Source organism: Pteropus medius, unplaced genomic scaffold (genome assembly GCF_902729225.1).
Source record: "Pteropus medius unplaced genomic scaffold, Ma_sr-lr_union100, whole genome shotgun sequence".
NCBI lineage: Eukaryota > Metazoa > Chordata > Mammalia > Chiroptera > Pteropodidae > Pteropus > Pteropus medius.
Window position 1 is genome coordinate 17,820,884 of NW_024354500.1, and position 72,089 is coordinate 17,892,972.

Below are 72,089 nucleotides of genomic sequence, written 5' to 3' on the forward strand. Positions count from 1 at the left end.
GGTTTTCCATGCTAGAGTTCTCAAATAGTGCTCCACAGAACTCTGGATCAGATTATATATATCATTTTTTTTTTTAATGAGATGAGTTTAGTAATAAATTGGGTCTGAGAAATATTAGGTTAAACAAGTTAAGCATGTTTCTCTGTTGTAGACCACCACAGAACCTCTAATATCTGAATTATGCTATGAGAACCACTAAGAAAGGGTTAGAATGCAGTATTTCTCAAACATAGGACACTGGAATTCCTGTTTGAAAAACAAAACCAAAAATCTGGAAAATGGTGTTCTTTGAGAACTTATTCACACATTAATATACTTTATATAAAATAAAACTAAAGCCAATCTTTATCCTGTTTTTAGGTAAACTCAGCAATGTGTAATGAACATGAGCCCATATTCATGAATAGAAATCTATATCATAATTTCTAATGGCTGTATAATATTCCTCTTTACACATGTATTATCTTCTACTTAACCAAACTTTCTATTAGTAACCACTGGGGCACAAAGCTAAAATAAAGATATATACACCAGTTTTACAAACATATTTGCAAAAGCTATAATGAAATCAGTAAACAAAAAGGTAAATATACCATTAAGAACATTTACAAGAACACAGACAATTCACAAAAAAAAAACCCAGTAGACTAATATAGGCATGAAATTACTTTCATGCCTTATGTTTATGCCATGTAATTAAAGACGTTGAATTATAATGCTTTATTAATTAGACTGGTAAAAAATAGAAAGACTAACAAACGGCATTGGTGAGAGTTTGAGGAAATGTATGTTTTTTCTCCTTTCTTTGTGAAAAATGTAAATTGGTGCCAGCTGTCTTGGGGAAAGTCTATCTATATTTATTAAAAATTTTTAATGAGCCTATCCTTGAAGCCAGCGGGTCCACTGTAGATTACTTTTTGGCTGAAAAAGCACTGTTACTTTTTATAAACTATCCCTTATAGAAATCTTGTGCTGTGGGCTGCACACCATGGTAGGTTTGTAGGCAAGACAACTCTGTGTTCCTCACCTTTCCTCTAGTAGCTTATGATATATACACTCTTTTGAGCAAATCAAGCTCACCAAGAAACCACTAGACTTTTTACCAAAACTTTTGAATACCCAGTAATAATAATGCATTTGACTAGAATCATGATTAGAACACTGAAATTCATCAAGCTCTTTTTAAACAAGAAATTTTTTCCACTTTCAGTAGTGATTAAAAGAAAGTTCGTATTCCCAGAAGTTCCTGGCAGGGCTGGCATTTGTTCTTAGTAATGGACTAGCATTGGTACTATGTGATATCCTCTAGGGAGTGCAGGCTAATGAAAGTCAGGTTTCAAAAAATCGGGGTTTTATTTTCTGAGGCACACTGGCTATCTTTCCATTTTGCACAGTTACACTTCTATTTCCATCATGTTTCCCTACTTTAGTCACTGAACAGTAGCTTTTTCATCAGAAAAAGAAATTCTGGTATAGAGAGAGAAGTCAACTGGATAACTAAGATAAACCCATTTAGTTGGAGGCTCCTTGAGGGAATGGGTTATATTGGACTTACCGCGGTAACCCCAGTACCCAGTCTTATCGCTCAGTCCATTGGGTGGGCTCAGTAAATATTTGTTGACTCTATTTATGGGTGAACCTCATGAAAGGGGATGTTAAAGAACTAAGGTCTTTGAAAGTGAGGTCTAGATGGAAAACCCAGTCATGATATCTACTCCACATCCATACACCCTTCAAATGCAATTTCTTAAATAGAAATATAAAATCACTGGTTAGAGGGAGAAGAAACTTCATGGCCAAATGGAAATTTAGCAAAATGAGAATTATAAAAATCAAGTATTTAGAAATGATCTTGTGTCAAAATCAAACTATATCATTAAGATGGAGTATCAAGAAATAGATGATTCCATAGATATGAAAATAAAATAGAAGGAGGAGGTAAGGGGATGAGAACAAATATGCATTAAACACCTTAAGTACATCTAGTGACTTTATGTATATATTGTACTTAATTCTTTCTACAGTGCTGTAAGATTGCTTTTATTGTGCTTATTTTACAGATGTGGACAGAGTAGGTCTAACAGTTTGAATAATTTGCTAAAGACTGTCCTGCTTGTACATGGAATACATTGGAAATAAAGTTTGCTTTTCTTGTTACAAAGAAAGATATAGTAAGGATAGTAGATTTGTGGAATAGCTTCAGAAAGATCGGTTTGATAAACTAGGACAGCGTTATCAAACTTTAGTTGTATCAGACTCACCTGAGAGCTTGTTAAAACCAGCTTTCTGGGCCCCACCTCCAGAGTTTTTGAGTCAGTAGGTCTGGCATGGAGCCAGATAATCTGCATATCTAACTAGTTCCCAGGTACTGCTGCTGCTGCTGCCAGATCTGGAACCATACTTTGAGAACCACAGGAATTTGATTATTATCATGTGTATTGATTTTACAAAAGCACTTGAAAAATCTTTTTATAATATCCTTTTGGTCAAGATTTTTCAAGGATTAATCCAGACTTAATTTATTCATTTAACAAACGATTCATTCAACAAACTGTTCACTCAACGAATAGAGTAATACTGGAGACAGAACATGGAATTACAGGTTGAAACCTGCTTCCAACCAATAAAATGTGATTTAATAGGAATTAAAGACAAGTTCTGATCATAAAGACAATATATGGTTAACAAGAAGAAAGAGGCTCTAAAAAACCTTAAGGTTACTTCAGGACATATTAATATAGGTCTAATATTACAATTATGAGAAGGAAACTCATTGTATTTTGGATTGCAGCAAATATCTGGATTAAGAAGTTTAATTACGGCTGCCACACTTAAGAGAGTAGAAGAGAGTCCTGGTGTTGAGAGTTTAGCTAAGTTACTCCATGATATTGCTACCTCAGCATCCATTTTGTTTGGCAAAATAGCCTGCAGGGGGCCTAAACTGAACTAGCCATTCTCTCACCCACCATGCAAGTGCATGCCCTAGATGGTCCTCACAAAGTCACAAGTAAATGCAAGTTTTTGATATGACTTCTCCAATGGCCTTGTGATAAACAGTCTCTCTCCCCTCCCCTACTCCAGGGCTTTCTTTCACGTGTCCCTTAGGTATGAGCTCGGAGTCGCTCACCAGAACCTCACTCTTTTTGGTTTGAAATGACCAATCCAGGAGGCCCCAAAGCACTCCACCATGGACCCTAATAAAGGCATGTGCCCAGGTCCTGCCATGCTCTCTGTTTGTTCCTTGCCTCGATCTTGCCTGAGTGGCCCCTTGAGTTGCACCATGTACCTTCTCCAGGACCTGCGAGTAATAAACTTCTTTATTTCAATTTCTTTTGTGGTCTTTTATCGGACTGGGCTCACCATCTGACACCTCAGGGCTCTGCTTAGCAAATATTAATCTAACAGTTACAACATTGGGGTAGTGAAAGGTCTGGAACAGCCACATGAAATGCTAAGACATAGGGGAGATTTGATTACTGAAAATATTGGTGGTTTAGTAGCAGTACTGCAATGGTGAGGGGTTGTACTAAATAAACTCTGCCTGCTTCTGACCGAAGATTCAGTTCAAGTTATAGTGTAAAGACACATAGCCATTATTATGCTATAACACAGGAGGAACCAAGAGCTACAACAGAGTTTATTAAAAACGCATCAGGAGAGAACAGGAAAGAGGTAATATGTAGGACCATCAAGATCTGGTAAGGTCTCACGATGATGTTGCATTGAGGTGGATCATGAAAAATAGCAGAATTTCAAAATATAAAATTTAAATTTGTTCCATTCAACCAACATTTGCAGGGTATTCATTGCATGTGGGGCTGGGCACCTGGGATAAAAAGATAAATAAAACATGATCCTTGCCCTCCAGAGTGCCCAGATGCTGAGAGTAGGGTGGAGAAAAAAAATAGAAGTGGATCCCAGGTCTCATGAGGTTCATAGTACAGTAAAGAGAAATTTGCAATATAGTGAGATAAAAATTTTGAAAGAGGTGGAAAGGAACTGTAGGAAAAGAACATGACCTGAAATGGGTAACAGTCTGCTTTCACTTTAATGTGCAGGAGGCCGTCTCTGTGACAAATAATCTAATAGATGGGATTTATCAGGACTGAATACATGCAGTAGGAGATTGCATGGGAGAGTAATAATGTAAATGAATGAAGAAGTGGACCCACCTAGCGAAGTTTGGGCCTAATCATTTGCTAAACAGGATTTATATAAAAGATGTTAAAAAATGGGGGTGACATGATCCAATTTGTGTTTTGGGAGCATAACTTGTGATTTGGGATAGATCTGAGAAGCAAGAGGTTGGGTGTGAGGAAATTAGGTGAGAGGTCACCACGAGTGATCATGTGAAAGATGAGTGCTTTTTCATCATACTAGGAACTTTGAAGATGAACCTGGGTTAAATAATCTTAAAAGGAAAATATACGCTGTGTATACTTAAAAATATTCAAGATAATCATTTCTTTTATTCCCTTCCTTTCATATATTTATTTGTTTCTACCCTTTCTTTTCCTCCCCTCCCTCCTCTCCTCTCCTTTAATCTCATCTCCTCTCTCTCACTCTCTCTTTCTTAAAAACTGTTTCTAAGTCCAGGAAAAGATTCTTTTGTTAAAATCAGTAGAGGGCTCATGTGTTTGGCTGAGAAATTCCAAAGACTATATTGCTAAATTATGTCTCTTATTTATCAGTTGGGGAGATGCAAATCTACATTTTTATGTCATTCATTTTGATTTGGACCACAGGACATTACACACTTTTGTTACATTTTCCTTTTTGGTTTGCTATGTGTTAAAATTACTTTCTTATTACGCCCCACTTTTAATATAATGTTATTCTAGTTCTCTGCTGAGTATGTGCTACCAAGTCAGTGAGTTTTCTATACTACTTACTAGTCCTGTGCTTATCTTATACCAGTGTCCTTTCTCTGAGTGAGGGAAGACGAGGGGAAACACTTAGATGATAGGCTAAACAGGTTTTAATCCAATAGCACGATATTTCAAATTCAGCAGTAGAGTGCCACTAAGAAATCAGTGTAAAATGCTCCACCTAGTGAGTAGTGAGGCCAAGGAGTTAAACAGCAAAGGCATACAAAGTAAAATAAATAAAATAAAATGGGTAACAGTCTGCTTTCACTTACCTCAGCACTAAACTGCTCTGAAAGTTTTTTTTTTTATTAGCTAATTCTCTTATTTTGACTGTATTGCATCAATTAGAAAAAGAAGAGAAGAAAATCTACCTAACTTCTTGATAATGAACATATGATAGTGATTAAAATCTGTGATACAGTTTGTTTTTGTAGACAGGGTACTCGATGTGGTTTTTGAGTCATTCTTTGAAGGGATTCCATTTATTAAAAAGGCATTTTCAGTGGCCGTGGATCTAACAGCCATTATTTATACATAAGGTTGATCAGATTACTTCTACTAATTTCAAAATGAGCAAATCAAATAATCTTTCTTTCATGTGATAAAGCTAACTCGGTTCTTGGATAAAATAAATAAAGGAGTGAAGTGATATTTCTGTTAGCTGCTAGGACAGGAACATGCAATAATTACTGAGGGGCCACCGATTTGATGTTTAGCAACTGAAAAATAAGAATACATTTCACTGTCGTGTAGCAGGGCTGGCGGTACTCTTGACATTTTCTACAACTCTAGCCTTTAATGCCAGTGCTAGAAGTGCTATTTCTGAGTGAAGAAAGATACAAATGGGTGAATAAGAAATGAGAGTCACTTAAATAATCTCAACTAACACCTGTCTAGGAGTCTCCACTCTGTGAATGTGCAGCATATTAGCTTATTCAATTTTAGTTATTTTTTGAAACTTCTCTCTTTTCCTAGGTCACATAAGAATCTAGAAGGTGTAAAAGGGCTGTCAAAGAACCTCTATTCTCTGTCCTGAGCAGTCGCTGATGTCTCCTTAACAAGGCTGGCCTAGGCTGCTACTCACTGTAGTGCTGCTGCTCAGGCCAGTGTGGATGCCAAGCCCTGGCCTAAGCTGAGAGCTCCAGTATCTGGGGCTCACCTTTTACTGTGTAGTCTTAAACTCAGAAATATTTTTCTGGAGTTCTGGCACTGTATGGAAAATGGCTCCCCAGTCTTCTTGAGATTCCCTTAGACCCTGTCTCCTTCCTAGCTTCTGGGAATCTCTTGTTTCTCTTCTGACTCTCAAAACAATTTCTTTTTCCTCCCACTCTCCTTTTGAGACATTTAGGACAATCTTTAATAGTACAGACTTCTACAAAAGATAAGAAGAACCTTTTGCTCTAAGCCTAAGGAAATACTAAAGGACTTGCTGCTTGGTTGGAATGGGAAAAAATTATACGGTACACAATCATAAAATAGTATGCTGGCACGTTATAAACTATCTTATGTGACTCCTCTACTCTGGTAATGCAATACGAAGCTTGCTGGTCTGGACTGGTTTGTTCTCTTTATGACTGTGCAGGGCCTCTCTGTTATCCACCTCAGGGCACCATTCCCATCACAGTCTGTGTGCATGGCACCCCCTGGAGTTGGGCAGTGAGGAGTCAGCATGACTGTATATAGCCATGTACTTCAGGGCTGGCAAAATGCAGAATATCATGGCAAACATGGTGAATTGCAGAGCTAATCCAGAATTTTGCCAAGTCCATCTAGCATTCCCTCATCCTCCTGCTCCTTCCAACATGTGACTTTTGCTAATCTCCTTATGTTTGCTTTTATGCACTTTTTCTGGTCATTATCTGACTCCATTTTTCTGCTTTTCTGGTCTTGAGTTTCTGTTTGAAGTAACGTTTCAAGATTTTAAAAATATATGCAATGAATTGTATTTTAGACAACAATTTGGCAACATGGAAATGAAACTCATGCCAAAATAGCTTCTTTGATAGATGTTTCTCAAAGTAAGTATGACATTGGTTTCTTTATGGCAGAGGGCTTGCTTCATACATTTATTGAAGTTTCAACATCTAATAGCATTGCTTTTAATTTGAACGGAATGCCAAAGTTGTGTTTCAGGCTAAATCTCAAATGACACAGAAGATATGTGAAATTCCTGAAATGATTTCATATTTTGTTTATTGGTTATATTTTAAGTAAATAAAATGAAATAGTTTCTCAAATTAAAGCATACACATTAAATTCCAAGTAAATAAAATGAAATGGTAAAAATTGAGTCACTGACCGAGAAATATTTATTCGAGGCCTGTGATATACTTAACACTGTTTTAAGCGCCTAGGCATGCTCGAAAGACATGGAAAAATTCTTTCTACTTATGAGCATCTTTAAATCTAGATGGAGAAACTATGCATAGAAGATAATTCAGGAACAATGTAAGAAATAACAAATTCCCTTTGATAGGTAAAAATATTAAATATAATACTAACCAGATTATAGTCTCATTGTAGGTTAAATTTGAAAAGTAGAAGTCCCAGTGGAACCAATCAACAACAACAACAACAAAATAAAAATAATTCTTTACAGATGTATTTGAGGTCTTGCTGGTGGTTTGAAAAAGGTACACACTGGTTCTAAACGGGCTTTGTTAAACTAAAGGCAGCATTGGTCATGCTGGGAGGTAGTGACTCCCAATTCAGGCCACATGAACAGTGGGAAAAATGTTCTGTCCTGGCAGGAAAACAAGAGGAAAAGATGAAACAATAAGGCACTTTCCAGGTTCAACAGAGATCTGCATAAACTGAAGAAGTTATCGAAGAACGAGACAGAATTATGAAAAGATCAAACAGAAAGGATTTGTGAACCAGCTTGTCTCTATGACTCACTTGGGAGCGAAACTGCTATCTCATGAGCCATTTCCTAAGGTCTTTGAACTCTAGTTCATCTATTTCCAAAATTTGTGTTCCTGTATCTTTCATCTCCCCACCTCATCTGGAGGTGTTGTTGGAAGGGTCATTCAACATAATGGATTACTCGAGGCTCTTCAAAGAGGCAGAAGACGTTGGGGAATTCAAGGTAGAACAGGGAGATTCAAACTCCAATAGCTCAAAAACGCTGTGGGTCTAGGAGACGACTGGGGCTGGTGTTGAACAGGGACCGATGGAGAGTACCTGCAGGTCTCAAAGCTCCCTTGCTAGTCAGTTTCCGCCATCTGTTGTTATAAGAAGATGTGGGCAAGCCTGGTCTTCTGGTGTTTTAAGAGGAGCCAGAAATCCAGTTGTTCATGTAAAAAAATATTTCTCACATTTAAAATATCGGTATTTAATTTGCTTTTTTTTTTAAAAAAAATAAAACATTGTGTAGGCCAAATAAAACATATTTTTAGTTAATAACTGGACTGTAGGTCAACAGGTTGCAAACTCTGAGATAGTGTGCCTTGCTGAGCATCCTGTATTACTTGAGGGTTTCTGCCCTTCTTTTTTTTTTTTTTACTAAAGAAAGCCTTTAGGGAGAAGAGAGTTATCTGTCTTTGTGCTTTTCGAGTTCTAGAAGGAGACAGGAATGATTAAGGAGAGAGAGAATGGCAATGGGTTAGAGGCTTAGAAACTGTATGGTTCTCAAACACAGAAGCCCCAAACAGCCACTTGACACTATTGCTAATCCATGCAGTCGATATTCTCCTAGAGTGTCAGCCTTTGTACACCGAAGTGGACTCTATATGTACTTTAGGACATCGTTGTAACTAGTCCAGAACTAGGCAGAAAGTGAGTGCTCAAAGAACACTCAAATGGTGACTAAAACATTTAATGTAGATTGTACTACATGAAATGACAAATATTTAATTATTTTTTACCTAAAAAAAGTCAAATTTATAATTTCGTGACTGGCTCAAAGTCAATCTTCTTTTCCAGATACTTACCCAGATAAACATGCCTGGCTTTGGGCAAATTTTGTAAAATTATCAGAACTTGTTTTGGGGAAATTTAACATGACAAATAATAGTGAGGAGTATGGATCTGGATTTCCTCATTTTGAAAATTGGCTCTGCCATTTTCTAGTTGGTTTGCCTCAGTTTCCTCATATGTACAATGGTTCTAAAAGTACAACCTACCTTCTCTCAACATTGTGAGGGTCAAAGAAGTTATTGCATGTGACACTTATAAGGATTCTGGGCACATAGTAAGCCGTTAGTAAATGAGAGCTATAAATAATTTCTTTTTCTTCACTTCTCTTGATCTGATTGCTAGAAATCCTCTCCTGCTTCACCTTACCCAGTCTAGCTTTCTCCTGACAGCACTTTAAAATAACCCCTATTCATCTCCTTAACCGAATTTCTTTCCTATCAATTCTAATCGTAGTTGTCACAAGAAATGCTGTTAAATAAATTATGACTGACACAGTTTAGTAGGCGACTATTCCCAGTAACCATGTAGATAACCACTATAAACATGAACCCATCAAAAATGCTGAGCAGGCCTTCCACACCTGGCAACTTACCAATAAACCACATTAACATGATCTATTTTGATATATTAATGGTTCCTTTGTGGGCTATGTTCTAGTCACCTCTCTAACTTTTTAATGAAAAGTTATGGAGATAAACAACCTAATTCAGATTAGTGACATGTATTTACTCATTAATATCCATTTTCCCACATTTAGTAGGGAGAGCAGTTTACATTAAAAAAAAATCAAGCTGACTTAGATACATACAATGAAAATTAACATTGTCTTTTTGTCTTCTTAATCTTTATCTCTTATTCCCCCACCTCCAGCCCCCAACTTTCTCATGTGGCACATGTCCCAAATACAGTAGTTGCTTATTTAGTTTTTTATTTAGTATTTAGTTTCAATTTTTTAAATTGAAATAGAATTGAGTTTCATTCATGGACTCTCCCTGTAGGCTCTTGGTCCCACATCAGTCTTTTTAGCAATGCCTAAAGACATATACAATCTTTTTATAATACCTAAATATAATGTAAAGCTTGTGGTTCATACCATCTTTAAATGTGAAAGAGTGATTCAGCTCTCTGTGGACACTCATTAAACACTCACTGAAGATTACATTGTTTTTACAGAGTATGTTTCTTTGAGGAGAAAATGAACGAGGCATTAAGTTTAAATGAATTTTTAGTCTATTTTTAGTCTATTTTGATGTTCATCAACCTCAAAGTGACTCAGATGAAATGTGTTTTCTCACCTAGCAAAAAGAAGCTACTGACTCAGTATCCAGAGCATGTGCTTTTTACTGGAAAGGTAATCTGTCTTTTTTGGAGAGTCATCTGCACTCTCCAATGAAACACGTTGGGAGAGGGGGTGTCTGGTTATGGTTTTACTTGTCAGAAATCTCAGGGTTTAAATAAGGGCAAATACAAATCACTGGTATTGTTGTCTTAATTTCAACAATCATGACCCCTCTTTCTACTCACATTAATAAGTCAGATATATATGGCTTATTTAAAATAAGACTTTAGCTAATATAATCGACAATCTAGAAATAGAATTGTTACTGCTTTTTAAAATTGAAATCAACTTGGTAATACCTTTTTCATCAGAATATTGTTGGTAGGACTCCATTATGAAGTTCAAAATATGTGAGGTATAAAGCAAAGCATGTACCTCATGCTTTGTGCAAGTTGGGATGGTACATAGCATGATAGCAAGTTTAGAAATATATCTATTGTTTTATTTTATGATAACCATAAAAATTTCCATAGGTTTTAATTGCCACATGTGTCTGTCTTTTTTTAAAAAAATATTTTCTCTTTTAAATGCAAAGGATTTGAAATTTTAAACATCTAGGGGAAGAGTTTTCTTGAAAATTTATACTTTCATAGAACTTTATGTATTTCTCAAATATCTTATGTTTAAAAACCAAATTGCCTATATATTCCAACACAAAGAGAGCAGGCTTAAGTTCATTATTCAGGGAAATGCCAAGACTAGCTGTTTTTACCATGATCTTGTACATTTAGTTTCTAAGGGCATAGAAAAGTATTAAGAGAAAAAAACATGTTTAAATTGAAAATTCTGATAAACAAAATTGTTTCCATACTTTTTAATTGGGAAGAAAATGTGATACATAGATTATTATATTATTGTGAATTTTAAGCTTAATTTTTTTAAAACGAAAGAATGCTACACATGATAATGTAAGACCAAGAACCCCTTATGAATTCATAGTTTGATCTACTGCTTCTTCTGGATGTAGATTATATCTGTGCTTTTGGATAAGTAGCCACTAAACACAGGAGCTACTGAGCACTCAAAGTGTGACTACCAAAACTAAAAAGATAAATTTTAAATTTCATTTAATATTAGTTAATTAAAATTAAAGTTTAAATCGTCACATGACACTAGAGGTTGTAATCCTGTTAAGTACAACTCCATATAGTAAACAAAGAGAATTGCAGTTCCTAGGGAACCATCTCTGGCTTTTTTTTGTGGCCGGAATTTTGTCAATAGATTGCCATATCCCAGAAATTGGGATTGTTGGACTTTCAGATTTTTCTAGACTAAACAGCTTACGTAGTTCAAATTTAAAGCACAGTTTGTGAATAGGATTGGTATGTATGTTCACTCAAGTACTTTCCTACTAGGATTGCTAATGTTATTACATGGACACCTCCCTTCCAAGTTTTTCGATTTTCCAAGAAATTCACCCCAAATTGTGCATTAGGGAGAGCAACCTTTGTATTAGCTTCTCACTCCTCCTGGCCCCATTCCACTCATCTCTCTCCCAAGTAACAACTCTGCTGAGTTACTCATTAGGTAAAAAAAGAGATGGCCAGGAATGTAACCATATCCCATAGCCTTTTATTAAGTTTCTAGAGATTGAAGGGCTGTACAAATGTGATTTCCATTCATACTGGCAGTGACTGGGATATGAAGCCACAAACATGCACTGCAAAGTGTAAAAGCTGAAGTCTCTTCTGATGAAAGTCAAAGATGTAATAAATAGAAGCCTGAAGAGCCAACTAAGCTCTTGAATAAAATGTATGCACCAGGGCTGGAAAAAAAGATGTTTATTGCTCTAATTTAGCTTAGAAAACATGAGACTAAAGAATTTGACTTGGCAATGTATAGATTAATTAGATTTTACTGGTGGAAGAGATCTTATGAAGAGCTATTTCAGCAACTTAAACAATAATGACATTTGTCCAGAGAGGATAAATGACTTGACTCAAACCACGTGTATATGGGGAGAAAACTCTGGTCTACTCTCTGAGTCAACTTCTAGGCTGGCTGGTGGTTTAACTTGAGAAAATATTTCTTACTTATCTAATGCTCTGTAGAGAAAGCCATTTACTGTTGTTTCTGAGGTAGACCTAAAAGGCAGCAGCAGAGAGCCAACCTAAATGAGGAATGTCTCTTATCTTCTTTCCCCAGCGCTATCCCAGAAGAGAAAGTCTCTAAACAAGTTTTCAAATATGAGCTTTTAGCTATCCACAATAACCTATAATTTAAGCCTTTTAAGGTCATTCTGGGAGAGACGTTTAAGATGAGAGAGTTCTTTTTCCTTTTGAAAAAAGAAACCTCTGGTTTTCCAAACATTTCATAAACCTCTGGAACTCTTTGCAGTGAGCCAGAAGTGGAAAAAGTAACTGGAACTTCTTGGGAAAAATTAGTGGTAGCTGTTGAAAAGAGCATTTATCAGTAATCCAGACAGCGAGGAAGTTTGGATGTTGCCGAATAGACGGTGTGGCCAGAAATGACCAGACTTGGAGCAATGCTGGTCAGGTAACCTGGTTTAGAAGTGGTCCAGTTGTGTTAATTTCCTAGGATTACCATAACAAAGTATCACAAACTGGGTGGGTTAAAACAATGGAAATTTATTCTCTCATAGTTCTGGAGTCCAAAATCAAAGTGTCGGCAGAGGCTCTCTCTGAAGCCTCTAGGTCAGAGTTCATTCCATGCCTTTCTCTTAGCTTCTGATGTTGCAGGCAATCCTAAGGTGTTCCTTGGCTTGTGGACGCACATGAAAATCTCTATCTCTGTTGTCATGTAGAATTCTCTCCTGTAGTGGTTTCTCTCTTCGGCATGTATCAGTCTAATTCAGATGTACTCTCTCACACAGTGACATCTAGTAGGTCTAGACATAGGAGTCTGAATCTCCTTCAATGCTGAAATTCCCCGATGGTTTGACTATCCCTTACTCTGATCCTGTAAGCCTATGTATTTCCAAGGAATTTCACTGTCACTGTAGAACTAGCAACACGGAACAAAGGTTCAAATCTATTAACAGCTCTGAAAACCTAATATGTTTGTATACTTGACCTTTTCTTTTTTTTGAGGGCCAATAAAATTCCACATGAGCAAAGATAAAACATGAGATATAAGTCATTTCCTCCACAAATTTAAAACTTTTAAGACATAAGAGGGGCAGAGTTCCATCTAAAAGAAAATTTGCATCTTTGTTTATGATAGTTTATTTCATTAAATGTGTCTGCCTCTTCATCAACTTTTTTATGGCTCCCTGCCCATCTCTCATTGTGAGCTTTGTTTTTAGTTCTTGAAAGAGGCCTCTGATTTATCTACAGTTGAGTCGATGGATCATGTTTATCTAGAGCTTCTATATACATAGTCACAATCCTAGAGAGAAGCTTCTTGCGATGTTCAAGTATTAAATATTTATAGTGAGGTATATAGACAGCTGATATGAAGGAGTGACCACATGTTAAATTTTAAAATTCAGGTGAATAACATCAAACAAGTGGAAATGTCTGTTTCTTGTGAATATAATCATTGGGTCAAATTTGAGTGTTATCAGAAAACTGTATAACATCCTCAAAGTGGGCAGGAAATAAAGTAGCTATCTGTTCTAAGATGAAAATTCTTGCAAAAGATATGCTATGATTTGTATTTTCTTTCTAAAAACTTAGCAAAATCAGAATAACATTAGCCAACTATTTTTAATTTTTATGACTATGTAAGTTTTATTACATGAGAACTTTCTTAGAACAAGCACAATAATTATAGATTATTTTAAAAAGTGTCCAGCTCATTTTCCTGCCTCTTTTTGTGTTCCCAAGGTAGAGCTATGTTCAGGCCTAAACGTAGTCCAGTTTCTAAGCCAAGAGTAACCTGGCATGGCAGATATGTTGGGCAAGAATTGAGTTTGAATGTGTTGAGAATGGCACTAGCTGAATCAGGCCACCTCGACTGGGGGCCTGATCCCTTGGTGTTTCTTATTATTCTTTTCTCAAGGAGTTTGGTCCTGTTCTCTGAAACTTTGGTCCCGGTTAGGGCCCTGCTGTGAGTGCAACGACCTCCCAGGACCAAGATGCCTGTTATTGGCCTGTGTCTATCACTGCTGCTGTGCTCCACCAGCTAGTATGAAATCCTTGCTGCTGTTGCTTCCACGAACCACATTTAAACACGTTTGGACACTGCCATGAACTGACGGGTTGTCTCTTCCTAGTGTTTCCCTAACTTTCCCAAGTCAGCTTCTCAGATACCAAATGCCATCCTCCTGCTCTCCAGGATTTTCATTTGTGGGGCCCTCTAGCTCTGCTCATGGTGGGGAGAGACCTGTGTTCTGGCCACTGCAGAGTTTGTGTAGGAAATCATGATGGTAAATTGATTGGCAGGGAACACCTGTGAGATTTGCCCTGAAACCGCATTTATGAACACACACACTATTTTCTTCAGATTGAACATGCATTTGAAGTGGCTTTAGGAGGGGCTGACAGAGATTCTGAGCAGTGAGGTGTAAGTCCTCCCGGGGGATCCCTTTGTGCTGTTACTAAACCTAAACATTTCTTTCTTGTCTTCTAGGAAATCATTCTTTTGTCTTAAGGCCTCACAATAAGGTAGATAAGTAACCAGATACTGTTTCTTTTTTAAAAACAATATAATCATATTAACACTTGATGCTGACCTTAAATATCTTAATTCAAGGAAGTGACTGATTTCGATTACTTTAGGTAATATGATATGTCAAGAATGAGGGCAGTGCTCTTGATAATTCACAATACTTGAATCAAGAGGAGGCTGACTTCACTAATTTTATGCACGAGGCCATCTAAATAATGGAATAAAGTTCTTACTTTATGTCACTTTTCCCCTAACATCCAAGGTGTGTCTTTCAGTATCTAGGACAGTACATTTCCTCTTGAGTAAGAATATTTTGTGTTTCAATTTCTCCATCAGAACAAGGTCCTTATTACTGAAGTCTTTTTACAAACTACCCCTCCAAGCCATTTATTCTTCTTACTCTTTTCTTGACTGCTTTTCTACTTGGTCTTTCTTTCTCTCTCTGCAATAATTCACACTCCTTTGTGGCTGCTTGCTAAAAATATGGAATATGGGACAGAGAGAATCAGGAGACAATTTTTTGTTTGTTTTTATTATTTTAGGAATAGGGGGATCCCCAAATCTGAAATTAAGGTAATTGTAGGCAAGATTTGCAGTAGAAGCCAGAACATCAGGATAATAGTAATAATAGTAGAAACTATTATTGAAGTAGTATTCTCAATATATATATATATATTTTTAGTGTGGTCACTGATTATGGCCAAGACCCTAAGGTGAGACACTTTTCTCAGTAGATGTGAGGTCATAGGAAGTTTGTAACTGGTTTGAGAGTCAAACTTGGACAAAAGGGTCAGAAACAAAGATGGCAGATGATAAGCTTTCTAAATTATAACCTGTATTGGCTTGAACAATCACTTTTACCTTGGCCTTGAATGGTAGGACAAATGATTCTCGATTTGTCTTCTACTTACTTCAAAATGTATAGCACGTTTTCCTAGACTATATCATTAAGGAAATTAAAAAACAAAAAGTTTTCAACCTAGGAAACAGAAATCTACTTTTCATATGCTATAAATTATAACTCAGAATGCTTTTTATTTCTCAGTTTTCCAATTGCTTTAAAATATAAAAGAATTTATTTGGTTCCTATGCCAGGTATATAAATGAAAATTAAGGGCTTTCTTCTTCTATTTCAGACTTTATCAATATATTGCTAAATACCTAGAAGATAATGGATCAGAACTGTTCCTTTAGCCGGGTTCCAAGATGAAGGTAATGTGTAGTAGGCCTGGATGAACAGGTAGTATGGGTAAAAATTAGCTTTGTTGCTGTAAGCCATAGGATTGTTTATTGTCATAGTATAATTTCGTCCACATTGCCTGCTACAAATTTATAGCTAGAAAAACAACAGCAACAACAAAAATTCACAGAAGTTAATAGGGATCAGCAAGTAGGATCAGTAGGAGTGTGTGTGTGTGTGTGTGTGTGTGTGTGTGTGTGTGTGTGATCTAGTGTATACATATATGATTATGTATAAGCACTGGATGATAAAACGTCTACTCTTCTTCATACCATGCATTTCCATTTCTCCCTATAATTGATCTTTTCTGTTTAGAGTAGTGAATGGGCAAGAAGGCATGGTCAAGTTTGGAGCTAGTTTCATCCATTTCTTGTTGGATAAGGAGGACAAGGAGAACATTATTTTGTGTTTCTTTAATAATTAGGAAGGAATGGAATTCAATTGCCTTTGTGGATCTATCAAACTTATAACTTCATGTTGTTATATGTAAAATCTAAATGATAGGCATGACTAAATCATCATGAATAAAAGAACATTAAAACTTTTGTCCAGAGAGCTTAGGCATGAGAAAGAGTAGAGGGAGTAAGTCTATGAAACACTAACCCTTATGCACAAACATGACTACTGAGTATGCAGAAGCAATGCAGAGACAATGATGACCAGTTTACACATTGATTTTCTAGGTAGATTGTATTATTATTCAACATATTCTCATACCTTTTCAGTGGCTGGATCCCTGCCCCTTGAACTGTATATTAGGAAGTATAGTCATTTTTTATTGTGTTACCTTTTGAAGGTATTTTCATTAAAATACACTCTGACTATAGAATGGAAGATTTTGCATTGTTGAAGGGATTTCATGAGAATCAGTGATGAGAAAGTGATGTTTGGAGTGAGAAAAACTAGGGCAAGTGTGGTTTACCCTCTAAATAAAAGAAATGTGCTTACTTATCTATTCTATATATGAATGAGTTGTTCTTAATCTACCATGTACAAACTTCATGAGGATTGTGGGTGTGATTTGCTGAAAAGAGCATGGGATTTGGAAAGCAAAGACACCTCAACTTGGCTTTCCCCAGAAACAGAATTTGATATAAAGATTGGTGTGTAGCAGGTTTATTAGGGAGTGCACTTGAGATCAACAGCCATGGAGGGAAGGAAAGAAAGGAGGCAGGAGGAGGAAATTGAGCTCTGATACAGCCTCAATGGAGACTTCAGGTGACAATGAGGGAAGTTCTTATGATGAGATGGCCTTTCTGAATTGTCTTGAGGTAGAGGAGAGGACCAAGCCTTTATACCCCAACATCAGTCATTGGATGTGGGCCACCCTGAAGAAATATGACTTTGGGTAAAAAACTGAGTTCAACTCTGTTAAAAAACCTTAAATTCCCATAAATTATAAAGAAATGCTGTATCAAATGAGACACTAGAAGAGAGACAAGTGGCCTTTAATACCATTATTCTTATGCTACACAGACTAGAAGGCAGAGCTGCTGCATCATACAGTTCTAAGGGGCTCACAGTCTACAAACAGTTCATATGAATATTGCCCATATGAATAGCACTCATTATATTTGTGAACAATCTGTGTAGTCATATGCTGTGCCTTAATATGAAGTGGGAATTAGAACTTCAGGAATATAAGTAGATGTAATTTTCTGAAATTCAAGAGAATTGTCTTCTCTAATTTGTCAACGTCTGACTGACTAGTGATCCGGGCTATAGACTTGGCTTGTTCCTTTATTTTTTCATTTGACATCACTTGTTTTATATCAATGTCTTTGTTTTCTGGTTTTACTTCAAATCTGTTCCTTTTACAGTGAATCCTAAAATATGTGATGTCTGAGGATCACATTTTAAATAATAATGACAGAATAATCTGTTTTCCTTAGAAGGTTGAAGTTCTTTAATTCTTTTGTAATTCTATCTAAAACCTGTGACTTTTATTGAAACAGCTGATTACATAAATGGGATACTCTCTTCAGCAGTAAGTGTGGATCCAACCTCTAGAAATGCACATACCTCCAGAGGAGAGCGAACAGTCCTGAGAGTCAACTTAGTAAAACACTAGCTTGCACTTGCTTTCTCACGTCTAAATTATTTGAGAACTGAGCAAGAGCCACTATCCTAGCCAAGTTCTCTGGTGTAGTGGAGACCTAACTTCCATAATCTTAACTGAACGCCCTTCATTTCTCTTTCTGTCATGAATTTCTATCATAGTGTAATATATTTTTGGGGGGATCTGGTTTTGGGTCTAGATAAAAAATGCAGTATTGCATCTGTGTAGTTTTACCTGACCTCTCTCCCCCAAGCTCTAGAATTCTTCTTATGCACCAGAAAAAAAACTGGGCTTATATAAGTCTTAGAGTCATTTAGAGGAATTCAGTAAACTGGCTACTGAAAATGTAGCTTGTCAAAGTAAGAAAACAAAATTGGGACTTTATCAACCCAAACCAGTATTTAGAGTTTTGCTGAAAATCAGCTAGACAAAATTCAAGAATAATCAATGAGATATGGCTCAAAACTTGAGTGAAAAATACTGCCATACAGGGCATGCCACATTATAAAAACCTTTTATAAGTCTTTGGAAACTGATGACTTGCACTGGATTGGCCAGTCCGAGTGCTCATCACATACTGTTTTCTATCTTGCTGAAATTACTACATTCTCAGCTCTAGGCTCAGAGTGGACCCTCATTGAATCATTCTTGGGCTTTTGACTCAATATGCTCAGTTTCAGCTTGTCCAGAGTCTAAGGAGGTGGCTTGGCATGAATCACTGTCCAATTGGGGGAGCAGCTAATTAGTTAAAGTCATAAAATAAGAAGAGAACAACGAGAGTCAGATGAGAGCTAAGCAGACGTACAGAAAGTGGTATTAGCAAGTCTCTAGGGTGTTGCAGTTCGAATTTGACCACAAGTATATCCTCAGTTCAAGTAAAAGGAGAGAACCTCAGTTTGTCACAGGCAGCCGACTTACACTTGACCCTACATGTTGGCCACCATGCTTTCTGGTTTCTTAAAGAAATCTGATTACTGATGCTGCTTTCCTCACCTTTTGTAAGAAAGATCACAATACCTGCCTTACATAAAAGCATTACTCAGCTGAGCTAATGAGTAGTAAAGAATGACTGAGGTTGCTTACAAACCAACATCTGGATTTTAGGCACACGAATACTTTTAAATCCTGAATAATTACATGAACAAGCTTATTTTAAAGTTTAACAGACAGACCAACAGCAGAAAATCTTGAGACGTTAAGTAAGGGAACTCCTGAAATTTGTAAGTACATCCATTTTAAGGAGGAGGGCGTGCCTGTGTGCATTTTTGGCAGCTGTGATTCTGTGGCTAGGTGAAAGTATTTAGACTAACCATGAATGGGAAAGAGCTGATAATTTAGGGCAGAGCGCAGTGCATTCAATTCAGCACACAGGGAATAAATGATATGATATAATACCAACTGTGTCCTTGTGTTCTCATGGACTAGTATATTAGCAAGCTGGAAATGTTATCTCCTCTGTTTGTATAAGCATGCCACTGATATTCCTCATCCCAAGGTACATTCCAATCTTTTACGTTTCATCCTTCTTGGAAAACAAAATCTCAGACTGCCTGGAAGGCTTTGCTACTTTATGACATTACTGCCAGCATTTCATTAGAACCATATTTAGTTGCATACCTTCAGAAGAATTTTATATATATACAAAAAAATGGACCCTGAACTAAATCTTAACATGTTGATCCACTTTGACAAATAATCATTAGCTTAAAAGAGAAGCAACATTCTTTGAAGGTAACATTATTTGTTGACTCAGTATTTACCTATGTAACAGACTAAAAATAACTGTGTTGCAAAAAAGTGATTGACAATGTTTGGTTTATATGGTGCCACATGGACACGTTTTAAAGGCTCAAGAGGAAAACTCTCAAAGACAGCATGAAATCTGATTCCTCATGCTGTCACAAGGCCAAACACTGGTGGTAAGAAATTTGGCCTCAGTGAGACCACTGTATACACATCAAATTCATTGTTTAACAATATCAATAATTTGTAGCCTTAAATTGGTTTTGTGGTTGTTTGTTAGTTCCTGGGAACTCTAAAAAAATGAAGTGTTATTGAACCCAAAAGGGGGAAATAGTATTTAGGATCAATCAATTGGTGGAAAGAAATCCATCAAACCATTTGGCTGATAATAGTATACAGACCTATCAAAAAGTTGATGAAGGGATGTTATCATAAGTATGTACAAGAGCCAGCTCTGAATAGGACACAATTCAGCAGTATTCAACATTCCTAGTGCAGCTCTTCATAAGATAAAGAAAAAACAAAATTTGAATTAATTTTAAATATATTTAACTATAAGAACATTTGATGTTCCCTAATCCTGATTAATTGTAGGGAGGATTAGTATAGAACTAAGCCTATTTTGTCGAGTTGGCTTAGTCAGTAAAAGTCAGGGAAAAAAATACTGAAGAGCTTGATCAACTGTTGATGATGTATACTATAAAATTTAATTGAATTAAGCATTTTAAATTTATATAAAGTATTATAAGTTCTTTAATAAAAATATGTAATTTACAAAAATTGACTACACTTCATGAAATTTTATTTACAAGATAAACTTATCCAGAAGTCCCTTTCATGGACAATTTTATATAAATATTGCTTCATGCAGCTTGAACTTTTACAGAGTGGAAAATTATGAAGTCTAAACTAATGATATTTAAAACTATTGAGACCATGCATATAACAAAGCAAAGCTCAAGTTTATTTTTTTGATAATTTTAGGTTTTTTTATAAGAGAAATGAATATCATGAAAATTATTGTATCACTAACACATGCATGAACAGTTACCATAATTAGAGACATCCATAATTACTTTATGTTTTGGGATTCTTTTCAAAATTAAATTTAGTTTTGTCTTTCTGAAACCTATTTTACCACACTGATATGTCGAAAGCTAAATATAAATAGTCAGGGTTAGATTTTTCTTCTGTGGTACTTTGGTGTAATTTGCAATAGGCAAGACTCTTCCACATTCTACATCTGTACCTATGCTCTGTACAAACACCCCCACAACAATCACATAGCATGTCTATCCTGTGTCCTTGAATCTCCACCTCCTTCTACTTGGAAGTCCTTGGTTTTTCTGTCAGGAATTTTCTTCCTTCTCTTCCTCTTTTGCCTCTTTTTCTTCTCCTCTCGTTCTCACTCCTCTCCTCCTATTGCTTCATCTTTTCTTTTTCTCCTTATCCTCTCTCTATAAGCATTAAACTATCTCAGTAATCTGGGGACAACAAAGCAAGATAAGAGTATCCCAAAAGATCTCAGTCATCTGGGGACAAAAAAGCAAGATAAAAGTATCCCAAAAGTATGTTAGGAGAGATAAATATGGGGAACATAAAGGTATTCAAAGTTTTTATACTGGAGAAGTAACAAAGCAGGTAGGATCAGAACATCATGGTGGGGAGAACAGGATTGTAGTTGGTATCTTGTTTTTAAAACAATTATAGTGACAATCTGATCAAGATTGACAAGAAAGAGACAGTAACCTTTAAGGGAATGGAAAAATATACCAGAACCTTTAAACTAATGTGGGAAAAATAAGAGTGAGCAGCAATTCAATCAAGCTAACGAAACCAAGAAGAAAAATAGGGAAACAATAGTGTAAACGAGTAGTAAACAATGTGGTGCACTGAATAAAATCAACATTAGGTCTTCTGCTAAATTTTCATGGACCTAATTTACCCATTAAAACTAATAAACTGCTACTTTGGGTTAAAAAACAAAATTCAAATACATGGGTTTACAAAGAAGTGAATATTAAGAGTCAAAAAGAGCTTTCTCTCTCTCTCTCTGTCTCTCTCCTTCCCAGCCCCTCTTCTCTTCCTTCTGTTCTTTCAATATAAAGAAACTCAAATTAAAAGAAAACTGGAATGACGATATTAATATCTCACAAGATGAAATTTAAAAGTACTTAGACTAACTGGGCATATTGCATAGTGATATAAATCTAAGTAGTTAAAGATTCTTCATAAAATGACATGTGTCAAACAGCACAGTGACAAAATATACAACATGAAATCTATTAGAAACACAAAGAAAATCTCATATCAGTACCATGATAAAGAAAGATTTTTGACTACATCTCTCTCAAAAATAGATCAATTTACTCGGCACTACACACACACACACACACACACACACACACACACACACACACACACATTCAGCAAACTTGATTTCCTTGTTGTATAGATCTCACATTCTTCAAATAGAGAATATAATTTTTTCAGTTTTGTAGGTAAAAAACAATTGATCATATACTTGACCACAAAAAATCCTAACCGATTTTTTTAAAAAAGGAGACTTTATAGGACATATATACTATTAAAATTAGAAGTCGATAATAAAATGGAGATCCATATCAAATACTTAAAATACTGATATAACATTTAACCTTAATAAAATAGAAAAAGTATTAAAAAGATAAATAAGTCCAAAAGTAGGTTCTTTGAAAGAGAATTACATATTTCCATTAATCTTCACCTAAGTATCTGACAAGATCAGGCTCCATCGAAAAAAACACAAACATTTCACTCAAATTATAATTTCAGGATGGTTCGAAAAATACACTGTTTACTAAAACAGGGACACGAGGTAGGAAAAACAAAAAGAGTAGCACAGTATCTTCAGGTACTATTAGCAGAGTCGTTATCACCACTTGCTCCTGAAGGGACAAGATAAAGTTTTAACCAGAACTTGGGAGGAGAAAGTTGTGCAGAGAAGCCACGCTGTGAACCCAGCGGGAAGCCAGAAGGTCCTGAAATTCACCAATATGATCCACATAGGTCAGCCTCTTAGGAGCACAAAGCAGAGTAGAGAAGGGTAGAGAGTTCACCCGGAAAGGCACACTGAAGTATCAACACATTATCAATTCAATGAGCTTTCAGTCTCGAGTAATATTTCTTACATATCATATGCTGGGAAATTGTCACTTAAAACTCTGAGACTTACATTATAGATAATAGTTAATAAACTTCTGATTTAAACCATATATTGATGGGTTTTATTTTAGGAAAAAAAAGAAAGAAGTTGAACAATGATTTTGTTTTATCATCAAGCTGAAGAAATGGTTAAAGTACAATTAGAATTTGTTGTTGTCAAGAGCATAACTTGTTAAAAGTTTTGAAATAATGTAGAGTTTTCAATTAGAGAATCTCAAGAGCCTATTTATAAAATTTTAGAGTCTTAATAATCTGTGTTCAACCAATAGCTAAGTGACACATATGCTACACAGGAGAACTGAGGTTTTATTTTGATCAAAAACAAAAACAAAAACAAAAAAAAACAACAAAAAACGTCCCTATCTGTTGAAGAGGGGAAGATAGCACCTTTTATGGTGACTTCTATTTCTCTAGTCAACTCATAGCATTGGCTTTGGCTGCCATGTGGTTTTACAGATACACTGATGTGGTGTTGAAGAAACCCAAGTGTTAAGCAACAATCAGTATTCTAACCATTATTAATCAGCATTGTGGCTTACCATTTTAGGCTGCAATAGACATGTTAGAATGGCTTCTCACCTAGGCCAAAGAAATCCAATTATTCTCAACTGCTGCAGGGTGGTGAGTCTTTGGGCAGAGTTAAATGTAAGAAAAAAAACAGATGTGATATAGGTTTATCTCCTTTGCTATTATTCACATGTGCATATTCTATTCCTTTTTGATTTAATCACACTGAAGAGGACTACTTGAATGATTATTGCCCAAAAAACTATGATCTCTAAGATTAGTTGATTGGGGCACCACGGCACTATTTAAAAACTTTTTATGTCAGTAATAATACATGAAACATCACTATATGGAGGAGGCTGGGGGCTCTTCCATTCTTTTGATTTCCTGGCCTCTCTCCGTTTTATAACATTTTGAAGGCTTCATTACTTACATTGGTAGCTTTGTTAGTGACTTCATCTATGATGTCAAGTAATAAAATAATAAAAATAAAAGATGAAAGAAATCTTAAGAATAAGCTAGTACAAACTCGAATCTTAAGGATGAATAAAATGAGATTCAGAGACTTATTAATTGGATACAGAACACAGTCATTAGTGGTCAGAATTCTAAAAGTCAGCTCAAAATGTTAGAACACTGGGAACAAACCAAAACTAAGAAAATATCTCTTGGTATCTAATGAATAGCTTTTTTTCATTATTCCCTAATGACTCATAAAAAAAAACTGTAACTTAGAGAAAATTTTTATACCTATCTGAAAAAATATATCTAAGAAAGCATTTAAATAAAAATCAAAAGAGATAAGTAGGGCAGGATTGTGCTGCTTAAAATTATATGCATTCTTATTTTATACCTAAAGTAACCTCAATTATAATTTTTTTATAACTTAAAATTAAGGTACTTTTTAACCACATATATTCTAGTGATTGAAAAATAGTAGATAATATAGTTCTTTCAAGAGGTCTTATAGCTATTGAGAGTAAGGAGAAAACTTTATTTCAAATATATTCTTTTGTAGAGACTAGATTTTGCTTTTAATAATAATAAAAAAATGATCAGACTCATGGAATTCCAGAATTGAAAGGGCATGTAGAGATTTCTAGTCTAACTTCCTACCCCAAATAGGAATCACTTCTGCAGTGTCTCTGAAGCAGTCTTGTGGTCTCTGCTTGCATATTTCCAGTAATAAGAAACACACTATTTGTGAAGCAGCACTTTTTACCAAGATGTCATAAAATTCTTCCATATTGAGTATAAGTCTGCCACCCATTCTTATAACTTCAGCTCAATAGTATTAGTTCTCTCTAAAGCAAGAAAAAAGAAAGTTTGTTGTCGTTGCTGTATTTCCCCGCTTTGGCAGTCATTGCACAAACATTCAGATATAGTTATTCTATCTATTTTAAGTGTTCTTTTCTATTGCACCAGAATTTCATGTTTTTTTTAGTTGTTACATATAAAGTATGGCTTTGAAATTCCCAGTCATTTTGATAGTTCCTCTGAATATAGTGATTTATCAATGTATCCCTAGAAATTGATGCTCACATAATGATTGTGGGTTCTCAACACTTTCTTGTATATTCTAGGTATTGCTTCCACCTGAAGTATGGTGGTCTGTTACGTTCTTGGATTGGGGCATCAGGATTTCAGTACAGTCCTGATTCATGTCAAACTTGAGGATGTCAATAAAATATCCCAGATTTTTTCAATGTGAACCTTGACTAAATCATCTCCTTGATTCTTTCTTGGTGAAATTTGGTCAATAAAACTTAAATGTAGAACTCTACATTTTTTCTTGCTAAATTTTTTCCTGGTTTGTTCCTAGTGTTCCAGCATTTCGAGCTGACGTAGACAAGTGACAAAGCTGGGTGGGCAATCTGGAGCTTAGTCTAGGTAAGGGTACACCCTGGTATGGAATCTAGTGAAAACTCTGGCCCCTAGGGAATGGGCTCAAGGGGGAGACATTCTACCTTTTAAGGAATCACACTGGTAAGAATAAAAAGATATCAAAAGAGGAGTGAGGTAGAGGGGAAAAGTGAAAATCTTTCTAAGACAAAGTTCATTAATTTGCAGTTTTGTCTAGAGCTGGCTAGAAATAGGGCATTTTAATATTTTATTATACAGAACTCATTATTTATGCTAAAAATAAGACTAAGTTAGGGGTGAATTGATCAAAGAATCTGCTATTCTGATTTAAATTTTTTTAGATCAGGGTTTTTCAGACTTAGCACTATTGACAATTTGGGCCAAAAAATTCTTTGTAGTGGGAAGTTGTCCATTGAATTATATACTGTATAACAGCATCTCTGGCCTCCACTTACTAGATGCCAATAGCACCTCCTACCCCAGTTATGAAAACCAAAAATATATCAGATGCTGCCAAATGTTCTGTGGGGGAAAAAATTACCCTTGGTTGAAAACAACTTGTCTAATTCAATAATTGATAAACTACATCGATCATGATAAAACATAGTCTATTTAATTTGTTGTTAAATAGGCAACATTAATTTTAGGGAGCGTGATCATTAATAACATGTTCCATGCTCATGTTTGTGCATGGTCTATATAAAGGATTGTTTATTTTTTACCCAGTGTCTTTATGCTATTAGAAAGAACTCATCGATATTTCTTTGCAAAATCTTCAAAATACAAATTCATTTACTGATTCATTAAGTAAATATTTGCTGAGCCTAGCTATGTTCCCAGTACAATTGTACAAACTGAGGTTACAGCAATAAATAAGACAAATAAAAATCCTTGCCTTCATAAATGATGTATACATGTGTGTGTGTGTGTGTGTATGTGTGTGTATATATTCTGAAAGTGAGAATGAAGAAACAATGAAAAACTTTTAAAAAGTCATATAGTGCTATCAAGTCATTGAGGTGCTATAGAGAAAACTAAAGTAGAATAAGGAATAGAACAAAGAGGTGCTATGTGCTATTATAAGTAAGACAACCTGTTTGAGGAGACGACATTTAAGCAGAGAACTTAATGATATGAAAGGATGAACCACGAAAGTTCTTGAGAAAGAATATTTTAGGCAGATGAAAAGCATTGTTATAGGCAGATTTTGGCCCCTCTAAATTCATATGTTGAGGTCCTGAATGTGACTGTATTTGGAGGTAGAGCCTGTAAAGAAGTAATTAATGTAAACTGAAGTCATATTGTTGGTCTCTAATCCAATATAATTTGTATTCTTATAAGAAGGATTTGAACACAGACACAGACAGAGCCATGTGAGGACATGAGGAGCAGCATCTGCAAGCCAAGGAGAAAGGCCTCAGAAGAAACCGCACCTACCGATAACTTAATCTTGCACCTTTAGCCTTCAGACTGTGAGTACATTCCTGTTGTTTAAGCCATCCAGACGATGGTATTTGTTATGGCAGTCCTAGCAAACTAATACAAGCATGCCAACTGGAAAGGGGTTGATATGTTTGATGAACAACAGATAGGTCAGAATAAAAGAGGTGGAGAGTGGTAGGAAGTTGAATTAGAGAGAAAGACAAGGGCCAGATCGTGTGATGATAAGAAGGCTGGATTTTGTTCTTAAGACATGTGAACAGGTGTTTGGGTGGGGGATTGACACGAGAGATTTACATTTAAAGAAGGGTAACATAACTGCAGTTTGAAAAATTGACCTTGGAGAGCCAGCACAGAAGCAGGAGGTTGGTTAAAAGGCATATGCAGTAGCCCGCCTGAGATGAGAGCATGGCTTGGGTCCAGCCGCTGGTGGTGGCATAGGTGAGAACTGGTTGGGTTCAGGGGATGTTCTGAGGGTAGAGTTAACAGAAGTACTCTGTAAACAAAAGAGAAGCAAACATGAATCTTATGTTTTGCACCTAAAAGGGATAATAATGGTTCTGTTTTCTCAGGTGGGTGAACTTGTAGAGAGAATAATCCTAACCCTTGAATGTATGTTGCTATGTTTTGTTATGTTATGTGCACCATGAGATTTTATTCCTTTATTTAAAAAAAATTAAGTGTAATATTCCTGGGGAACTGCAACCAATATAGGAGTAAATGAAAACAAATTCTTCCTTTGTAAGCTCACTCCTCAGAGTTGAGTACTGTTAACAGCTAATGATGCATCTTTCTAGATCTTTTTAAAGGTATGTTTGATCTCTCTCTCTCTGTCACACACATGCACACACACACACACACACACTTCTTAGAAACTGATTTCTATTATGATAAAAAAAAAGCGCACCAGAATTCTCAAAAATCATAGCCTTCAATGGAACATGCATAAATCTCCCTCCTTAAAAAAAAAATTAAGGAGCTTGTTAGAATTGTATGTAGAAGGTCAGACAGTGGGTGGTAAAACCACCACTTTGAGGAAAAGAGAGTGACATTCTCCATGGCGGTAGTTGCTGTTATTTTGGGCTCCAGATCCTGGGTCTTTGTTTTCAGTTGGATTTGGGTTTTATTAAGGTAAATTTTGTTCAATGAATTTAAATCTTATTTGTCTGTAATTGTACAAGTGGATGTTTTGGGAGGCCAGATGAAGAGTTATTAATACCAATTGATTTCTTATTTGATTAATTATTATTATTTTAAAGACTCTAGGTCTTTTTATGTAGTGATATATTTTTTCTGACATTTTTATATGATTAAACCAAATGTGAACAGCAATTCAAGAAACCAAACTTACTTACTGAAGTAAAGTCTCCAGATGAGAAAAACAGAAATGAACAAATTCCATATAAAACATGCAAAGAAAAGGACAAAATAAAATTAAATTTTTCATCTAAAATAGTTTAACAGATTAAATTTTTTAATGCTTAGAGGCACCATAGAATGAAATAAAATAAAAAATTATGTGCATGGCTATTACATTATTATGTGTCATAGAAAAACATTGTAATATACTGTGTATGATTCTAAAACAGAGATTTTAATCATAAACCAACTGACTCTCCATTGCCCACCCTGTTCTGTTCTTTCTGGTTTTTATTCTCCATTCCCATCCAATGAGAAATCTATTCTAGAACGACAAGCTACATAGTGCTCTCAAAGAGAACGAGCAAATTTGGAGGACCAAATATAACTCTGGAGGAAAGAAATAGATAACATTACCTAAATGGCTCTTTGGAAAGAGAACGATGTTATCTATGCCAGTCACTGTGATAAGCCTTTAATGCTGACATCTCATTTAGTCCCTACATCAATCCTGATGAATGTTTTTATAGTAGTCCCCCTTATTCGCGGTTTCACTTTCCCCAGTTTCAGTTACTTGTGGTCAACCATGGTCCAAAAATCTTAAATGGAAAATTCCAGAAATAAAACATGTTATAAGTTTTAAATTGTGTGCCGTTCTGAGTAGTGTGATGAAATCTCATGTCTATCTGCTCTGTCCCACCCAGGATGTAAATCATCCCTACGTCTACTGTATCCATGCTGTATAGGCTATCTCAATACTAGTGTAATTCATTACTCTTCCCTGAGCTGCTAATGATTTATTTTGTAAATGTGTTAATTTATTGCTGGACATATATTTCTCTGTTCAAATGTTAAAACTGACGTATATTATAACAGATTTTGAACTTTCCTTCATTTCCTTATATTTATCTAATAGAGTTTATCTAGGACACAACTGAGATATTTATGCTGGCTAATTGGAATAAAATAGGGCCAAATTTCTAGTCCCGTGGTATCATATTAAGCAATGAATAGTATTTATACTATATATTATTTCTGACTCTGATGGAGTCAAGAGCCACACTGTGGTGTGGAGCAATCAAGTGTATAGATTTTTCCAGCCATTTGACACAGAAAGGCATTCTGTGCCACCACAGCATACTAGACATAATTTCCTAATTTTATAAGAAGTAGCCGAAGGGTATAGCAGTTGCCTAAGATCACAATGAGTGTGTGGAGAGCTGGGACTCAAACTCCAATCTCCTGACACCTGGCAGTGGCTTTTCAATTGGATCAGCATCTCAGAATGGGTTCCTAGGAACACTCATTCTGGGAAGTGTTAACTGGGGTTCCCAGAATAAAGGGTTCTGGGGAGAAAAATACTGCATGTTAAATCCTTTTCTCGAAGATCCAAATTTCATAGTAGCACATTAAAAGCTTAGAGAAGTTCCAACAGTAAATTCAGAAACCTATTTGATAATGCGAAATTGTTAAAATGACATATTTGCAGAGGAAGATTTTTCTTTGTACACCTTTCTTTAATGGGAAGTTATTTTCTTTTAACACCACTTCGAGATGACCTCACAACCCTTCATCCTCAATCTCAAATTAGGGTACCCAATGGGATTTGCTGGGCATACTTAAAATAAAGAAGACCCGGATTGTTTCAGAGAAGAAAAGTCGAAGTGCTTTACAGCAGGACTTTATCCTTGCAGGTGTTTGAAGGAGTAACTAGAGCCACCGTTTCATTGATTGTCATCAGACTGATGAGGCATATAGTGGGCTGAGATAAGAGCTAAGTGTATCTTATTTCTCATTTACTGAAAGCAGTATGGCTAACAATTAAGAGCTTGTATTTGGTGTCAGGTAGCCTTGTTCTTGTCCAGCTATGCCATTTACAGTTCTGTAGTCTTGGAGAACTTATTTAAACTCTTTGGGTCTCCATTTCCCCATCTATAGAATGGGGATAATAATTCCTAGACATTAGAATTTTTGTAAGGATGAAATGCTATAAAATAAAACATATAACATATCACATATAATTCATAATATTTGTGTTTAAGATTCTTAGCAGAATTCTTGGCACATCATATGTGCTGCACTCAAGAAATGTAAACAGCTATGTGAGTACTATGTGACAGTTTCTGCTTACTGAGTGTATGTGATAGACATGCACTATGTGTCTTTACACATATGAACATGTATGTAATACACACGTGTATGTAAATGTCCTTCATATTTTGTATATTAGCTATAATAGTTGTCATTTAGTAAAATTTTCTGATCCAGTGCCAAGCACTCCAATAAGGACTTTTATGGATTGTCTAATTTAACCTTGACAATAATCATGACATACTGGTTCTGTTAGCATTTCCATTTTATGAAGGAGAGAATTGAGGCACGGAAAGGTTAGCTTACCCAAGGTTCACAACTAAAATAGCGGCAGGGTGAGGCTTTGAACCCAGCCAAACATTATGCTCTTCTATCTCTTTAATGAAGACAAAAATTTGCTTAATTTTAAATTTCTATATTTTGTGTTATACATATAAACAGAATGTAACATAATTGATGTTCAGGAATTGTTTTAAAACTTATAAAACTATACTAAAATTGGTGTAAAAATTAAAACATTATATAACCATTCAAACATAATTTTTATGTAATGTACTCCTTTCTAGCCTTTGTGCAAAAACATATTGTTCCATAATTGTAATCAATATTGTGTTCTGAACAAAAATGATTAAGTTATAATGATTTTGTTTGATTTTAGTTTTCATAGTTATCATTTTTAATACCTGAATAAAATTTCATCAATAAATAATTTGCCCAACCATTCCTCTACTTGTGACATATTGGTCTTTCCCAGCCCTTCAATTATCTGAACACATAATCTAAGGTTACTTTATTTTTTAATGCAAAAAACAAAACAAAACAAATCCTCAAATCAGCCATACTATTTGTCTTTTTTGAACTCAGTATTTCTTTAATGAACTGCGTTTGGGATTCCCGTTGCAGCGTATCACTATCCTTTGGAAAGATTACTTAATATTTTCTGGAGTTTTTAAACCCTGGCTGGGGTTCCAGGTAGTATGTGATCTTTTCTTAAGGGGCATGGTATGGCCTGCTCTCACAAGCATCTTCCTTGGACATTACATTGCACATCCTTCATGTTCCGAAATGGATTAGGGAAAGAGCAAACCGTGCCAAACTCCTATTGCAGAGAAGAAATTTCCTATTATCAGCCACTCCTGAAATAAGTTACTACTCTGCTAAAATGAACTTTCCAGGACTGGTTACTTGTTGTATGTTGTTTTCCTCTTCTGGTTATCCTTTCAGTTTTATTCAGGGTGCTGTTATTAATAAAAGATCCTCTTCTTTTTCACCCAAAAGATATCTGTTATGGCACTGCAATTAGTGGATCCCCAAACTATTTTCTCCTCCTAATTGAATCCACCTGCACGAAAATTACAAGTTTTATTCTCTAGACTGCCTTCATTATTATAGGTTTTGACAGAATACGAGATATGCATACTCATTTTATTCACTTGACTTTTTTTCTGTGGTTGTGGAATACATACAGAAATGGTTTGGCTACAGTATAATTTGCCATCTAACTTAGCTACCAAACAATGACATATTATCTATTTTTGGATCATATTCATATTAGAAATAAAAGTTTATTAAAGTTTAAAAACCTCTTTTTTTCTCTAGTGAGACACACACTAAATTCGGTATTACAGTTCATCCCAACAGTGCAGAGTCTGCTTAGGAAATAGTTCATTTTCCAGAGTATACCAAAAGTTTAAGTTTTGTGTACCTTTCTTGGAGGGCCAAGTACAGCTTGTCTATATTTGCAACCCTACAGGAAATGATCACTGCACAACTTCATATTTTAAAATGGAAAAGAAAAAAGCATTAGCTCTTAAAAGACTCCTTTAAGAAGGGTTGAAATTATGAAACTTGAATATTTTCTTAAATATTTGGCCTCATGATATATTTACATTAGAAACCCACTGTTTTCTTTGAGCCCTCAGACTTTTATTTTAAGACCTATATGATTCTAAAGCTGTAAGTTAACTGCCGAAGGATGGAATTTTACAGGATGTGCTGTGGACAGAATGCGGGCAGAGGAAAGCATATGTTTTCACACTTTAAGTTGTTAGGGGAAAAAGGGTATTTGAGCATAAATTGGCATTAGAAAGCAGGAAACTCTTGGTTGGTCAGAGAAAAACATGTCTGCTCTGTTGAACCACAATGTTTTAGTCTTTCAAAATCATGTACAATTTTTTTATGTTTCACATTTTTAAGCAAACTTGTAGGAAACATTGGGAAGGAAAGGACCTTGAGATTTCCATGAGCATTTTCCTTTTCCATTGTGATGCCAGTGCTTCAATATCCATTGTAGCTGAGGGGAGTACAACTAGAGCTCATCTTCAAAATCTCCCTGCACCAGACATTTCCACTGAAATTTCTTGCTGCCATCTGAAACTTAATGTTCTACTCATCTTTTTGCTGCCCCCTAAAATGATTCCTTCTCCTACCTTCCTTATATTAATCTCATCATCATTTTCTTATCCCCCAGACATGAAAGCTTAAAACTAATTTTGCCTTCCTTTCCTTCATATCCAATGAGTCATCGGGTCCTACTGATTTTACCCTTTTCCTGAACCTTCCTGGTCACCTCCATAGCCCCTTTTTTACACTATGTCTTAGAAGCAGCCCACATCTGGTCCAGAATGGGTTTTGGAGTTAGACCTTAGGATCAAAACTTAACTGTGTCATTTAACAGCTTGGGTAACTAAAATAGGGCTGATACAGCCACCTTGTAGGATTGGGGTAACTGCAAAATAATGTATATAAAACACAATGTTTGACACAAAGCAGGCTCTACAAATAAAAGCTAGGTTTATTTACCTCATTCCTTCTTGCTGCTTGCCTCCCTTCCAAGGTTATTGCCATCAAACTAACCTAACTAAAACACTTCCAGCATACTATCCCCACCTTCTGGATTCCCCAGTGCTCACTGGCACCCTTGTTTTCTCCTTTCCTTCCTTCCTCATTTCCTATTCAGCAGAAACCTGGAGTAGTCTTAAAACCTGCTAGGATTTATCGAACACTTGCTATGTGCCAGGCTCTGTGCTAACCCCACCATATGTGACCTCCTTTAACCCTCACACGACCTTATGATATCAACAGTATTTCTGATGAAGAACCCAAAGCTCAGCGGAGAAGATAAGTTGCTCAAAGTCAGACAACTGGTAAGTGGCAGAACTGGGGTCCCTCGGTCTCTGAAGTCCTTGCTCTTAGTCACAAACAACACTCCCTTACTCTTCCCCTACTCCACTCTATAAGACTCAGTGCATCATAACTCCTGCCATTTTAAACTCTTAAATATTTCACATGGCTTCCATCCCACTTACCATAGCCTTGATTGAGACTCACAACAACACTTACTAGATAATTTCCACAGCCTCCTAATGGGTCTACTGTATCCAGCCTTTCTTAAGTTACACCTGTCCCATAGAAGGTAGTCAAACTGATATGCTTAGAAGGTTTCAAAGACTCTCCATTATCTACTAGACACTTTATTCAGGTGATGCTGATGCTGATAGCCCAGAATACACATCAAGAATCACTACCCTATATGCTTCTGGTTAAATTCTGAAGAGAGTATGAACCCAGAGTGGGCAGGGGGAGATTGAGGACCAGAGGCTAATGCTCGGAAAACCAAAAGAATTCTTTTGCATTTACCTGAATGTTTGGTATCACATAAATAGAACTTAAGAATAAACATGCTCATTCCTATGTAAGGTTAATGTAATGAAAACTGATTCATAGAATTTCAAATGTACATTAAATGACAGAGAAGTGGGGATTTGCATAATCCTTGAGAGTCAGAGTGGAAGAATATGTCCCAATTTTTTACTTCGTTATGTGATTTTCTGAAGCTATTTTTGAAGTATCTAGTTTTCCCAGACTGTCAGATATATAGTCATTAACATAGTTTAATAACATAGCATTAACATAATTAAATAAATGCTAATTGGTTTGAGTCTTTTCTTAATATAAAATAGACATGATGGGGATAAGTTACATTTTATATCTTCCCGCACTCTTTGGTTTGTTTGGACTGAAGTTGGGAAAAACAATCACTTTTAGAAACTAAACCCTCCTGTGCCTGATGCTCAACTGGCCTCCAGTTGAGAATGGTACGTGTGAGTGTGTAAGGGTATATATTCTCACTCTAGGATTGGGACCCTTGAACAACACTAATTAGAAAATTAAATAGATATATAATTCTTTAAGAATTATTATCTCCACCCTTTTTTCTTTTTTCAATCTAGGTAGATATGTCCTGATCAGACCATTAAATCTTTCCTATATTAGAAAGCAGAATGAGGTTAATGATGTATTACTTTTGTTTTATTAGTTTTTTTTAGCAAAAAATACAAGAAGTTAAAATCAAAATAGAACAATGAAAACTAAACTACGTATTTAATTGTATGACCCTCTATAAACTATTATGCAAGCTTTTTCAAAATGTTCCTAAACAACTTCTTTCTGTATATTCATTTAAGCTGTAGTGAGAACTTTTACTCTCGTTTTTGATAGACAGTTATCACAAATGTGTACGAATGGATCCTTTTCCTTTGCTTTTATTTTTTTATAACCTTGAATCAGACCATGCTTTTTAAATTATGTGTTTGTCATGCTTGGCGGTTCATTCCATGTTTGGCCATTCCTAAGCTTCCGTAATTCTTTTGAGGGCTCCAAAAGGTCATTGTGTGCCTTGACCTCCTGCTAGGTGAAGTGTTTTTTTTCTCTCTCCAGATGTTTTCCAGTTCAAACTTTTATAGTCGTAGTCTGTATACAAGTCATATATGAAAAGTGTCAAATATCGTTGTCCAACAGTGAAATTAGGACCCTTTCAAATTGGAGGGAAATGTTAACAAATGTGACTGTGTCCTGCCAGTGTTTCTTCTGGCAAGCTGGCGCTGAGAAGGCTGTTTTTCCTTTAGCCATCTGTGCTTCCATAAACAATCTACAGTGGTTTCTTCTTCTAACTCAAATTCTAGCAGCTGGATTCCCGTCTTTGCTCCTTTTGATGTTGTGACACCAGTAGCAACACACTCATGAATCTTGATGCTTCTTTCTACTTTTAGGGATTATATCACCAAAGATGTTAAATAAGTAGTTCACATGAGTCTCCCACATGGGAATTCTGCAATGCATGGGCTAAAGTAGGCCAACTGAGGTTTGATGAGAAAATAAAATAGAGTTATTTTAAGACCACCATCCCTACATCCCCACTCAACTTTAAATGTCCACATTTATTCTCCATTTGAAAACAAGTAAATTCTCCTAGTTATTTAACATTTTTAAAAAATCGTTGAGAAGTCCGTCTGTTTTACTTTCCCCACTACCCATGGATGTTGCCTCTTTCCGGTACCATACACTTCAGCTCCTTGGATTCAGTTCAGAGAAAGTGCTTTCAGAAGTAAACATCTAACTTTATTAGGTATTTGTTGACCTAACCATTCTTAGTAAAAGTTTTTAAATGTACAATTAGTGTGTACGCACACACAAATGTATATGTATGTATGTATCACAATTTTTTTTAAACATATGAAATCTTCATAGAACACAATGACACTTTTTGTTCCTGTTTAAATTCATTTAATGCACAAATATTTTCCTTTTCAATAAAATCAACAGCCATTAAAATTAGGGAATTTTCCAGAATATATTGCATTTGCTTTTTTACAATTTAAGAGTTAAAAACAAATCTATAATAGTGATTTCTTTACTAACATTTTCTTGGAAAAATTTGTGTTGTTAAAGTCTATATGTTTCTTTACAGAAAAGACAAATGTCAGAAAGTGAGATATATAAACTAAAAGAAATTTTAAAGTATCTTCCAGAGATATTTGTGAGCAGTTGAAATGGCAACCCGAACAGAAGACCAAAAGAGAACACAATGATCTTACAAAGAAAAAAGTGTTAAATGCCTAAATAATATAAAAAATATGCTGATAAGCATTAAACCATTTGAACATTAAATAAATTTTTGCTGTGATACCAAAAACCTAAATTTAAGAAAACATTCAAGTCATTGATCAGTATTTTCCCTTTTTATTGGCAAGCTTTGTCGATTTTGTGGGATAATGATATTGAAAATGAGCTTGACTATTTGTCTTAAGTTCTTTAATGTTCAGATGCTTTTGCTTTCATATAGAATTATATTACTAAACTCAGGAAAAAATATTTTTCTGAATTCAATTAGAATAAAATAATAAACTCTTTCCCTTAAGGAAGCAAACTATTTTTAAATTCCCGTGAAATATCAATGAATTAATACATTTTTATAAATAATGTCAAGTATCTAACATTTCATTCCAGGAACCAATTTCCACTAACTAAAAGCTCCATAGGGTAAATATCAACTCATTGTTCATCATGGCCCAAATAAATAATGGGAAAAAGTGAATGAGTATTGGTCAATGTTTGAAATTCATTACACTTAAGTTGTATTGTAGGAGATACAAGGGCTAAGATTCTGAAATTCTGGTTCTGCCACTCAGCTGCTTGCATGACCCTGAGTGAGGCCCCTGATGCATGCTGATTTCCTTAGTCAAAAAATGCAACAGTTTGAATATATGGCTTTTTAACCCATTTCCCGTTTAGGGAAAAAAAAAAGTGCAGCTCGCTGCTAGCATTAATTTTAATTTTACATAAACACACTTTTTGAGGCTGAAGCAAATTTGACTGGTTTTCAATGTGAAAAGAAAATATAAAAACTGTTCTTGGAGTTATTTCTAAATGGAACTTGTCTCTAATCCTAATGGAACAGAAATGTATACATAAATAGGATTCATCAAATGAATCTTCGGCTAACAACTGTTAGAGAACAATGTTAACATCATGCGTAGAAATGCTATGTTTTCTAGGATTTGATCTTTTCAGTGATTGAGAGTTGCTATATATTGTAAATATATAGCTAAAAACAGAATGCTATAAATAGAACAATGTCATTTGTTTCCAAAGACTATCAATATACTAAAGCGATGCGAAAATAATAATAAAAGCAAGATATTTCGTGGTAAACTTTGGGGGTAAGTTTAGGACTATAATCCACAAGTTATCTCAGCATAAACGCTGCTGCTGGCAAGGTCTGCCAGCGATTGTTCTTGGGAAAAACAAGAAATGGATTAAAATCCCTTGCAGCATTATTTCAGTGTAATCCTTATGAGGAGCAACATCATCTCACTTATGCAATAAACATTTATCGAACACTTTGGTAACACTATGCAAAAATGATTTATACCATCTTCTGTAATTTACAGTCTAAGAGGAAAAGAGGGGAGAAGAGTATTACTGGGAGATAGCAAATAGGGTTGAAAGCCCAAAGGAACCACAAGAAGACTTTATGTGGTAGGAACATACTGGGTGGTGGAAAGAAATGATGTAGAGCAGGAGTCTGCAACCCCCAGGCCGCAGACCAGTACTGGTCTGTGGCCTGTTAGGAATTGGGCCTCACAGCAGGAGGTGAGTGGCAGGTAAGACAGCAAAGCTTCATCTTCCCCACTGCTTGCTCCAACACATTAGCTGATGTCTCGTGTGTAGGTGGGAGGACATAGGAGTGTTTTCATACCCCAGGACTCTGGCATGTAGGTCACACCATACATTTCTTATTTCGGAAGAGGTTTCCTGTTTGGAAATTCAGGGTCTGAGATAGGGACTTTAAAAATCAATTTCTATATTCCTTTATTTTTGGTATCTCTGTAGTAATGTCAGAGAAATCCATCTTTTGACAAACTTTTATCTTTTTTTCCTTTCTAAACTTTTCGAGTATCACTCTATACTTTCCTGGGAGGTTTAAATAATTCTGTACAAGCTTTCAAACTCAGTTCTATCACATCCATTAGCATTTCCCACATTCATCTTTTTCAGAGTCCACATTTATCTTCGCACAACAGCTCTCCAACAGGGTCACAGCTGTGACTTGTTTCTTGAACAATCTGAACTCAGTGGGGAGTGAATATGAAATCACTCTGTTTTTCTCCAGTCACTGACGAGAACACATACTCAGATGAATTTCTCTTTCTTGTAACTTGGACAACATCTTGGACAGATTAAAATTGGGGTCACTTTTGATGGTCTGAAGTGAGTTGATTTTAAAATTCTAATCTTTCTGATTGAAACCTTAGCTCCTCCTCTTTCTTAGTAGATTTAAAATGGGGGGAGGGAAGGTTCTGCTCTTTTATTTCTCTGTCACTTGTGAAGAGGGAGGCTGAGACTGGGCTACCTCAGGGATAACTATTTTCCTCTCAGAAAAGGCAGACTGTGACAGACATTAGCATTGCTCACAAGTATTTCTATTCTACTTGGCATTCGAAGGACTTACACTTCCCCGACTTCCTCATTTTCTTTCATAATGACAGATTGAGGAAAAACAGAATGCGGAGAATCCCACATTCTCAAAGCCTCCACCTGAAAAGTGACTTATCTTACTTTGAGTCAGTTTTTATCGGCCAAAGTGAGCAGCTTTAAGCACTACCACAATTTACCTTTCTCGGCCCCAAATAGTTGGCTGCCTCTTACCCAAAATTCCATCCAGACATTGCGCCCAGCCCTAAGTCCAGAATCTCTGAGTGATATTCCATGGTCTCCTTACAGGTCTGGACATGGCTCCTTTTAGTCCAAAGATCTATGGATGTGATAGACAAATTATATATCTCCCACATACCAATTATATAATGGAAGAAGAGAGATAAGACATCCAAAATAAACATTCCCATCAGAAAGAAAGAGCAGGAGACACGAAGCAGCTACAGGTCCCTAGAAATTCTGAAATCTAGTTAGGTCTACTCTGGCAGTGAAGAATGTTCCTTGATTATACCTCAATTCTACTCACTGGGAGAGCTCTCTAGTCTAGTGTTCCCATGGCTCTTGACTCTGTCACTCTAGAAGATTCTTCTTTTTTCTTTTACACTTTGACCTAATCAAAACAGATACTGGAACATTTGTCTGCCTTTGAGTACTGAGCAGTTTTATCAGTCTGCTTTGGGACTGTTGGAAGTCAGAGACCTAAGATGATTTTAAGTCTTTAACAGTCACTGACCTTGTTCGGTATAGATACGTGGTTTCTTTGGTAGTAGAACTGTTGAAAACATAGCAAGCACTGTATTTATTAGATTCCATACAGTTCTATGTGCCAGTAACCACAAACAGTTTATTTTAAGACGTACTAATTCATTTTTCTGAAGTTCTCTTGTCTCCACCTTGAGTTAAGTAGGAGCCTACCAGGCTTTGTTTGTTTTGTTTTGTTTTGTTTTGTTTTGTTTTGTTTTGTTTTGTTTTGTTTTGTTTTGTTACTCCCTAAAGCCCTTTCTCCAAGCAGAAGAAATAAACGGGCATTAAACCTTCCATTCTCCCTTGCTCTTCTAGTCTCCTTAACCTATTCAGAGTTTTTAATGAGTTTGAAAGCCACACCCTTGATTTTATCCTTGACAAGTTCTAATTTGTCTTTATCATTCTAAGTCACTCTTAGGTTTTTCTTTTAAAGTTAAGAAAGAAGAATTTGTAGCCTCTTGCACTTTATTTGTGGATTTTAGCTATTCCATTTTATTTGCTTTTGCTTCTGCCTGAAGCTAGCCTATTCTTTTCTGAACTTATCTCTTCTCATAGTACAGTAGTACTCTCCCCTTATCCGTGGTTTTACTTTCTCTGGTTTCAGTTACCTGTGGTCAACCATAGTAACAAAATATTAAATGGAAAATTCAGAAATAAATAATTTATGTTTTAAATTGCCCCGTTCCTAGTAGCATGATGAAATCTTGCACTGTCCTGCTCCATTCTGTCCAGGATGTGGATACTCTTTGTTTAGCTTATCCATGCTGTATGTGATACTAACCCATTAGTTACTTTGTAGCCATCTTGGATATCAGATCAACTGTTGCAGTGTCACAGTGCTTGTGTCCAAGTAACCATTATTTTACTTAATAATGGCCCCAAAGTGCAAGAATGGTGATGCTGCAGTTTGGATATGCCAAAGAGAAGCCATAAAATGCTTATTATGTATTCTCAGAAGGTCAGTAGTGGCCTAATGCTAAGTCACATGCCTACATCATTCACCTCACTTTATCTCATCACTCAAGAGGGCATTTTATGACATTTCATCATCACAAGAAGGGTTAATACAGAATAATAAGATATTTTGAGAGAGACCACATTCGCATAACTTTTATTACAGTATATTGTTCTATTTTATCATTATTGTTGTTAATCTCTTACTATGCTTAATTTATAAATTAAACTTTATCATAAATATATGTATAATAAAAAACATAGTATATGTACAGTTTGGTACTATCTGTGGTTTCAGGCATCCACTAAAATGTATCCCCCATGGGTAAGGGGGGATTGCTATACTTTAGCAAAAGAAGCCAACAGTAATCGGCACACAACAATAACATTGTTTCTGATCTCTTTCACTAAAGCTACAGGTTCTTTGTATATATTATCTTCTCTCCAAATTATGTCAGGCAACAGCTTAACCAAAAGTATCATTGGTATATAGCATTAATCATCATCCTGCCAGCTTCCAATAATAGTTTCTTTTCCTTACTGCTCACCACCTGGTTACTAAGCAATGATATGTATTTATGGTTGTATGTTGTATATCATGACTATAGCTCACACTGGATACTGATTTCTATATCAGTGAGAATATGTTAGGTAGTGCTAGCTAGAATATGTGCTAGTAGCAAACATCTCTACAATTTTAATGACTTAACCCAAGAAAGTTTATTTCTTGCTCCAGCTACATGTCTAACACAGAATAACAGAACTCTGCTCCTTGTGGCGGCTCAGGGACTCAGGTTGAAAGAGGCTCCAGTTGATGGAGGCTCCATGTGACTAGATTTCATTAGCTATATAGCTGGTTACTTGGCTACACCTAAGTTCAAATTGGATGAAGTATGATACTACCAGGTACCTGGAAAGAAAATTGGAATGTTTGTGAATAACCCTAATGAATATTATAAGCATTGTAGTAATATAGTAATTGGTTCTAGCTTTTAATATTTTAATTTCTCTATCTGTGGTGCAGATGTGGAATGCACAAGAATTCTTAGCAATCCTGATAGTTCCCCCAAGCCTGTTTCTTCCATATTCTTTCCAATTCACTTACTAACAACTCCATTTGCTCAGTTTTCTGATGAAAAATCTTAATCATTTTTCATGTTTTTTTTTCTTTCGCACACAATATCCAATCTAATAGCCAATCTTATTTGGTTTTGCCTTTGAAACATATCCATAATATTACCACTTCTCTCCATCTTCACTTCTACCATTTAACCCTAAGCTACTATTGTTCACCTCCTAATTCGTTGTCCTATTTCTATACCTTAAACTTGCATAATTATTCTCAACACCTTTGTCATTATAATTTTTTAATGCATAAAGCGTATCATATAGTTCCTTTGCTCAAAACCCTCCAAAGGTTTTACATTTTACTGCATGATCTAATCTCCCACATTTTTCTACCTTCTCGCATCCTTTTTTAAAATCTCCCCCAACTCTTGCTCACTCTGTTCCAACCACATTATTTTTTCTTACAGTCTCTCAAACATGCAATCTCTGGCTGTTCATTTTTTTTTTCTCCTGTAGAGCCAATGACTCACTCCCTTACCTCTTTTAGGTGTTTGCTCAAATGCCCCTTTCTCACTTTGCTGACCAATGTATTAAAATCACCACACCTCCAACTCTCTCTCTCTCTTTTTTTTCTGCTTTGTTTTCCTTTCATAGTATTTATCATTAACATGTTAATTTTTTACTCATTTCTTCTATTGTCTCTATTCACTAGAATAGCAAACCCAGAGGAGCAAAGGGGTTTGTTTTACTCTTTTTCCCTCTCTTTCTCCCTCCCTCATTCCCTTCCTCTCTTCTTCCCTTCTTCCTTCCATCCTTCCTTTCTTCCTCTCTCTCTTTCTCTTTCTTCTTTTTTTCTGTTTTTTTCTTCTTCTTGTTCCTGTTGTTGCCATTGTTGTTATTTTTTTCATCATTATCATCATCACTATTATTTTTAAAAAAATATTTTATATTGCTGTGTCTCTAGTGCCTAAAACAGAACAGTTCTCGTCATGTAGTAGGCACTCAAGAAAGCTTGTTAAATAAATAAATAAAACAATACTGGTTTATGGAAAAACGAATTGATTCATGAAACCAAACTGAGTGTTCACATGGGAGATTTGCATAAGGTGAAGGTGGCTTTTCATGTCAGTGAAGAAGATATCGTTTTGTCATAACTGGGTAGCCATCTGGAAAAATATAAAATTGAATTTCTTGTGAAGTTGGAGCTCACTCCAAAATAGATTTACAAAATTTAAATTTTGAAAAATTATAAAGACACGAATAAATCATTGGAATGTGGGGAAGTATTTTTGAGTACGATGTAAAATTCAGAAGCTACAAAATAGAAGATTAGTAAATCTAGTTTATTACTTGAATTTATGCAATTCAATTACATGAAATTAAAAAAATGTATATGTCAGCTTCTGTACAGCAAAGAAAACCATCAACAAAATGAAAAAGCCACCTTCAGACTGAGAGATAATATTTGCAAATCATATATCTGCTAAGGGGTTAATATCCAAAATATAGAAAGAAATACAAATCAATAGCAAAACCTCAAATAATTCTATTAAAAATGGAAAGAGAAAATGAAGACATTTTCCAAAGAAGACATACAAATAACCAATAGGTACATTAAAAGGTACTCAACATCACTAATTGGGAAATGCACATCAAAACTACAATGAGGTATCACCTCACATCTGTTAGAGTGGCTGTCATCAAAAAGACAATAGATAATGAATTTTGGCAAGAATGTGGAGAAAAGGGAGCCCTGTACACTGTGGTTGAAATATAAATTTGTGCAGCCACTATGGAAAACAGTACTGAGTTTACTCAAAAAATAAAAAATAGGTCTATGGCTATGCCACCATGAACAAACCCGATCCCGTCTGATGTCGGAAGCTAAGTCAGGTCAGGCCTGGTTAGTACTTGGGTGAGAGACCACCTAGGAAGACCAGGTGCTGTAGGCATAAAAAATAAAAAAAATAAGAGATTATAAACTGACAAGGTCCTTGCAATCTGTGAGATCAACCAAGGGTTGCCTCACCTAAAAACAAACAAACAAACAAACAAATAAATAAAAGATTTATTGTATGATCTGGCAATTCCACTTGTGGCAATATATCCAAAGAAAAGGAAAACGGGATATCAAAGAGATATCAGTCATGATAGCCAAGACCTAAGAACAACCTAAGTGTCAACAGATGAATGGATAAAGTGATATGTGTGTGTGTGTGTGTGTGTGTGTGTGTGTGTATCTCCAATGGAATATTATTCATCCATAAGAAAGAAGGAAATTCTGTCATTTGCAACAACATGGATGGAACTTGAGGGTGTTAAGCTAAATGAAATAAGCCAGACAGAGAAAGACAAAGTGGTAACACTTATATGTGAAATCTTAAAAAAAGAAAAAAGCAAACTCATAGAAATAGAAAGTAGAAAAGTAATTGCTAGGGGCAGGAGGATCGAAGAAATAGGGAGAGGTTGGTCAAAGAGTGCAAATTTCATTTACAAGATGAACAAAATCTGAGGATCTACTGCGAAACATGGCGATGATAGTTGATAACTCTGTATTAATCAAAAAATAAAATCAAATCTGATTTCTTCTAAAAAACACAAAAAACAATGCATGAATAATGTTTTTCCTGGAACACTATTATTTATTTATTTATTTTTAATTTTAAAATTTAATTTTCAATTACAGTTGACATACAATGTTATGTTAGTTTCAAGTGTACAACGTAGTGATTGGACATTTACGAAATGATGACTCTGATAAGTCTAGTACCCATCTGACATCTGGAACACTATTTTGAGTTAGTGATTCATGCATTCATTCAGCAAATATCTTTTAAGAATTAGAGCTAGCCTCTGGTTAAGGTCTGGAGACATGTTAGTGAACAAAATAGACAAAAATCTCTGCTATAGAGGAACCAAAACATTTATTGATCATATAGTATGTACCACACATGGTGTTGAGGCTGTGAAGATGCATATAGTTCCTACTTTTAAATTCTTGTTAAAGAAACAGATATGAACACATAATCACAACCAAGAAATGTTGTATGCCATTATAGTTCTAGATTTTGAAAAAAAAAAAAGTGTATGGCAAATGTACCATAAAAAGTCAAAACAAACGACAGAAAAAAAGTATTTCAAATTATAAGAATCAACTGGTTTATTTCCTTGCTATATGAATAGCTCTTACAAATCAATAAAAAAAAGTTCAGAAAAAATAAAATAAAATAAAATGCACAAAGAATGTAACTAGAGAGAAAAAGAAATAAAAGTGGCTCTTAAACATATGAAAAGAAAAATCATTATCTCTCTGCTAATACTTTAAAAATGCAAATGAGAACTTCAATGAGATACAATTTTTATAGCCACAATACTAGTAGAAATAATTTATTTTAAACATCTGGTGTTTGACTAATCGGGTAAAGTTGTAATTCTAGAAGAAAAGATAAACACCAGATTAAAAATAAAAATCTATTATACACTATAGAAGCAAATAAAATTCCATCTTGAATTTTTTAAGTATTTTCTGTTAGCAGTATTTTTACCCAAGAAATACGTATGTCCTTTAAAACATTCTGAGATACTCTACATTTGGAGAAACAATGAGCTAATCATTAGGTTGGCTACTTAGTCCATGGAGAGTTGTCCCTGGATTCTTGGTAGTTTTTGTATAAAGATCATTGAGAAGATCTTGTTTTATTCCTTACTGGAAACACATTGAGAGAGGAAAACCTTGTTTAGTTTGTTTTTGTTAGATAAAATTATCATCAGGATCATACCATTGTGGAAACCATGGATATAAGAACATAGAAGCTGCCTCATGCAAGGGAGGGCAGCTTCTCTGCAGAGGGCATGGCTCTACTACTCAATTCTTGTTGCTAACACCTTCTGCAGCAGTGCCTGCCTTCTGGCAGGATTCTGGACATTGATTTATTTTATTATCTGTGGCAGTTAAGCTCTAGAGCACTTGCTCAAAAGGAAAGGTAACACATTAATACAATGCTTCCTCTTGGGGGTCTGGAGGGAAGAAGAAGGACATTTGAAACAACTGAACAGGATGCTTAGCTATTTGGCACAATGCTTTTGGATTCTTTTACATCCTCCACCTACTCCCTGTTCTCTTCCGCTTCTAATTCATCCAGGGTATCCCACTGAGGCCTCTTGCACCATCTTGGTCATATTTTCCCCAGGCATTGGGATTGGAAGGACATTCTCTTAGGTAGGATTGAGTTTTAAGGCTGGACAGTAGGAAGATATGTAGAGAGAACAGGCTGTCGGGGCAGTGAAGCTGTCTCAGAAATCTTGCCTGGAGGCCCAGAACATAAACCTAAACTACTGATAGGAAGGTATAAATCCTTCGTTTCAGTGAAAGGATTGTAGTACACATTCTCCAGCTCACAAGGAGATCAACAGAAAGAAGTTTATCTTGTCTAACCTTGTAAATTTGGTCCAAAAGTGGACAGGTTGAAGGGGACAGAAATGAAGGGAAATCATTAACTACGAAGTCTCTGTTCCTACAGGCAGTCCTTTGCTGGAGAAAAGTATGCATCCACACAGAAATGCTTTCATGGTCTGGCTCCATTTCTTTGGCTTGGATCGGAGGCCAGATTCAAGGGCTTTCTTCAAGGAGTTCTGCTTGTGATTTCAGTTTCCCTGGGCCTCACTTCACTAGAGTTACATTTTTCTGTCTCTGATAATGATGATCCATAAACAGTCTCAGTCTTTCTGTTGCAACCCAGATGTGAGTTATACACTGTGATGCAAAGAGAATTAAAAAAAAAAAAAAATTGGTCCAGTATGTTCTTTGCGACATTTAGAATTCCTTTGAGAGGAATTTTCCAACCTAAAGGTCTTTTTTTTCCCTTTCATAAGTACTTTATAAGTCTTGCAAAATGATTAATCATTTTTCTAAATAAAACGTTACTACCCAATGTCTAAATAAGGTATTTGAAATGCAAAGAGGTTTTCCTTTGGCTCGTCTTGAAATAAAACATTTCTAAACATTTTTTTGAGTGAAAGGATATGGACATTTTCAGATTTAAATGTGTTAAAAACTTTGAGGAGGTGGTGATAGGACTTACCCACCTGGTGACCTGGCTGCATGACTGCTCTACATTTGTGTTTTGTTAAATGATTTGTAGGATATTGAGCCTGGGAGGTCTTGACCCTGTTCCAATGCATTCCATTAAGTTTTCATTGCTAATGTAATTATGGAATAGCAAGTGTATATTAAAATGAATCATTAGATTTCTGAAGGCTTAATGGGTTTTTTGAAAGAAAAGGAGAAAAAAAGATTGTGCCTATTAAGAAGGCCTCTGTCTCTCCTTCCTGACTTCCCTCCCTTCCTTCAGTAGAGTGTTTCCTTAACCACTATATTTCTTTCTTTTTATTTCTTTCTCCTTTCCAAGTTAGGCAATAACAAACTTCCAAACTCTCTCTTCACTATTATGGAACATGCCTAATTGTTTCTTTGTGAAAGAGAAAAAGGCATAAATATTGCTAAATTTTATCACTTAGTAATAACTAGAAGAGAGATGTATAAGGTAATGGTTGTTCAGAGATAGTGATGCTTGATTCAAAGGTTAATATTGATTTTGATGGGTGGGAAAAAACTCAAGATGAGACTAAGACATAGAACAGGCACATGGACATTTTTATTATTGCCTTCTGTGTGTTCTTGGGAAATTGAAAGTTTGTATAACTTAACCCAGTGGTTCTCACTTGGGTTTTTCTCCCTAGGAAAATATTTGCAAATGGAGGGAAGATTGCTATTGGTATCCAGCAGGTAGAGGCCAAAAGTGCTGCTTAAACACTCTATAGTACACAGGGTAGCCTTACAACAAAACTTATCTGCCCCAACATCTCAATATGGCTGATTTTGAGAAACCCTGGCTTAATCTATCATTATTTAAAAATGAAAACTCAAAATAAGAAAACAAACATAAAAACTAAGGTTTGCATCATCTTCAGCCATCCTTCTATTGATTTTTATTTTTTAAAGATCTGGTCTGTGGTCAATACTATTAAACTATTCAGAGTCCCACTACATGAAACTTTATGACTCTGTACTTTGGTACTTTTTTTTTTCCTTATTCACGTTTAAAGATATTCGAAACCTTTCTTACATGTCACCCTTTCCTATGACATTGTTTCCTTAGGACTCTGTCTCTTAGGAAAGACAAACTATGTTCTAAACAAACACAATATGTGCTTCTATTATTTACTTTTCACATTCTATTGTTTGTTCACAATGAAGCATCCCCAGACTATGAGTACTCGATGGCAGAAGCTGGATTCTACTCATCTTAAAAAACCCCAGCAGAGTCTGTCCCTTAATATCCTCTAATAAATGCAATTGAACAAATGCCTTCATGAATGTAAGTCTCAGGGAAGAAGCATCCCTGAGTCAACTTCTCTCTTACCTGTGCTTTATCTTTTACATATTTTTGTGATATGCGAACTTTGTTCGATAGCTCATGATATCACTTTTTAGTTCAAAGCTCTTTCCTGAGCTGCATTATTAATATATACATATAGAGTTATTATCATTTTTTCCTGCTATCTCCCAGGTATCTTCAATTTACCTTTATTAAAACCTTCCCTAACTTGCTTCTATTATTCTCCATACATTATTTCCTTCCTTATTTTGCTTCTCTTCCCTAATACCCTATAGTAAGACAGATACAGCAAAATGAGGTTCATCACAGACTCTTCTCATTCTCTTTAGAGCCCCATAAATGGCTAAGCTCTAAATCACTTCCATATCGTTTCCAAATTCCCTTCTTGCTCCCGTGAACTCGAACTCGTCATCCATATTGCTTCCAGAAATTTTTTTAGTGAAAAATATTATTTGTGATTAAATAAATTTTATGATATTATCTTTCCAGCCTCATCTAATCTCACACCTTAGTATGTGCTCCCAGTATACCAAACACTTTGTGGTTTTTAATGTACTATGCTTCATTGAATACCTTCATTTGTGTTGATTCTCTTGCCTAAAAGCACCTACTCTTATTTCCCACCCCCTTTTGTCACCCAGCCATTGTCTTCCACCAAGCATCTCTCTCCTAAAATTATTCACTTTTATTTTTAGACTGGATTTGTGTCTCTTTTCTGGGTTCCCCCTTCTCTCATAGTATTGTCAGTACATATCTTATTAAAATTGTGAGCCATTCAAGGAGAATGCATAACATTTCTTTCTATCTTTCTATTGTCTGTTATAGAGCCTGATGAACAAAAACTAGTAAGCACAGAGCTTTTTGTGTAGGAAGTATTCAGTAAATACATATTCAGTTAACCTGAATCTCAGATGAAAAGCCCATGGGGAATATTTGGAAGTGGAGTGGTCGTAAAATATATAGCTTATCTTTCAGGTATCAATGTTGTTTAGAGGGACAAAAACAAATCGTCTCCCCAAAATCTTAAGCTCTAGTCTCTTGTTTTGTCTATCTTGTTGAATTTTGCTAGTATCTGTTCCTATGGATATGATTTAACTATTCAAACTTGTAAAAATACCATTCAGTTACTGCATTGAGGGGAATTTAGTTTTGGCCTTCAGAAAGCTCTCCTAACTCTTTCCAACCACTAGGCTATCATTTATTCAGAGTACTGTGTTGGAGAGTGGTTGGAGAGTGAATGTGGAAGTGATGGTGGTCTATGACGATATTGTAGGAAGCACATAAATGACAGGAGCAATATCCAAGTGTACATGAGGGAAAGGATAACTGGGTGTTAGGTGAGGTCCAACGATGAGATAATTCAATTCTAGTTTCCAGGTTTCAGCTACTGTAAGAATTTTAAAGATTTAAAAATAGATATAATATGTTCCCTGTCACATTCCCAGACATGGAAGGGCTCCTCTGTCACATTCTCAGACTCTGTGGGTACTACAAGACGTATAAAATAAAGAAGGGATGTTTAAATTTAAGTCTGGACAAAATTGAGGCATGAACTAATATTTCACATTCCAAAAAGAAAAAAAGAAAAACCTCAAAACAAAATCACATCACTCTATTTTCTTGCAGACATAGTTGAAGTTAATATTAAAAGTGTCACATCAGTTTTATTTTATTTTATTTTTTCTTTTTCTGACAAGTGAAATAGTGGGGAGAAGGAAATGAAGTTTAGGAAAGTGAACACTTGACTTACAGTTTGTATGTTATAGAAAAATATAAAGTATAGAAGCTTTTCTAGAATAAATTCTGAAAACTGGATTGGATTGTTATATGTGGGTATATTATCAAAATGAAAATCAAGTAGTGTTCACCATCTGAAAAGCAGTGTTAAGCATGAGATTAATAGTTTTCTCTATTAAATTTCAAAAAAAAAAGAAAGGTAAATGTAATTTGGTTTGTTATTCATACTCTGCTGAATTATATGTTAGATTCGAGCCACACAAATTCTTTGGACTTATTTGAAAAAAAAAAAAAAAACTAAAGATCTTTTATATTTTCTTTTGTTGATACAGTTTAAATTCAAACATTCTGCTGCTTTTTCTATAATTTAACTTTGTTGCTAAACAGAATGAATAGTATCACCTGAGATATAACTTATTTATCTGGAAAACTATGCATGTTATTAATAATTTTGATTTAAAAAAATGTTAAGACAAAGTTTTATAGAAAAACTGAAGGGAATTCCCTTTTGTTGGTTTGTGAAGACGTGTGGAAGTTAAGCACAAAGCTTCTGTTATCTTCTATTGTGAAAGGGCTACTTTGGCTTTCTTTAAATTAGTTCGTATGTATGTATGTACGTACATAAGTATGTATGGATGTATGTATATATAGGAATAAGACAGGAGTATACAGAGTATACAGTGTGTAAGAGAATAGAGAGAAGAGAGTGATTCATTCTGCTCTGAGTAGTTGTGAATATTTTGTAGAAAAAATAATATTTAAATTGGTTCTTGATGGGTGCCTAGGAGTTTTTGGCAGCTCACTAAGTGTTTGTATGTGCTGTGGCTATGTGACCAGACAGAAACAGGGAAAACGAGAGAAACAATTGTAAGAATAGCTACTTAGACTTCCAGAGGCTTAGTCCTTTTTTCTTATTTCTTTGAGATAATCTTATTTAAGATAGTGTTTTTTTTTTAAATTGCTTTCAAAAAAGTCTTGACTAAGACTTTTTTTGTTTAGTGACTGCTCTGTAAAAGGTACTATGATATTCATGTTGCAAGTTTCAATTTGATTCTGACAACTGATCTTTGAAATAGATATCATTCTCATTTTGAAAATAAGAAAAGTGAGACTAAATAATCTATTAAAATCACAAAATGGGAAAGCAACATAGCCTAGATTCAAAAATTTAAACTTTAACCCCTCACTGTACAATGGTGTTTGATTTTATTATTTTTATAGCTCACCTGGTATTTATATATTTTTGGTGTCCATATTTTTTTATACGTGAATCTTTCCTACTCCAGAAACTCAGAATTTGTATTTTTAATTTTCTTTTTCTTTGGAGTTGGTATTGTGCTTTGTCTAGAACAGATGCTCTGTTAATATTCAATTGACTCAATTAATAAAAAATAATAAAAAACTAATGGCAGATAAAAAGTTTTGAATGATTAAGAGTTGGATGAAAATGAGAAAGAGACATGTTTCTTCTGTTTCTTTTTTTGAGAGGGAGGAAAGAAGGCTGTGACCTCTGAGTGTCTTGAACTTTGTAGGGTCTGTATACTAGGCTGGAGGTCTGGAAAGTCCTGCTGGAGGAGTTGTTTATCTTTGTTTTCTAGCTATTTTCTAAGACAAAATAGGCATTCAAAACCAATTTGTGATTTTTTTGCTCATGGCTGGATTTAATATTATTTTCTTTAAAAGATTCTAGCCTTTGTAAAAATAGATTTTCCTTAAATATTACTTTTTTTGTTTTTTTCTTTATTGTTTATAATTATTTAATTTTTTCTTTGCCTCAAATACTTTTTTTCCTTCCTTGCCATTATAATAAAGGCGACAACAACAACAAATCTGCTATTTAATTATCACTTTTTAGAATATGGATAAATTAGATAAGATATGTATTCTATTATGTAATTTCAGTTTAGTTTTTCTTATATCTTTCACAACCACAGTATCTCTCAGGTTAGACTAAATATTGCATAAATATTTTAGTTGGATCATAAAATAATAGATTTTAGTATTTGAAGGAAAAAAGAAAGTATGAAGAGTGGGTCTAGGTATTAAAATAAAAACAAAAAATTCTAGTTGACTCTCGTTGCCAAGCCAGGATTGAAAAACGTAGTGTCCAAGCCTTTTATTTTACAGATGAAATAATTGAGTCAGAGAAAAATATTGGTAAAATGTCATTTGGGTTCCAGAAAGAATGCAGAAAACTAAAAATAAATTTAAAATTTCACCTAATCAGAATGATTTATTTTCATAATATACTTAGTAATAACACTTTTATTTGCAAATGATTGAAAGCCAACTCAAAACAACATATGAATAAAAGCAAATGGGTTGGCTTATAGATTTTAGGAAAATGTTGAATACCAAACCATGGAAAGGGCAAATATGCAATCGGGCATTAGGCACATTCCACACCAGGTATTCAAGCGCTGCCATTCCTGTCTGTTGTTGAACTTTATTCTCTTCCATTGCAGAGCCAATTTATCCACATGGCAGAACATGTGGTTGTCAATGATTTCCAAAATTTGCACCTCATCATTTAAAGACAGTAGGAGGAGAATGACCTCAAGGTTTCCCTAGAGCTGAATAAAAATATCCTACCAGATTTGTGATGGAACTAGTAGATTTGTAATATATGTTAACTAGTCAACAATATTTTGTTTTATTTCTTAATGATATAACAATTCATACTTTGTGGAAATAAACTATTAAAAGACAAAATAAATATCTTTGAAAGGGAATTCAACTTGAGTTGGGCACAAACTAAATCAAATTGAACATGGGGACAGTGTCACATTGACTGAAAGAACTTCCATATAAACCATACTGATGAGGGAAGAGGCAGTTTTTAGACAAGAAGTACTTAGCAAACCAGCTCAGGTAACTACTAAAATAATCAGTTATTTAATTTGGAGAAATATGTGAAAAATATTTTTAAAATATTTCCATGAAGTGCAAGATAATTTTTTTTCTTGGGACCATTTAATTTCTCTAGAGTAGAACCTTCCAACCTTCTGGGCAGTGGGATGGCCCAAGATTCCCATGGCTCAATATTCGAACTTATTCTCCTTTTAATCTTTGAGTCATTTCTGTGTTACATGAGGTCCATGTCTCCAGTTTAAAACATCCTGATTTAATTTCTCAAGGGAATAAGTCTCTTTTTATCTAACACAGAAGTAGAGGGAGAAGTCTTTTTTGTAGAGTTGGGATGGGACTGTGCAGAAGTTAACATAACAAGCCTGAGGCTACTTTCTTTAGAAGGTTGCAAAGTTGCCCCTTGGCTGTCATCTGGCACCTTGGCTTTCAAAATGTTCCCTTTGTTACTAATCAATAAGGTTATTTTGCTATGCTTAGGCTATTTGTACAAACACTGATTTATGGTGAATAGCTGCTGTCCTGTGAGTCTGAAATTTTTGCAGTTGCTAGACAAAAGGTGTTTACACGACTAGCCCCCAATAAAACTCCTAAACTGCTCATTTCACACAGCATTCCCTGGGCAGAAATAGCACACATATGCTGCTGCATTTTCCCTGAAGGAAGGAATGTGTGACCTGTGTGACAGAGGGAGAAAATGTAGGAAAACTGCACATCGATTCCTCCAGTCCTGGTGATGATATTTTTGTATTTCTTACCAAAAAGTGAAATTAACAAAAGCAAAACTAGACAAGTGAGACTACATCAATCTAAAAAGTTTCTGCACAGCAAAGGAAACCAACAAAAAATGAAAAGGCAATCTACCTAATGGGGGATAATATTTGAAAATCATATGCCTAATTATGGGTTAATATCCAAAATATATTTTAAAAAACTCATGTAACTTATACAACTCAATAGCAGAAGAAAAAATAAAATAAATCTGATTAAAAAATTGGCAGAGGATCTGAATAGACATACAGGTTGCCAACAGATACATGAAAAATAGCTCAACATCACTAATCGTCAGGGAAATGCAAATCAAAACACAATGAGATATCACCTCACACCTGTTAGAATGACTATTATCAAAAAGACAAGAGATAACAAATATTGGTGATAATGTGGAGAAAAGGGTGCCTTTGTGCACTGTCGGTAGGAGTATAAATTAGTGTAGCCACTATAGGAAACAGTATAGAGATTCCTCAAAAAATCAAAACTGGATCTGCCTTATGATGTAGCAATTCTACTTTTGGGGACATGGAAGCAACCTGTGTCCATCAATAGATGAATGGACGAAAATGTAGCACAGACACAAGATTGTTACACACATCACGCATACTACTGCGACACACACACACACACACACACACTATCATCACACACTGGAATATTATTCAGCCATAAAAAAAAGAAATCTTGACATTTACAACAACATAGATGGACCATGAGGACATTATGCTAAATGAAATAAGTCAAACAGAGAAAGACAAATACCATATGATTTCACTTATATGTGGAATCTAAAACAAAACAAACAATATGAAACAAAAAGCTTAACTGATAGATACAGAAACCAGATTTGTGATTGCCAGAGGTGGGGTGTGGGGCTATGGGTGAAATGGAGGATGGTCAAAAGCTACAAACTTCCAGTTATAAAGTAAATAAATCCCGGATGTAATGTACAGTATGGTGACTGTAGTTAATAACACTGTATTTTACATTTACTTACATGCTTCTAAGAGAGTAGATCTCAAAAGTTTTCATCGCAAGAAAAAATATTTATAACTATGTTTGGTGATAAATGTTCAGTAGAATTTTTGTGATTATTTTGCTATATATACAAATATTAAATCATTATGTTGTACGCCTGAAACAAATATAGTAATATGTCAATTACATCTCAGTAAAAATACATTAATTCATGAGAAAAATAAATTGGGTTTTTCATCAGAGTAGTTTTCCAGTTTTAGTTATCCATATATTTAATTATATGTTATTATCATCTCATTGCCATTTTATTTTTATTTTTTTAATTTTATTTTTTCAATTGCAGTTGACATTCAGTATTATTTTATATTAGTTTCAAGTGGACAGCATAGTGATTAGACATTTATATAATTTCCAAATGATCTCTCTGATTAGACTAGTACCCACATGGCACTATACATATTTCTTACAATACTATTGACTCTATTCTCTATGTTGTACTTCGCATCCCAGTGACTATGTTCTAACTACAAATTTGTACTTCTTAATTCCTTCCTCTTTTCACCCAGTCTCCCAAGCCCCCAGTCTCATTGCCATTTTAATGATCTATAGCTAATATGGGAAAACGCATTTCTATGACCATCCTATCTCATTTTCAGTGTGCAAAAGGTAGAACTTGTTGAGTTATAGGACCATGATGACATTTTAGTATAATTTCATACAGATAAATTTAAAACTTTATAAATATTGGCTATTTGACAAATTAAAATTTGATTGCATATTACTTTAGCATATTATTAATCCAGTAAAGTTATGCTACTTGAAGAATTTAAAATCTGTATTTTAATAATAGTAATATTCATGAGGTAAATTAACAACAGAACAATTTCTGTATCATCCTCATGATATGGATTTAGTTGTCTGGAAACTATTCAACATCCACTTCTGATTGTTGTTAGAACTTTTTAATGCAAACAGTACATAGAATAACTGCTAAATTTCTTTGGAGAGCAGAACTGACATTCTCGGTAGATAAAATAAGATTAAAGTTCTTTAAAAAATTAAATCTGTCATGTAAAGATGTTTCCTGTTAACACCAGGAGTTACAGATGGTCTCATCTCCAAGTAGATCTACAATGTATATTATGAGACTATAAAGTTGAATTTCTAAAGCTCTGATAATGTTCTCTGGTTGCTACCAATTGTAATATTTTAAGATTGCTTATTTCATTTTCTGAACACATTAGTTTCAGGTTTCTGCTGGAATAGGAGAGGAGAAATTAAAGTTTTTCATAGCTACTATAGAAATAGAGAAGATTAACTTTGCAATTTAGTTAAAAAACCTTCGTTGAAAGGTAATATTGAATTATCATCCCATTATTTCTTATGACAACATCTCTAGTACTAAGGACCATAAATGCTGAAATATACTTTAAAAATAAACAAAAATAATTTTATTCCTTTGGTTACAAGTTTAAAGGTGCTCATTCTATGAAAAGGTATACATATAAAATAAAATAGATTATATTTATGGCATTATTTATAGTAAGAATATGAAAATATGATTCTGTATGAATATAAATAAATTATTCTGGATGAGGAATAAGGTGTGGCACTGACATTCAGCAATCCATCAAGCTTCCTCCAATTTTGACAAATTATAATTGCAAATAACATGATATAGTAACTTCAAAATATTCAGATATTTAGTTCATGGATCCTGGTTACTGTTTCCTTTATATTATGGCAGAGATCAATTTGGTCTACAAGAATCTCAATACATCGACACATTTATTTTAGTACAAACTATTACTATAATGTCTTCTTTTCATGAATAGTTTGGGAAAAATGTGATCCTATAACTTGAGAAGTGGAAAGTTTCATACTCTAATTTAGACCTTCAGACTTTCTATTGAGACTTAAAATATCCCTTACATCTATTTTTAGAAAATAACATTGTGGAATCCACATAGAATTTATTAACATATTTTGGTCTAAGTATGGGCAGTCCATCCCTGCACACACCCATCTGCCTCATTGCTAGGCATCACAACCCCATCTGATCACTTTTATTATTTATTTAGGATCAGAGATCACAGCTAGGAAGAACAATTCACAGGTAGTGGAACCACAGCATAATGAAAAATGAGAAATGCACTCCTCATCATGAACAATGCTGCTGAATTATCAAAACACAGGCAAATAGTCCAGAAGATAAAATGGTATTGAGATAATTAGTAAGAGAAGTTATCGTGTTATATAGCTTTCTTGTAAAATGAAGGAATTTGTCAGGTAAGCGAAGACCCAGGATTAATACCCTTTGGCACACAAAACTCATAGGAAAAATAGAAAGTGGCAGTTAGTCTAGAAACTCTATTAGTTATAATCATTCTCTGATTGATCCTATCAGCTTATATAATTAAAAAAGACCCTAGGATACCAAATATTTTCTTAGACAGAAGTGGGGGCAGGGGAAGATAAGAAACCGATAATTATACAATTGGTGGTACAATATATCTAAGAGTTATGCATCAATCAATGAGAAGGGATATACTACTCTCTTAATGAAACAACTCTGGAATGTTCAATGATCTGTTCGGGGCATTTTGAGAGTCAGAGAAATTAAAGAATTTGTTCAAGAGTTACTCAACTTGCAAATGTATCTGAACAAAATGTTGTTCAGTTACAAATGTTCATCAGATTTTGGCAACATGGCAGGTCAAAGAAAATAAAATTAACTTTATAAAATATTAAAGAAGGAACAGTATTTAAATTTGCTGCCATTGAATTTGCTTATTAATTTGATATAAAAATCTCTTAATAGTTCTGAATAATTTGAACAAATGTCCAGGTATTGTGGAAGTGTAACCTCAGCTTTACAGTTACTAAAAATACCTTAACAGACAATTTTAATTAAGTTCTTAATAAATCATATAGTGCTAAGGTAATAGATGGTTTTGAAATGTTCAGTAGCAGAAACTCAGATTCCTGTAGTATTTCAGTTATGACATTTGCTTAAGCCATTTAGTACTTGTCTATCAATTATGTGATGCAGTTGGAATAACAGACATTTATAGACTCTAAGAATCATTCTCCCTGTGGACAAATAGAATTGGATTAATTCTCCTCAGTTATTGATAGTAGTTGTGTCATCATAGGTGTGGCTATAGGTTAATATCCATATAAAAAATATGAATGTATGTTGTTTCTTTTCCTTGTTCTGAATTTTAAGTTATGAACCCACTTTTCCCCATGTTTTCCAAAAAAGTTTTAGAGAGAACGTTGCCAAAGAAGGGGAATACAAACAGAGGTGTGCATATGCGTGCGCGCGCGCGCACACACACACACACACACAAATACATGAATAGTTTTAAAAAGGCAACAGTACATTTAAGAGAAGGAAAACAAATATGTCCAATATAAAGCTCATTATAATTGTGCTGACACATAAATTCTGGTAACAGTCCTCCAAGGCAAAAAAAAGAGAGAGATAACATTTTAAGTTATATAATTTTCATAATCAGAGAAGGGAAAATAAACTGGCTACTGAGAAAGACAATTCTGTTCCTAATTACCACAAGCAGAAAAAATGGGCAATAGTAGTTTTACAGTAATTGTAGAATCTAAATTCAAAGGTGTGTTTCCAATATTCGCCTTGATAAACTCCAAAGACTAAAGTTAAAATGTAAATCTGTGACCAACACCTAGCAAGAGGTTAATATAACAAATGTCAAGGTGTTGATTTAGTATAGAGGGCTTTCAGGTAGTCCTTCAATGACTCATTTGATGCAAATGTAGACTTAGAATCCTTAAATAAATGTGCCAAATCATACTTTTATCTTTCATTTCTGGATTACAGGCATTATATATTACTTATTAACAAACAATGCATTAACTTTGGGAAGCCAGAGAAGAGGATGCTATGATTACTTTGTGCTAGTGAAAACCAAGAAGAATGCCAGTTTTCTCCTCAAGAGGAAAGACCCTCTGCATCCACAAGAGTTGGAAAGGTGGCCTATAAGTACACCTGCCTCTTAATCATATATGTTTAAACATTTGCATTCATGACTACTGAGATTTATGGTTGTTATGGGTTGAATTGTGCTCACCCCCTCCCGCAATTCATTGCTGAAGTCCTAATTTGGAGATAGGGTCTTTACCACGTTAAAATGAGGTAATTAGGGTGGGTCATAATCCAATATGACTTGTATCCTTATAAAAAGAAATTTGGAGACAGACTCACATACAGGAAAAATGCCATGCAAATATAAAGATGACTATCTATAAGCCAAAGAGAAACACTTTGAATAATTCCTTTCTTCACAGACCTCAGAAGAAACCAACTCTGTTTACATCTGGATTTTACGCTTCTAGTCTCTGGAACCGTGAGATAATAAATGTCTGTGTTTAAGTTACCCAGTTTGGGATATTTTGTCATAGCAACTCTAGGACACTAATACCATGGCAATGAGATAACTTCTAGATTTAAGACCTTTGACCATGCACCAGAATGAATCCAAAAATTAAAATAAACTGAAGCAAAAATATAACTTTCTGTTACTCTTCATATTTAGTTGCCATTTTCCACTGACTATGACTGCATAACTGTAAAAATATATATTTCTTAGCTGTTAACAAGACAGCTTATATTTTAAAGAATTAACAAATATCCTCGAAAATATATGAGAAAATTTTGTGTTGATAACTATTTTCTAAGTGCAAATAACCTGATTTTTATTCTAAAATTTTATTATGACTGTATAAATATATTTTTCAAGTTATTGTTTATTCTTTTAAATCTTCACTTTTTTCTCATTAAAAATATCTTTTACCAAAAAATTTTAATTATAGAATGTCATAAGGTAGAATGTTAAATGTGATTACAACTTTTACTCTGACTTATTTGGAATTTTCCCAACACTGAAGGAGTAATAAGGTTATAGTAGGCTTTTGTTATTCAATAAATTTACTGACTTTTCTGACAATACAAATATTTAAATTTGAACTCAAAATCTTTTTACAAACACCAAAAAATATTTTTAGACTGAATAAAATATATACGATAAATTTATGGTTAACTTTTAACTATACCTATTACAAAATGCTTATTGACAGTTGAAGCATCTGATTGTTATTAAAATTATTGTTTATACCAAAGTATAATCTGAAATTCTGAACCAAGATTGAGTAGTTTAAAGAAATTTTTCTCTCATTTTCAGCTCAGTAAAGCTATTGTCATTTGATAGCTTATGCCCGTGCATTTAGAGAAGGTCCCATAAATGGAATTCATACTGCAAGCAAAATGCTGTCTTTTCTTTAGCTTTTGTATCCAATAATAATCATAGATGCCTGTAAATTTAGAGATATTCCAAACACGTTTCTTTACATAGAAAAAAAAAGTGTGTTTTGTTTTGTTTTGTTTTGTTTTGTTTTGTTTTGTTAGTACCTGACCCCTGTCTTCTGTAATTGGTAATGTTAATTGTTAACATCTCATCTCCTTTTATTTTTTCTTCATTTATTTTTTCATCTCCTTTTTAAATTCAGATCTTGGCCTACCTAATGTGACAGTAAGATACAAGTTTTACTTTTCTAATCCTTATTTAAATTATTTTTGTATTTAGAATTCTATTCATCAAAAGGGGGATGCATAGAAAAATGAGTATGAATCCTTCTTTGGCTTAATCCTCCCACACCACATGAGGGTTTTTAGTGTGCACGTAAACTCTTTCATTTGTTATTTAAGTGAAACAGTGATTTTACCAAATGACGTTTTTAGGTTTACGTGGTTTGATGATGTAGCTATTAGTGGTAATAGCAACAAAACCAAGCATGCAAAAAGTCAGCATACTATTTTAAATTGTCTGGATTCCCTCACCCCCTAATTTCTATACATTTTATGGTTTGTCATCTTGTTTTCTTAAGCAGCAATAATCCTGAAAACTCTTTTAACAGAGAAAAATTATTGGATAAGTAAGATGGTTGGTTGTCATGAGAACTCATTGGCCACAGAAGGACAATCAGCAACCTAGGATAAGACCTGGCCAAGACCAAAGATTAAGCAATCTCAGCTGGTTTACAAATATAATTCTTCCTCAAAAACCTTTCCTAATGCAAATATTCCTTAAATTTAAAATCTTAGTGTGATGAGCAATGCAGTCAATGATTATATTAGAGTCTGGGCTCTAACATTTTACCTACCTAAAATGAAATCTCAGCTATAACTTTAAATTTATCATAAAAATCACTCAAGGGAATAATAGTGTCCAAGATTTCATAAACAACTCAATTTGAAAATTGTGTATAATTTTTTTACGTAGATTTTTTTTTAACCCAGAAATTTAGCTGTAGCAGAGATGGCTAGCTGCTCATCAACCATGTACTCTTCCTTTCTTGGTATAGAATTGTCTATGGGAAGCAGTTGCCCAGCCAGTGACTAAATTTCTCAGTGTCCCCCTCCCATCAACATACGCTAGTTTTATCAATGCAATGTGGACAGAAATAAGGTGTGTCTCTTCTAGGCCAACCTGATATTCTCTCTCTCTCTTGTCTGCCATCACCCAAACTAATTCACCAGCCTAAGTCTATAATTATTTTCTGAAGTGCTCTTAATCAAAGCAAATCTTTGATACTTTGGTGAAGGCTCTGAATATAGAGGCTGCTTTGTGTTTCCAAAGTGTTCTGTGACTTCTAGAATTCCATTATTTTCATTATAGTCTACCTTCTACCTCTGGAACTATCTAAACAAAGATAATGCCTAGTTCTGAATAATGTCTTCCTCGGTTGTCTCGCAGGCACTAGAGCTACTTATATTTGTAATCAAGCACTCTGAAATCAACTGGTCCACAGTGCTGGTATAAATTCTTCCTGTTTTTTGGCTACCATCACCAGTTCTTCACAATAGAGGTGACCAGATATAAATGTTTCTTTTTATCATGACCAAAAATGACTTTGAATTCTTTATATAATTGACAAGCTGTAAATTAAAAAAAAAAATTACAGTTACAGTTACTTAAGCTGACAATAGAAAAGGAAGCTATGTTCCTTAGAGAATGCTTGTCTTTTGTCCCCTCTCCTTGTTCCATACTCAACCATGTCACACATTTGAAATTATTTGTGGTCATTGTGTTCCTTAACCTATGGTAGAAGCAGGTTTCAAACTTCTCAAAAAATTCTTTTTATTAAATGTAAAAAATAAATCTCTGACAGAAGAGCTATAATAAAATCCATTTTATGTTAACCTCAAATGTGTAGCATTTGTGACAATTTAAAATTTTCAATATTTGCTTTGTTTTATGAATGTGCATCTAGCCACTTTATGTCATATTCTAGAGAAAATATTTTTGAAAGAAACTTAGGTATAACTTGAGGCGGTGACAATGATACTAGATTTCTTCGCTATAGAAGATGGCCCCAAAAGTCCAGCTTAATAGGAGGAAAATGAGGAAACAGCAAGTAGAGCATACAAACCTCCAAGAATACGGGCACTTGGCTTCATGTTGATTTATTTTGTCTACTTTGGAGTTGTAAGATCTGTCAGATAATATTTAGAATTTTTACATTGTTTTATAGTAAAACCAAGTGTATATACACACATATCACTGAAATAATACAGTTTTGAAATCGAAGGTGACTATTTGTTATAAGATTATAGTGGTGAGAGATGTTCAGATAATTTAAGTACCTTTTATGGCACAGACATTAGCCAATCAAATTAGGGCACAGGCCAATCAAAATGGAAGGTAATCCTAAACAGGTATTGTGTCACAGTTAACCATCAGCTCTGACGCTGAAGTATCCACAGACTGAAATTCCTGGGGGAAAGATGATGTTGGCTGTTCCTGCTTTCTCCCAGCACCAAGCGCAAGGCCAGACAATAAATGTGCTCCCAATAAAGACTTTTAAATGAGTGAATCTCTTAGCACACTAAATTTTAAAAATTTCCTGAAATTATGGGAGAACATACTTCTATGATGGGCACTCTTCTGTATTTATGGTGAAAGAGGGAAAAATGGCTAACAGTGACAGAAAGAAAAGTCTGTGAAAAATGATTCACAAACTGTGCTTCTGCCCAGGCTCTTATTTTTCAGAGTTAACAGTTCAAAGTTTTAAAAAATACTATAAACATCAAACATTATCATGTATTAAAAAATCACATACTGATGTTCAGATTCTGTTGTGAAATAGTGATTAAATTGGACCTCTCTCCTGGGCGTTTTGAATAACACGAGTCTGTTACTGGGAGGCTGATCTCTTCTCTGCTTGGAACATCAGCAGCAGACACCATAGGACACTGTTCCTGCCATATACCCATCAAGTCCCCTAGCCACCCTCTGGAATCCTCCTCTCTACTTATGAATAATTGTATTTGAGGCACATATTTCATATTTAAGTACTATAATTACTCTATAAGCCCCTTTCATAATTTCAAAAGAAGCATTTTTTTCTGTAATGTTTTTAGGCTAAGTTCTGTTTATAAATATCTTGAAATTTAATGACAAATCTGGTCCTTTGCATGGGACAAAACTTCTACCATTAAAAATAGGTGCAGAGAACAGTACAATAGCTATTTTTATTCCTTTAATCAGTATGACAACCCACACAAATGGGAAAATACAGTTGTAAATTGATGCAGATTTAAAAGAATTTAACAGCCATGTAAATATTAAGGATAATTCCACAAAGCTTTTCAATAAATAGTTTCTCTGAAAAATATGGAAGACATATATAAATTCAGTTTTAAAATTTTCTGGAAAAATTTAGGAGAAGCCATTTGCATAATTTCCAGTACTATAACCAATTCGTAAGGGAGGCATACTTACTGTTAACATTTTATTTAACTTTTGTACGTTCAGTGATGCAACTAATCCATGGAGAGAGGCTATTCAGAGCATTTAGCTTCCAGGTGCAAATGATTTTCTAACCTATTTTTAGTGAATTTTTGCAAACTAGATTGCAACAGATAGAGATACTACTTAGAACAAGTATTTGCTAACTATAATGCTATTTCCAGATTTACAGAGCTGGTTCTCCTGCCTTGCAATGACATGTTTCCTCTTTAAAGTCACACTCTTATCTTCAAATGAAATTGAATGAAAATTGAATCTTTGTGACATTTTTTAACTCCTGTTTTCAACTTTTTCCCTAGGCATTAAATATACTTTTTAATGTACTAATAACATGTTTAACCACTGGATATTTAGTTAGATAAATTTTATTTGTCACGGACTGAATTGCGTCCCAGTACACAATCGTATGTTAAAGTCCTAATCTCCATATGTATCTGTGTTTGGATATAAGGCCTTTAAGGAAGTGATTAAGGTTAAATGAGGTAATAAGGGTGGGACCCTAATTCCACAGGACTTGTGTCCTCATAAGAGGAAGAGACACCAGAGATCCCTCTCTCCATGAGCACAGAGGGGAGGCCATGCAACTCTATTGTCTACTACTGGAAAGAGGCATTGCATTAAAAAAATAGGCAGTGGCCACCAGTTCACACATGTGCTGTGATTCTCTTGTGGATCTTCAAATAATTTTGGAGACTGTTTATTCACACATGGTTTGAAAAGCTACAAGAACACTGATGTGCAGCAGTTCCAGACCACAGGTATTTGGTCATCATTAAAAACAGATTTACTAATGGGAATTTCCCAATTTCTTTTTTTCAAAGCAGCTATTTGCTCCTATGTGCTCAATAACATTCAATTTTGTTTACTAACTTGTCTTTTTGGATTGATCACTGTGCTAGCCACCATGAAGAACTACTATAAAGAAAATCAGACTTACAGACTTCCTATTGAGACACATATTTATCTGAAAAGTTTCCACAAACCTCACCTGAATTTGAGAATAGAAGAACAGAAAAGGCATAAAAGTGTAGTTGGAATGGGAGCAAATGGCAAAGGAGTGGTATCAGTTAAATTTGGGGGAGTGTCAGCTAGTTCCTTAGTTGGGCAGGGAACTGCCATTTTTTTGCTTTGTAGTAACCTATTAGGATTATTTTTATTGTTAAAGATAGGTACATTATTTTGATAAGATATCAATTATAATTTTTAAAAATAAAGAAATTATGAGCACAAGTCTTGCTTTTGAGGATAGTCAATAGAAAATATTTAATTCCTTAGTTGGGCATTTCTTATTGTGAGAGTCTGAATTAGATGCCATCTAAGAGGCAGTCACTCTATCACAGAATCTGCTACTGACACAAAGGTTGTTGTGCCTTCCAAGAAGTCATTGGAGCCCAAATCTTATCACCTCTCTCCTATTTTGCCTAGAACGACTTCATGCCTATGAAAGCCCCACTGGTTCTGAGATCCCTCTGCCTCTCTTGCAAATTCTCACAGAGGACTTAGTGTTAAATATCCCTGGTTCTTCTGAGGAAGAGGTGGGTGAGTGTGCAGGGACCTGAAGTGGTGATTATCACAAAAGCAAAGGCACTAACCCATGCTGTAGGTAGGGTGTCTTGCTACATGAAACCCTGACAATACATCTTGGTACTGGCAACACATCTCAAAGAGGCAATTGGCACAGGTTAAAATTTATAGTCACTACTCATATTTGTTGAACTATAACTTCCACTTTCCCAAGAGTGTCTATTTCTGCTCAGTAGAAAACACTTATTATTGCTACTTCTAGATAACACTGGTTCAAAATAGTTGCTTTCAGAATACTTACTTCGATATACAAAAACATCTGTTTTTTTCAGATGATTTTCCCATATCTGGGGCTTGCAACAGGAAGCGTATGTATCACCACTGTGCAAACAAGACCTCCCCTGAGTTGTTACTAGTGCTGTTGATCTTCTGCATCTTGACTATGTCTTTCATCGTTTCCCTGAAATACCTAGCTCCTAGTGTAGGATTTCCAGATTATGCAAATAAATATATAGAATGCCTTTGCAGTTACAAAATGGCAGCCTGGAGCATGTTTGTCACTATGACTCTAGCAGTGTTTAGTGAAGTGGATACATCTCCTTTGCACTCTGTGCCATTGTGATGAGACCCTGGGGCACATAGTGTTTGAGACTCTGGCTTTAATAACCACAAAGTTCTTGGAACTGGAAGAACACCAGAAGCATGCTGGAAGAGACCAAGCATTCATCCGGGAGACCAGCAGTCACTGGAAGACTGGAGGCTGCTCTCATAACCTTGGACCTGCTGCCATTGCAATGCACCAGGACTTCACAACCCTTGGATTAGGTAGTGGTTCCTTAGATATGGCAACCAAAAACACAAGCAATCAAAGAAAAAGTATGTAAAGAGCTCTTACAACTCAATAATAAAAATACAAATACAGTTGACTCAAACAACATGGATTTAAACCACATGGATTTATTTCAATAAATTCCTATATGGTTTTCAATCTACTGTTGGGAGTTTGTGGATCCTGAGGGCTGACCGTATGCATTGATCTGCATAATTTTATGTAGGGGGCTTGAGCATCCTCAGATTTTGGTATTCACAGTGGTCCTGGAATCAACCTCCCACAGATTCTGAGGGACAACTTAAGTGTTCGGGAAGTCAAAATTATACACAGATTTTTGACTGTGTGTGGGGCAGAGTCACTAACCTCTACATGTTCAAGGGTCAACTGAAGTTCAACTTAAAAATAAGTATCTGAATAAACATTTCTCTGAAGAAAATATACGAATGGTTAATAAACATATAAAAAGGTGGTCTACATCATCAATCCTCAGGTAATCGCAAATCAAAACCACAAGATTGCTACTTCACACCCACTCAAAGAGCCATAATAAAAAAAGATAGGTAATAACAAGTGCTGGCAAGGATATGCAGAAATCAGAACCATCATACATTGCTGGTGGGAATGTAAAATGGTATAACTATTGTGGAAAAGCTTGGCAGTTCTTCGAAAGTTAAATAGAGTTCCTATATTATACAGTATTTGCACTACTAGGTACATGCCCAAAAGAAATGAAAACATCTTCACACAAAGCTTGTGTATAATTATTAATAGCAACATTCTTCATAATCTCAAAAAAGGGGAAACAACACAAATGTCTATCAACTGATGAATGCATAAATAATAGTGGCATATCCATACAATGGAATATTATTTCACTGTAAAAAGGAATAAAGTTTTGATAAATGTTACAACATGGATGAAACTTGGAAACATGCTTTGTGAAAAAAGAATGACACAAAAGGCCATGTGTTATAAGATTCTACTTATATGAAATGTCTAGAATAGAAAAATACTGAGACAGAAAGCAGATTAGTAGTTGCCAGAGAATGAGGTGTGAGAGAGTAATGATAGTAATTGCAAGCAGGTACAAGGTTTTTAAATTTTTATTTATTTATTTACTTGTTTGTTTGTTTATTTGAATGGTGTAAATATTCTGGAATTAGATAGTGGTGATGGTTGCACAACTGTATGAATATACTAAAAACCACTGAGTTGTACATTTTAAAATGATGAATCTCATGGTATGTGAATTACATCTCAATAAAAAATTTTAAAAACTGAAGGATGAGTTCAGTAACAAAAAAAGCCTTTATTATATTAATTCAGGCAAGTAAATGCATGGGAGTTTGAAGGACCCACATTCCAATTTATACTCAGTTTTAAATTACATACATTTATAAATTTATTTTGACAGAGAGTGCAAGACACATCACATTTCTTTATTTCATCCTCCTTTCTTTTTGAGGGGGCACATAAGAAAGTTCTGACTGTCTAATGCCACATATAACATCAGGAAAAAGTCTCTTTCCATGTTGGTTGCTGCTGATATAATCTTTCTCAGGTTTGTGGGTGAGTGGCTTAAATGCCTTCATGCTGACCTTGGTCTAGACACACTTTCCCGTGGCTTCCAAGGCTCAGTCTGGGGAGGCTTGCATGTCTCTTAGCTGCCTCAACAGAAATACTGTCAAGACTTGTGGTATTTTTGTAATCTAAAAGATTCTACAAGATAAGATGTGGCTAATTTCTGGGATAAAGGAAGAAAAATACCTAAAGTAGAGAGAACAAAACACTCAACAAATTACCTTCTCATATAAGTGGAGCAAAAAAAATATCTAGAATGATTTATAACAAAATGTGTCGAGTGGTTCTCTTTGGGTAGTGGGAATGATAATGATTTACATTTCCTCCATGTACTTTTTGTAGCAAAAATATATTGTTTAGTAATTATTAAAACCCTACTTAGAGAATTCAACTTACCCAGTCAATAGACTAATGAACTATTGCAGCCATATATAGCTAGCTAATAGATGCCAAGTAATTTGCAAAGTATTAGGGAATGTGATCCAGTTGATAATGTGCAATAATAAGGCATGGCCAGAAATGACCTTAAAAACATTTACTTTATTATTTCAAATGGGAACTTGCAAAGGAGAATAGTTTCTCATTTGTACATTCTTTAGTCCCAGTAGCAAAAGGTAACCAGAATACATAGTAACGGCTTCTTCAAAGTATGATTTCCTTTGATAGTCATCAATCAATCAATCAATCAATAAATAAATATGGTTAAGATGATGGGCTCTGGAATCAGACTGGGTGAGTTTCAATCTCAGCTCTACAATTTACTAGCAGTGTTACCACAGTTGAATTTTTTTTAACCTCCCTAGGCCTTGGTTTTATTCATATATAATAATAGCACTTCCTTTATAGGTGTGTTTGTGTGGTGATCACATAGAGAGCACTTAGTACAATGCCAGGCATTTAATAAACATAAAATAAATGTTACCATAACTATTTAGCTTATGTAACCCCCATACGCAAAGTTTATTAATTGAAACAAGTTTGGCCTTTCCAGGTATATACTACAAGCACTTAAAAATCCAAATACAAAGGCTGTATGATATATAACTTGATTTTAGAAAACGATTCTAATACTAAGGCTCTTAATTTAGACATACAATCACTTTTAACCTGAAAAGTCAATGGTTATTGTATTTGAACAATAAGAGAACTGCTTTTGTGAACTCTAATCAGAATAGAGTCTTTTAAATTGTAATGATCAAATTTAGATCTAATGATTCTAATAATCCAAATAAATATGTTGTGCAAAAACAGACCCCAGTGTAGGCTTGGAACAAAGTATTAGCAATTGTCTTAGTGGTCATAAATGTGCCTGCCATATGTGGTTAAGCATTTTGATTAAGTCTATAGTCTGAAAATTTATTATTTTATTCAACTTGATGCCTGCTGGGTGAAGCCTGTAGAGTACGGAGTCCTTTCCTGTTCTGGTTGTGTAATGCCATTTGGATGGGATGTGTGCATACCTGTGTACTCCCAGAATCATCAGACAATGGAAAGTTTGCCAAATTCCATCTATGCATGTGCAGCTTGGGGTCAAATCTGTTTTTCCTTAATGTTCAATTTCCTTATAAAGACAACCCTAGTCTCTAGAAATCCCCATGCAATTTTCTTTGTGAAAAATACAATTTAAAAAAATTATCTAGTCCACTCTGCAGTTCACCTGGGGTTCATTTCCATTGTTGGGATTTTTGAGCTGTTCACATTGCAGAAGTAACATATCTACATCTTTTCAAGTGAGCACAGGATATATATTTTTTAATTTTATTAAATTTATTGGGGGGGACATTGGTTAATAAAATTATATAAGTTTCAAGTGTACAATTCTATAACACATCATCCGTATATTGCGTTGTGTGTTCACCACCCAAAGTCACATCTCTTTCTGTCACCATATATTTGACCCCCTTTTTCCTTATCTACCTCCCCCTTCCCTTTCCCTCTGGTAACCATCATACTGTTGTCAGCATTTATGAGTTTTTGTTTGTTTGTTTGCAATGAATGAGTTTAACTGCTTACATGATAATTTTTATTTGAGATGATCTTTGCCTGGACAAAAAATTGGAAAGGCCAAAGTAGTATGAACTGGTTATTAAAATACATAAATTTCTCCATAGATCTAGATATAGCATCTGCTTATTTGAGTTAGTTTAGCTTTTGCATTTTCAGAAATAGTCTTCTGTCCTTAATTAAACCTCAGCAGTCTCTTTGACAGATTCTGAACATACCTATTAAGGGTTGTGAGATGCCTTCAGGGTTGGAGCAAGTGGACTTTGTCATTTTCTAATCAATAACCTAATATGAATAACAGTGTTATTCATATACTAAGTTCTCAAAAAATATTTATGACTAAATAAATAATTTAATGAAACTCCAACTTAACATCTGAATTTCTGTTGGCTGACTTAATAAAGCTACAATTTGATACCATTAATTTCACCTTAAGCCACTGTGACCCATTCTAAATTTTTAAAAATTTTATATAGAAATAATTTTAGATATATAGTTACAGAGACAATGCAGATAGTTCTCATATACTCTACTTTGTTTCCCCTAGTGTTAACATCTGTGATAGACTGAATGTGTTCCCCTCAAAATTCATCATGTTAAAATCCTAACTTCCAATATGATGGCATTAGGAGGTGGGGCTTTTGGGAAGTGGTTAGGTCATGAAGATGGAGCCCTCATGAATGGGATTAGTGCTCTTATAAAATAGACCTCAGAGAGCTCCTTCGTCATCTGCCACTGTGAGGATGCAGTGAAAAGACTATGGTCTATGGACCAGGAAGTGAGCTCTCACCAGTCACAAAATCTGCAGGCAACTTGATCTCTAGAACTGTGGGAAACAAATTGTAATTGTTTATAAGCCACCCAGTCTATATTCTGTTATAAAAGCCTGAACAGACTAAGACGACATCTTATATAACATGGTGTTTTTGTCCAAACTAACTTTTAGTAATAACATTAAATTAAATTAATAACATTAAACCAAAATAATAAAAAATTATTATTAACCAATTTCTTAATCAGTTTTCCATTAATGTCCAGAATCCAATTCAGAATAATGCATTTCTTTTAGTTGCAATGTCTCCTTAGTCTCATCCAGTCTGTGAGAGTTTCAGTCTTCCTTCATTTTTTATGATCTTGACACTTTTGAAGAGTACTAGTCAGGTATTCTGTAGAATGTCTCTCATTTTGGGTTTGTCTAATATTTTTTCATATACACATACAGACACTGGGGAGTACATAATATTAACATAATATTGGTTATGTTAACCTTGATAACTTGGTGAATGTAGTGTTTGCCAGATTTCTCCAGATTTCTCCACTGCTGAATTATTATTTTTCTCTTTCTACATTCTTTGGAAGTGAGTCACTATATCCATTTCATACTCAAGGGGGTGGATATTCAGCTTCCCTCCTGGACTGAGGAATATTAACATGTAGAATTTGGAATTATTCTATAAGAAAACTGTATGTTTTCTCCTCCCTCATTTATTTATTAACATAATTTATTAATGTCAGTATGGACTCATGTATATTTATTTTATACTTTGGGTTATAGTACAATACTATTGTTATTTATTTTATTACTCATATTGTTTCAAGCCTTGGCTATTAATAACTTGTTCAGATTGGCTTTTGTGTCCATTTGACATGATCCCCGCCCTTTTTTTTTTTTAGTTCCTGTCTCGCACTACCAGATACTCCAGGCTCATCTTATGCACCAGTCCTCGAATCAGCTATTTGTTCAAGTAAGTATTATATACTATTATAAAATAAATGGCAAAAAACAAATTCAAGAAGATAGAAAAAGCAGAAGAAATTAGTTAAAAAGCAGAAAAAATTAGTAAAGATAAAAGTAAAAATTAATAAATTTGAAAATAGAACTATAATATAGCTAATAAGTAAATCTAAATGTTAGTTTAATAAAAAATATCCATTTGTTGAAGTTATTTGTTGAAAAAACATTATTTTTGTAAGCTACCAACAAAGTAAAGAAACTACTAGCTAACCTACCAACATAAAAGTAAGAAGACAAAAATACACAAAATTATAAATGACAAGAGGAAAATAACCATCATAAAAGAGAAAAATTTTAAAATGATGAGACTAATTTGCAAAACTATGCAAATAAATTTAAAAACCTAAATGAAATGGATAATTTCCCAGAAAACTACAACTCATCAAAATTGATCTTGGTAGAGACAGGAAATCTAAACAGATCATTTACTACAGAAAAAATAGAGAAATAAAATATTCTCACACAATAAACATTCAACATATACCAGGTCCAGATGGTTTCATAGGGAAATTGTATCAACTCATTAATGATTACATACTTTCAATATTATTTAAACAATTTTAAATCACAGTAAATGAGAGAAAGTATCCAAATTTATGTTTAAAAAAATCCCTGAAATAGAGCATATACATTATGCACATTTTGTTGCAACTTATGTTTTTGATTTAACAATAATTTTTGGATATCCCATGGGTTAGAGTTTATGAATTTTAAATTATTCTGCTAATGTCTAGTTCATACTTAGAGAGATACATAATAATTTATTTAATCATTCATATTGATGGATATTCATGTTGATTCCAATTCTGTTGCCCTGTAAATAAGGCCATATTAATCATCTTTGCACACAAATTCTTGGAGGTCACAGATTTGTTTTTGTAGGACTAAGAGGTCGGTCAAAGTAATGCGACATAGAAATCATTTTAGGAAATAAACATAACACAAAACTGAATTCAACTGCATTCACGGTCAATTCTCGAAAATCAGTTATACATTAATACTATTGAAAATAGTTAATATAAGTAAATATAATTAACATTTATCTATTTTTTGTGTGTGTAAAAATTCAACTAAGTTCAAGAATGCAATTTGCTGCCTTAATGCCATTTTCCACAGCAAAGCACTGTTACCTCCAGAGAACATTAGCGATCACATTTCCAAAGAAGCAGAAAAATGGTCATGCAAGTCTTACTCTTAAATTATTTGAGTCAATTAATATCAAATGAAGAAAAGAAACACCCTAAGGATATATTTTAAAGTGGGAATTATTCAGAGATATTATAAGCATTTTATTTCATAATCATTTTACTACCTGGGTAGCATTCCATTTCAAATGGAAAATATCTTCTTTAGTTATTATTTTAACTGTGTTTAGCCCATTGAAATTTCATGGTATTAAGAAGTCACTTTATTATGGTATGTTCATATTAATAATGAAAACTTACCTATTCTCTAAATGAAAAATTGTGACTCTGACAAATATTATGTTATACTTAATGCATAATAGTTGAC

General features: G+C 34.6%; 1 pseudogene; it reads left to right on the forward strand.

Annotated features, from left to right (window-relative positions):
- The first annotated feature begins 43,079 nt into the window (after positions 1-43,079).
- Positions 43,080-43,198, forward strand: LOC120595175 (uncharacterized; annotated as a pseudogene).
- Positions 43,199-72,089: the final 28,891 nt, after the last annotated feature.